Here is a 72089-nt window from a genome sequence, read left to right as displayed (position 1 = left end):
TAATCATTGTTGGCCAACTGTAAAGATTTGATGCCATGATAGATAGGGGTGGGTAGATAAATAGATTGCAAGTGTAAGAAGAAAGGGAGAGAGAGAGAGAAAGAAAAATAAGAGAGAGAGAGGAGGAGGAAATTATTAAATATTTAATGTCAACTCATTAGTGCTTTTGTACATGCAAAAGTAAGAGAGCCCGTGCATTAGCTTTGGTTTCTTAGTTACTTAGTGATATATACTAAATTGTTCTCAAATTTTCAATCCTACAAATTGTAAGAATCATTTGAATATTTAAAAATTGTAAGTAGGTAGTGTTATTTCTCTTTAAATATGTTCCCCATTAGTAACTGATTAACATCATATTGGCTAGTAACTTGTGCATTGAGATCTTTTTTCTGTATTATTAGTCTTTTTTATTTGCTGTTAATTTATCCACCTAATATCTACTTTTGTCCTATCTTCTTATAAAATTAAAAGCAAAACAAAACAAAATAGTAGTCCTATTATTGAACATTGCTTCATAAATAGACAACTCTGCTAACTGAAGACATTTTCTCATTTATATTTTTTCAACACCAGCAAAATGGAGAGTAGGCTGCTCCAAACAAGGTCCCTCTCACAGAAACATTGAAGAACAAGAAAAAGTATCTGTATTCATCAGTTGGGGCTTCTGTAACAAAGTACCACAAATTGCTTGCTTTATAAACAACAGAAATTCATTTCTCACAGTTCTGGAGGCTGGAAGTCTGACGTCAAAGCATGAGGGCCCTCTCCCTGGTTGTAGACAGCTGACTTCTTATATTCTCACATAGAAGGGAGCAGAGAAGGTAAGCAAGCTCTTTCCTGACTCTTATAAGAGCTCTACTCCCATTCATGAGGGCTGCATCCCCAGAGCCTCATCTAATCCTAATTACCCTGCAGAGGCCCCATCTCCTAATATCATTGAAGTGGGGTAGGGGTGGAGGGTGTAGGATTTCAACAGTCAGTCCATTAAGTAAGAACCAACTTTTTCAGAACTCTGAAAAATAGTCAAAGTTTTATAGAAACCAAACAAACACTTAATAAGAAAAGGACAACTTAAAATTGGTAGCAAACCTTTAACTTTTAGTAGGCCTTGACTTCTATCCTCCCAGGTTCAGGGGCAGTCTTGAAGATAGCAGCCCATGTTACCAGTATGGGGTCCTGATCACTGGTTCTAGAGAAAGCAGAGCAGACCTCATTCACAAATCATTATGTTTGCCTAACCTCATTTATCTTGATGCTGTCAAAAGCACTGACACAATGTGCTCATCTGTTTCACCGAACTCAGACCCCATTCCAAGTGGACATGTGGTAAGCATGGTAAGGTGTACAAAAAAGTTGCAGCTACCTAGGGTGAAGGATTACATTTGAGACGAAAAAGAGACCACTTAAAACATGGGAGTTAAAGCAGGGGAGAGAGATTCTTTGGGAAATTAGGAAATTTCAAAGTGCCTTTGTATACTGGGGAGTTTAGAGAACCATATGCATGCCTAGCACAGGATGTATGCTCAGAAAAATACATGAGAGAATCCTCACCACTTCAGCTTCACCACTGGCTCAAACTCCAAGCATTCAAGGAAGTCTCTGTCAAAACACTGCCTGATCATGATCTCTAGGAATAAGAGCTTCCATGACCACACACAACAAGGAATATAGTTTTTTTCAGAAATAGTTTGAACAGATACTGTAAAAAAAAAAAAAAAAGGAATGATTGTAGCCTTTAAAAATCAAGAACAAGAAACCCTGGGAGAGGTGAGAATTTTGTTTCAAGAATTATCACATATTATTCAAATGTCCAATTTGCAACAACCCCCCCCCCAAAAGCATAAAAGAAGGAGGAAATACAGGCCATTCAAAGAAAAAAACTAAGTTGACAAAAACCATAATTGAGGAAGTCTAGTCTTTGAACTTCATAGACAGAGACTTTCAATCAACTGGCTTAAGTATACATAAAAACCTAAAGGAAGCCATGTGCAAAGACTAAAGGGAAACAGGAAAATAATGTATAAATAATGTACAAACAATGTATTAACTGAATTCCAAAAAGGAATTCTGGAGTTAAAAAGTGAAATAAATAAAATCAGAATTTCAGAAATGTTTTGATTCCCTTGAGAAATAGGCAAAAACCAATCTTAAAACTTAAAGACCTGTAACTAAATATGGTTTTTTTTCTTTGCCCTTTGGATTCTGGAGACCTCAGACATAAATATATACTCTTAGTACTGATAATATGAGTCTTTAATACTCAATATGAATATTTAATTTTTATCTTCTTGGACTTTATAAGAAATGTAAAGAAGGAAAGAAAGAAGAAACAAAAGCAAACTGAGGAGGAGGAAAAAAGGATGAAGAAAATAAAGTGATGGTAATTTTTTATATCCCTTACAATTTAAAACACGATGCCATGCAAATGCTAGGCCTTCAAAAATGTGTACTGTCTACTCCCTTAGGATACATTACCTTGTCCTCCTTCATCATTACTTTAATGAGTTTTTTTATGATATGCTGTTAAATCTACTTATGAAATATACTCTTACATTAGCCAGTGTACATGCATTGTAGGGTACAACAATTATTAACAAGCAGTGTTTATGTTAAATACGATGATTTTTTCTTTTCCTTTTTGATTTTTTAGGTTTCCTCTTCCTAATATTCTTCTTTGAAATTGATGTATATATACCTGTTCTAATGTATAACTCCCTTCGCCTTACTAGACATTAGTCAAAGTAGTAATCTTAACAATGTGACACTACATCATTGTCTTGAGTTCCCACAAAGAAAATTAAAGGGACATTTTAATTTTGTGTGTGTGTGCAAAAAGCTATTATTTTTTAAATCTCAGTTCAATTTATTACTTAAAATTTGGGGGCATACTTAAACACTGGAAAATAAAGTCCTTGACGTTGACGTAAGTTCTACTTGAAAGCCATTCCTTAAAACCTTATATCTGTTGGTGTCAATAGACATAACTTGCAAGTTTTCATGTCAGTGGGAAACAAAATTCCACAACTTCAAGGAGTGCTAGTGGGAAGTGTTTTAAAGTAAAACAGCAGTTATCTGGAATATTTTGAGTTTTCATACTGAGAGAACATTCTTCCTAAACAAAATAAACTTTTTAAATTTTCTCTGGTCTTTTTCCTCCCACATTCATCTCCAAATAGGTAATACTACTACCCTGAAGAAAATAATAACAAGTGTTAATGTTGGTGAGTGTGTGTGTATGTGTGTGTGTGTGTGTGGAAGAGAGAGAGAGAGAAATGGTTGTGAAGAGGGCTTATGTAGCATATATATGTCTAGAAATGAAGAAAAGTGTAAAATAAAGCAAATGAATGTAGCTTGTTTAAATTTACTTCATAAAAATCATCTTTTGGTATCCTGTTCAATTGTACCCTATTCAAAATTAATAGGAAATAAATCATTCATAGAATATGATTTGAATCTTCTCAATGCATGGACATTGCCTTAGGGAGAGAAGTGACGTATTGATGTCACACACAAAAAGAACACAGAGATGAAAACCACAGTGGGTATCAGTGGCCTCAAACAGGTTGGACAGAGAAACCTGTGGGAAAAAAATCATTCTTTTCTCCATTATTCAATGTGATTTTTATTTCTTTCACCAAAAAAACCACATAGACACTTTATGCTCATTTGCATTATTCAGTGGTGTGAAACGACAAGGCAACAATTTATTGACACAGCTCTTCTTTTAAGACTCAAATTCTCCGTCTTGATTCCAAATGAAAAAACAGTATATCCAAAACACATTTCAGAATTGAGTCTAGTGGGATAAGAAAGTTAGGCATATGTTTTGTGTTTTCTGTTCTGGTGTTTCTCATCAAAATACTTGTTAAAGAGAGGCACCTGGGTGGTGCAGTTGGATAAGCATCTGACTCTTGGTATCAGCTCAGGTCATGATCTCAGGGTCCTGGGATCAAGCCCAGCATCGGGCTCCATGCTCAGTGTGGAGTCTGCTTGAGATTCTCTCTCTCCTTCTCTCTGCATGTGCTGTCTCTCTCTCTCTCAAAAAGATACATAAAATATTAAAAAAAAATACTTGTTAAAGAGAATGATCTTCACAAATGTTGGTAGACCTCTAATTGGTCAAAGAATTAAAACAAACTTGCTTTTTGCTAGAACCCATATCTTAGTTGGAAAAATATAACCTAAGTTATATTTTATAAGTCTCATGATTCAGGGTTTACTCTCCAGTAAATGGGTATGGGTTAAGTAGCAGAAAAGGAAAAAGATTAATGTTTTGGATTCTACAAGATTTCACTTTATTTTTAAAAAGTTTCTTATGTGTCAGTTGCATATTCCAAAAGTGTGAATCATCAGGCTTTATGGATAGTGGGCCTTTTTAACAGAGTAATGTCAAAGAGAGAATGACCACTGTCCAATGAAGTAGGAGTGACTTTCCTTGTTTTTACTGATTAGGCAGTGACAAAATCTTAAAAGCCTCACTAAGCATTATAAATGCAACTGATACTATGACAACAAAAGATAGGTCCTATAACTGACATATTAAGAGGTTCCTAAGTTTTCTTTACTATTTTTTATGATTTATATGTTTTAAGAAATGTATATAATTGAACAAAAAGCTACGTGGCATACTCAAGTTACATTCCTAAATTGAAGATACCCATTATCTAGAAATGAGTTGTATCTCATTTATTTCTCGGGCAAGAATCTGAAATTTTATACATGTTCCACTTGAGTATTCTCTCAAGCCAAATATTTAGTGCCTAAAGAATTCTGGGAAGGAAGAGAGGGAGGGAGGGAGGGAGGAAGGAAAAGTTAGAGAGAGAGACAAAGAATTTAGCATTTTTCTATTTCCTGTTACTACAGATGTCCAGAGATTCTCTAGGTCTTATATCCCTGTTAGCATCCATGCCTTCTTACTTGTTTCTCCTCTGGGAAGATATAGCCCTGAAAAAGGTACATCTTAAATGTAATGGTCTCTGGTGGTCATAGACTTCAATTAAGAGGAAGTAACAAGTCTGTGAGTCTACTTTCTTTTTAAAAAAATTAAATAACAATAGCTTCAGATCTTACATGATTTGTGCCTAATATTATTGCAGGCAAATCTTAGGCTTTTCCAATTAGCAGTTTCTCAACTGCTGTTATACATTTCATAAAATTTTAGAATCTTAGAAAGAATATTAGAACCAACATAAGAAGCATCTCTATAATACCCTTAGTGATGATTAATTAGCTTTGGATTAAGCATTTCCTGATACAAAACTTCTGTTTTACTCTATTTGATATTGTCTTGTAATGCCACCCACTTATTCAGGATTTATCCTATCAAACAAAATAGAAAAAACTTATTCCTCTTCTTCATGAAGATACTTCAGGTTCTGAACAGAGCTACACCTCTGCCTTCCATTTTGAGGTTAAATGGTTTGCTTTATAAAATCTCTTGCCCATATTGGCTTGAATTTTTTAATGTTGTTAGAAATACTAATTTATTATTGCAAACCATTACATTTAGTAATTTCTCCTTAATTTATTAAATTAGACTTCTATTACTGTTTATTTAGGTTACTTTCATTTTTCATGATTATAAATGATGAAACAACTAACAACTGCATTTTTCTTTGATCTTGAAATACGTTCTTAGATGCAAATGTTCAAAGAACTTAATTATTTGGTGGTCATTTTTATCTTACTTTTGTAAATTATCTCTTGCATTGATTATTATAGTGTTACTTGCTTTTACAAAATCACCCCAAGATGTATAGTGACTTGAACAAAATAGAAGTTAATTTCTTGTTCGCCTAGATGTTCTGTGTGGCTTCTGGTGGGTGGCAAGTTTGATGCAGATGGGACTTCTGTTAAGCTTACACCAGAAATTATGCTTTGACAGGGCTGTGTGTCTTCTGTTCACTTCTATCTTCAAAGTGATTAGGACAGAGATGAAAGCACATAGTGGGTGCTCAATAAATATATTTAATGGCTGAATGAGTTCAGGGGAAAATAATTGGAAGAGAAATGCAAAGAGATGCTAAAATGAGAGATAAGAAGGTCTTCGCTAAGATGAGAGAATTCTAAGTCCTCATTGACCTTTTCCTATTCCTTGGACTCATGCTCTGCTATTTCCAAAGTCAATACTTTTCTGGTTTTCCTCTTTAGAGGTATCTCTGAGACATCTCTTTTGTGTGTTCTTGTATAGAAACTACTCTTTCTCTATTTTCTCTTTTAAAAAACACTTTATCATATGTTATATATTTATTGCATGGTGTTAGGTACTTGAGATATCTACTTCTCAAAACAGCCTTGAGAGAATGGTATTACCTGCATTTTATTAAAATGAATCAATGAATGAAAAGATAAGTAAATAAAACTATGGTTTAAGAAGCAGCAGCACAGATAAAATATCACAAAGTTAGTAAATATTAAGACAAGAATTTTATTTTTGTTTTAATATCAATGCATTTCCTTTTCCCTGAGTTGGTGACTTATCATTGCTTTGTTTCTCTTTTTCACCTCTCCTTCCTCCCCTCCCCTCCTCTCTATGGTTTATATAAGTCTCTTTGCATGTCATCATTTGTAGCTTAATACACTTTTCCTGGTTGTGGGTTCTAAAGCCATGTAAAAGAATGTTCAGAAAGACTTTGTACTTTTCAGCCGAATGAACTAACTGGCCTTACTCCTCCCAGATAAAGTACCACCTATTCACTAATGACCCCCAGTACACTCTGTGAAATTTTGTGAGGTTTCCATAGCATTAGACTCCTCTGATCATCCCCTTCAAATGCTCTTTTTCTCTCCTCTGTTTTCTCTGACCCAATTTCCCCCTGGTTTCCCTCTGGCCCCTGTGACTGTCCAGCATCAACCTTTGCTATATACATCTCTTCTTCAGCCAACTTTTCAAAGTTCTCTTCAATGCATCTATTTTCTTCTCATTCATCCAAATCACTGAGTGTTTTCATCCATACCCTCTATTCTCATCTGGAAACTACTGGTATTTGCTTCATTTGCTTATTTTATATACCAAATATCTACTATATGCTGGGCATTATTCTAGGCTCTAGAGATACAACAATGTATGACAGCAAAAAATCCCCTGCCTATAAATGGATGTTGAATTTAAGGAGGGAAGACAAACAAAAAAAAAGTAAACATCAGGTGAGGAAAGAATTAGAAAGAGAAATAAGGCAGATTTAGATGGTAAAGACTGGCAAAGAGTGTGATATCTTTTTATAAGGTCTTCAGAGAAGATTTGTACGATAAAGTAACATTTTACTAATGACCTAAAAGAGGTAAATGAATGGCCTGGAAGATACTATGTGTAAGATCCTTGATGGGGAACCATGCATTGGATGTGCAGGCATAGAAGGCAGGACAATGGAGTCTTGGAGATGTAAATATTTGGAGACTAGTAAGAGATGAGGGAGAAATTATTTAGGGACTGTTAGGCTATGTTAAAACTCTGGATTTTACAGTAAGTTGAAATATAAGAATTCCCCTGGTGGCTTTATGGAGTTTAGAATATAGGTTTGTAAGTGTCAAAGCAGGTAACCCAATAAAAAATTATTAAAGTAGTCAAAACAAGAAATAGCAGTGCTTGGACTGAGATGATAAAGTAGAAGTAGTGACAGAATCTCCAATTCTAGATACATTTTAAAGGTATATCTGAAAGAAGCCAAACCTTTATATGCCACCTAGCATTCTTTCTTGAGCCCCTAGCATGCATGTTGATAGGTTTATTGAATGTTTCTGCCTGTGTATACCATTGACACCTCAAAGCCCCCAAGCATAAAACCAATGATATCAACCTCTGTATCCAATTTCTTTTTCAATTAGTGTCCTTCCTAACTGATCTCATAGTGGAAATCATTCAGTGACTCTAAAACTGCCAACTTTTCATGTCATAGGTGGCCAAAAATGGTAATCTATCCCAGAATGGCCATTAGAATTTGACAAAAACATTTATAGATGTTGCTTGCTCTCCTACTTATCCCTACTCTTGCCCCTCCCCACACTTCCACTTACATATACTGTATTCTAGAGATACTGAGTTCTTTAGTTTAGAGCAATAGTATATAAATGTCTATCATTACCATGATCATTTTAGAAATTAGTTTAAACACAGATCTCTACACCCTATCCCCACTTTCCCCCCAAAATAGAGATTCTGATTTTTTAAGCCTGGAGTAGAGAAATGACATGCATTTCTTTCTCTCCTCCCATGCTCCAAAGATCTCCAGATGTTTCTAATTTTAAAGATAAAAACCAGCCAAGTTTTTGATGCACTGACACTGACTTCCCTGAAAGGAACTGACTCTTACTTAGTATCTTACCTCTGTTTCCTCTGCCTGAGTATTCTTTGCTATGCTTGTCAACCAGGAAAGCGTCTATTTTCCCCTCCAAAGCATGATGAAATATCACAGTCTTTGAAAACTCCCTTAAGCCCCTCAATAAGTTTACTCTTTTTTTTTTTTTCTGTAGTGAGACTTCAGCTTGAAGAGTTTTCTTTTGCTATATTATCCCACTATAATGTAATACTTTAACTTATATATCTTTCTCCTCAGCAGATTGCAAAAACATTGAAGAGTAAAGTGTATGTGCCTTCTTATTGCTGTTTTTGCCATAGAATAATATATCTATATTAAGCTTTCTTACAAGTTCCAGCCCCTCATTGGTTTTGAACAGAGGGTTTATGAAAAAGAATTAAGTGAAGGAAGGATAGAAGGAAAAAGGGAAGGAGGAAAGGAGGAAAGAAATAGTGCTTGACTTCCCACCCTCTACTTACAAGTGTTCCTTCTCAGCCATCTAATTTTAAGACTTAAACATATATAAACTACACTTTTCTAAGCGAAGTGACTAAAGAAAAAAAGCAGCCTAATATCTTATTTCAGCAGTCATGAAGTATCATTATTATTTGTTACCTGTGTTATCATTGGCATGATGTTTTCCATTTTATGTGGAGAGAAACAACATTTTACTCCTTTCTATTTGTGCTGGGGTGTAATTTATCTGATGCCCAACTTATGTATGCCTTAGGTACAGTCATTTATATTCAGTTAGATGGGTTAATGAATGGAAAAGCCATGCATGTTATGAGAGTTTGATGAGTTTGTCATTGTTTTTTTCAGTGAGAAATTTGTGGGGAAAAAGATACAAATGAAGCATAACAATAACACATTAAAGAATCGAGCCTTGGGTCCACAGTTTTGAATTGTGTGTCTCTGTTTAACTAAAACTGCCAGAGTTCCACGACAGTAAAAGTTTTGAACTACTGAAGGAAGAACTTCATAAACAAATCTGTTAGGGAAGTGATGAAGCAGGTTAGTCGCTGTAGACCAAATTATTTTGATTTCTTCTCAGTCTCATAGTAGAATTCATGTTAAAGACACATCCATTACAGATTGCCTAGTGTGCATATGGGTAAGAAATATGAGTACTGGAGTGGTGGAGGGTGGGTGGGATGGGGTGGCTGGGTGATAGACATTGGGGATGTATGTGCTATGGTGAGCGCTGTGAATTGTGTAAGACTGTTGAATCACAGACCTGTATCTCTGAAACAAATAATACATTATATGTTTAAAAAAAAAAAAAGAAGATAATAGGAAGGGAAAAATGAAGGGGGGGAAATCGAAGGGGGAGACGAACCATGAGAGACTATGGACTCTGAGAAACAAACTGAAGGTTCTAGAGGGGAGGGGGTGGGGGGAGGGGTTTGCCTGGTGATGGGTATTAAAGAGGGCACGTGTTGAATGGAGCACTGGGTGTTATATGGAAACAATGAATCATGGAACACTACATCAAAAACTAATGATGTAATGTATGGTGATTAACATAACATGATAAAATAAAATTTAAAAAAATATGAGTATTGAACAACTAGAATTCTTTCTGGAGGTGGGCCTTAAAAAGTCATAGAAAAATCATTCCAAAGTACTTAGTTTTTCAGCATCACTGCCAAGTAAGCCGAGAGGTTCATTCCATACAACTAAAAACATATACAAATGCTAAATGTTATGTCATATCTTAAGAATTTTCTTGTGATTATAACTGTTAATTCATCTTTGATTCTTCATTGATAGCCTGACTACTAAAAGGTCACTGCCATGTTGTACCCCAATGAGAGATAAGAGTATTTGATCTAATAATAACTAACCCCTGATTATCTCCTAATGTGTAAGTTAGTTGGAATTAAAAACCTACTTTTGATGTACAACCTTGGGAAGATGAATGAGGGCTCTTCATTCATGGATGAGCAGAGAGCCCTATTCTGATGATGATTGTAGGCAAAGTAGACTGAGATCAATAAAATGTAAATTTGGTGTGGTTCTACTTTGCTGTGATTCCTTGCTTGTTTGGAGAATGAAATCCTACTTAAACTTTCTCCCTGTAGACAATAGCCACATAATAAGGAACCCAATTGTGGTCAAATCATGGTGTAAAGATATCTCTCCTATTTCATCTCTCACATCCAGCTTGAGGTAGAATGCCATGATCTTGTCAGTATACTGTGTATCAGTAAATTAGGATAGAAGAGAGTGTTTCTACTTTTTTCTTTCTACGTTAAAACCAATATACATGCACCATTTTCTTTTCTATAAGCTTATTGTTGTGTTAGTAATTGATCCATGAAGATGGGTTGAGAATGATTGAAATAAACTATTTTCCATCACAGTAAATTCCTTTGGTGACCTAGAAAATTAATATCTTATGTTATAAATAAAACTTTGATTCTAAAAGGTAAAATTTGTTGCATTCTCTGAACATAATACAACCATATTTAATTTTTTAATCCAACTAATATTGATTTAATAAGACCAAGAAAGAAAAGCCCAAACACTTTTAGCTTTATTTTAAATGTTTCTTCCTCAGTAGTTTTGGGGCTGTAAATGGAAAAAAATACCACTAGAAAAAAATTTAGGAAAAGTAAATAAAATTATTAAAATACATGAAATGTAAGCAAATCTTTACTTGGAAAAATCTCCTATAGCTATAAATATTGTGATTATTATAAAGAATGATTGAAAATAAAATTTAAATAATTTAATCAAACACCTAAAAGCAGTAAGACATAATCTAAAAGGGATATTGATAAATTACATAAAAGCAGGAATTAATGGATTAAAAAGATGAAAATAATTGCAACTGTAGAGGAAACTCTAGAACTATTGTAGAGATCAATAAAATAACTTAAGTGTGAGGGGAGGTAGGTAGATTTGTTATCATCCAGGTACAGACAGACACTGGATGATCTTCTACTTAAAAGAATATTTTCCATTTAATATCCAGTGAACAACTTTTACATTTACAAGGTTTCCAGCCATTGTGCCAACTTGAGGTTAAGTCTGAACTATCACTGAGGTGTAGAGTTTATGAAGACTTTGGGATAAATACAGACTAACCTTGAGATAGAATAGTTCTCACCAATGCTTCAAGCCTCTGCAAATATATTACCGATTATGTTTATAGTTACTTATGACCTAGGACAATGTGTTTAACTGTGGCCATTTCTGCTGACACTTAGTGATGATCATGATAATCAGGTACTAATTAAGTTAATTACATAATTATGTTGTATAATATGATTAACATAGCTAAATAAGTACTAAGTAACTACTATATAATTAAATAAAAGTATAGTTGATAAAATTATTATGCTTAATTAAATCAGTACTTAAACTACATAATAACAGTCTTTGTTATGGTATCTCTTATTTTTAAAAATACCTTTAAACTGCTGCTCTAAAAGCTAAATCATGACTTTGTGCCAGACTCAGAAAACTCTATTGTGTTGGGAAGATTATATACTGCAAAACAGCCTTATTTTTCCAGGCCCTAGAAATTCAAGAATTCCTTCTTATTCATGTAAGAAGTAACTAAATTTTATGGTTATCTGCTCAAAAAGGTGAAAGATGCATACCAATCAATAATATGAAGAAGACTAAAATATGAAATTTATAAACATTTTAAACTATCTTAGAATCATCAATTGAAATTCAAACATCTGATGGAGACAGGTGAAAGGAAGTATCTTTTACTTAATAAAATATTTTTTTTGTAGAATCGGCAATTAGAAATATGTTATTATTACTTGAGTTACTAGACATACCTTCAAATATTGAAATTAAATTTCTAAATATTACTTAATAATTCAGTTTCTGATCATGTAAAATGGCTTTCTCTCAGATCGTTACTAATGAAAGCTATTATATAACATTTTAAGTAATATTACACGCTGGTGGGATGAAAAAGAGAATTTATGAATGATGCTATGGTTTTTATATCAGGAGAAAGGGTGGATTATGCCACAGTTAAGAGTCAGGTTTTTTTAAACACACTTTATTTTTTTAAAGCAGTTTTAGGATCCACAGCAAAATTGAGCAGAAGGTAAAGAGATTTCCCACATACCCTCTGCCCCCACACATGCATAGCCATTATCAACATCTTCTGCCAGAGTAGTACATTTGTTACAGCTGATGAACCTACACTGACACATCATCTGAAATCCATAGTTTACTTTAGGTTTCACTCCTGGTGTTGATTTGGTGTTGGTTTGATGGGGTTGAACAAATTCATAATGGCATGTATCCACCATATATTTTCACTGTCCTAAAAATCCTCTATGCTCTGCCTATTCATTCCTCCTCCCCTTTAAGCCCTGGCAAATACTAATCTTTTTCATGTCTCCATTATTCTGCCTTTTCTAGAATGTCATATAGTTGGAATCAAATAGCATTTTTGGTTCCAGATTGGCTTCTTTCTCTTAGTAATATGCATTTAAGATTCCTCCATACCTTTTCATGGCTTGGATAGCTCATTTCTTTTTTTTTTTTTTTAAGATTTTATTTATTTATTCATTAGAGACAGAGAGAGAGAGAGGCAGAGGGAGAAGCAGGCTCCCAAGGAGCAGGGAGCCCGATGCGGGACTCGATCCCAGGACCCTGAGATCATGACCTGAGCCGAAGGCAGACACTTAACGACTGAGCCACCCAGGCGCCCAGCTCATTTCTTTTTAACACCAAACAATATTCCATTGTCTAGATGTACCACAGTTTATTTACCCATTCACCTACTGAACGATGTCTTGGTTGCTTCCAAGTTGGGCAATTATGAATAAAGCTGCTGTAAACATCTGTGTGCAGCTATTTGTGCCGACATATGTTTTCAGTTCTTTTGGGTAAATACGAAGGGGTGTGATTGTTGGACTGTATAATTAGAGTATGTTTAGTAGAAGTCTGTTTTTAAAAATGATTTTTGTTAACATTTACATGATACATATTTAGATTATCACCATGAAGATGTTTATAAGATGTAATTTACTTTTCTAGGCTAAGACATTGATTATTATAGGTTAAGACACCATTATATAATACCTATTTTGAAGGCTGCGACTGACATTAGACATTTTTTATTAGGAAAGTGAGGCCACATTTCAAAGTCTAGAAGAGCTGTAGTCTGACCCAGAATATAACAAAAGCCTTGGATAGATCTGACAAGAAAAGCTCCTTGGAGATCAGATTGTCAAGAGGAAGACAAGATCCTAGATTCAGGCTCATCAGGGACCATGAAAGGAAGCAGAATATGGATTTTAACACTAGGACAATAAACATTGAACACGATGGAGGAAACTAATAGACACTACATCTTAAGAACTATGCAAAAATATTCTTTCTGGAGAGTTTCAAAGGATGGGAAGGAAATGTCACAGAGTAATAGGTCACAGCCCCTTTCCTTCTTCCTGTCTCCAGTGAGCATTAACCCTGGAAATTTAGAGACATTGAATTTACCATTGAGATTGAGTAGATTCAGCTTTGAGGAAAAAAAAAATGATGCAGGGACTAGAGGGTCAGGCAAGCCCAGTGAATGCATCCCAGTTTATCTGTGACTGGAAGTGTAAGCATTTAGCCCTGCATTTTATGTAGAATAAAAATATAAACATTTCTGTGTTCAACTTACTGGATAGAGTTGTTACTGTTAATATAGTTGTCAATGATTTATTGGGCCATATCTTATATGCCTTTGCTGGTGACCAAAATTCCCCTTATTTCCTATTAACAGAATGGGTTTCCATTACTCTTTTAATGTCGTCCTTTTAAAGAAGATGAAACTTTGAGTTTATTAGCATGCTTAGGATAGTTTCTGGTGATGCTTTCTTATGAAGTCAAATGGTACATAAAGACAGAAATTAGGACAAACCTGCTCTGTATGATCTAATTTCTTCCCCGAGATGACTGTGCACTAAAATATATGCATGTGAAAGAGCTAGTGTTTCAGGGTCATGGAGTATTGCAAATAAAGTATTAGCTGATTGTATCCCCTGCAGTCAATTTCCTCCACATGTTAAGCAGCATTGAGAACAAGCGGTTGTTGGTATTTAAAACTGGGTTGATATTCCTGTTCAGTGTAGAAATCATTAGATCAATTTCTCAAAATGTGCTTGTAACATCAGGCAGAAGCTTGGATAATGAGGCTTACCATGTTTCCCTTTAGATAAACAGAAGTGTTTTTCTGGATGAGTAATTGATGGCCAGACTACTGGTTTCAAAATGACAGATCCCACTTGCTTAAAATCCCTGATATCCAATGAAGTAAATGTGCATGAAACCAAGGGGGAAAAAAAACCACACTGAATTATTACCAGCAGATGGGTAAAGTTACTATCAATTGACCAGAAATATTCATGGATATCTAAAAATATGTTGTAGGTAGGATTATATCGTAAGGCAAACAAATCTAATTGAATATCAAAATAGGTAGAGACAGGGGACTGATGAGAACTAAGTGAATGGGACCCAGTACCACAGTACAGAGAGTACTGACATATTATATACTGTGGACACAACAGCACAGGTTACAAGCAGCAGAGGCTTATAGCATCTTCTAGTGTGGAACAAACCAAAGGAATGCTACAAGGACAGAATCAAGTAGACCATGTTGCCCGCAAAGGCTAAAATATTAACTGTCTTGTCCTTTAAAGAAAGTTTGCCAACTACGTAGAGGATTCAGTTCCTTTGTATACAGCAACCTTGTATCCAAGAATTTTGCTAAATTTACTCATCCAAACTTGTAGCTTTTCTTCTTTTCTTAAAGATTTCATTTATTTATTAGAGAGAGAGAGCATGAGAGGGGCAGAGGGTCAGAGGGAGAAACAGACTCCCCGCTAAGCAGGGAGCCTGACGCAGGACTTGGTCCCAGAACCCTGGGACCATGACCTGAGCTGAAGGCAGACGCTTAATGGACTGAGTCACCCAGGCGCCCTTATACTTGTAACTTTTCTGTAAAGAATTTTGGATTTTCTGTGTATACAATTATGTCATCTTATAATATTGACACCTTTACTCTTTGGGTTCCAATTTGCATACTTTTCTTTTTCTTGTTTTATTTAGTAGTTCCTCTAATTGAATTGAAGTAGTGATAGTGAATATTCAGGTTTTGTTTTTGAGTTCAGGAGAGGATAATTCAGTATTTGACCTGTAAGTAGAGTTAGATATAGGTATTTTTTTTTTCTTTTAAAGATGCCTATCAGAGTAAGAATTTACTTCTTTTGTTCCTACTTAGGTGAGAGTTTTATTCATTCAAATATGAATATATGTACATACATACATATATGATACACTTCCAAAACACACTGGTTTGTAAAAATACATTGGTTATAATATACAGATTTTTAATGAAAAATTAGTCTAGTCATGCATAAACATGTAAACAAACATATGAATATATATGTAAGGTATACATTCATATGAATATATGTGTAAGGTATATAAGGGATATGTGTGGAAGGGTATACAAGAAAATATGTTAGTATTTATGTCTCTTAAGTGAGATTGAAAATCTTAGAGTGAAGCTAATTTTTCATTCTATACCCTTTTGTATGTGTACATGTTATATGTTGTCCTTCTGTCTTTTCCATAAAAATGATTATAACCACATGTTAATTTTTTAAAAAAAGTACATGACACAACACTATATGTACCTCAAGATTGTAAATACAGATAAAAACAGGTGGACTCTCTTGTTTTGAGCCAGAGTAGGTCAAGGTTCTTTGCTAATGGGTAAACCAGAAACCTTCATAAAGCTGAGGTTGTGGTGTGCAAACTTTTTCATTAATTTTTACATAAATTCTTGCAGAGTTTTTATGATATACCAGAAACTCTTATGAGTGCTTTACTCATTGTAATTCATGTTCATGTAAAAAATATTGAAAAGAAATATCTTCCAAATACTCAAAATGTCTTCTTGCTTGCATTGAAATTTGAAAGAATATTTTTATTTCCATATTTTCAAATTATACTAAACTGCATTTATTAAAATTCAAATTAAAATTTTAGGAAGTGTTAATTTACCATTATAATTAATATGAATAGACAATAGGCATACTTCATTTATGATATTTTGATTTCCATTTTCCAGGAGAGAGGAAGAGTGTCATGGTTGCTTTGCACTGGGGATTTATTTTTCAATGTTGGAGTCTGAAGCTATCAGATTTTAGGTTCAGCTTGGACTCAGTAAGATTATGCTGTTATTTGTCATCGTTGTTATCTGTGTGCACAGGCACCTATTATTTTTTAGGTCCAATTACCATAGTTGTTTAGAATCTGTAGAAGCATAGGGTTTTGAGCTTGATTCCTTTATGAGGCAGTTTGCTCCATCTTACAGAATACTGCCATCCATACTTCTCTGGCCCTGACAAAAACAAGATTCATTAGGGAGAGGATACGGATTGATCATTATAAATACATTTTCACTTGGCGGGAGGGGTGGAGTGAAATCATTCATTGTGCCTGCCAGTCTCTAGGTCAGCTTTCTAATCTCATATCCAACAGATGCAGCTGAAGTATCCTTTATATAAGCGCCTCTCTCATCTCAATTGCATAATGTGATTATAGGTATTTTACAACTGTGTGTGTGTATGCATATATATGTATACATATATAATATATATACACATACATACATATATACACATATATACACATGTATACATATACATATATGTATAAATGTCATGGTTAAGAAAAAATATTAACCCATTACAACTAGCTAACCTGTCAGATGTTTATAGTTACGATTTAACAAATGGACTCCAGTTCAGACTTCTCCTGAAGCTCAGTGAGGTGCCACAGAAAATGTGGAGATATGGCCACAGGAAATATCTCAAACTAATGAGTTCTCTGTCCTTTCATTTTGCCTGAATGTTTAAAATTATTTATTCTGTGGAAATGCAAATATTGTTCTACCACCTGCTTATTCTGCTTTTCTTTAATCTGATTTGCTGCTGGGTTATCCCCACAGTGCTTTACTTGATAATAACCTAGACTCTTTTTGGAGAAAGTGACTTCTATTGCCATTGCTGGAAAAGCCTTTTCCTCTCCTACTTGTCATGTCTTACTGTTGCAAAGCATGTTTTGTTTGATCTTAATTATTGCTTCAGGCAAAACAGGTGGACTCCCTTCCTTGTTTTGAGCCACAGCAGATCAAGGTTCTCCAATGATGGGTAAACCTGAAGCCTTCATAAAGCTGAGGTTGTTGTGTGCAAACTTTTCTCATTTTGCACCTGTCGTTTTTCATCATGGTTCATCATAGCTACTTCATGCTGTGTAGCCACATGGCCATCGAATGACACTTACATTACAAATAAGAACACAGTTTGAGGTCTTACCTGCATTTGTAGGGGGAGGATGTTTGAGGGAAAACAGAAAAGAAAAAGAATTGATTTTATAACACTTTTTAAACTGTTCCATGAACTTTTATTCTTGTCTCACCATTTAAAATCTTACTATACAGACACTGATTTGTCAATATATTTTGGAAAGGAATTTTGACAAGTAATAGTTGGAAGAGTGTATAAAGAATCATTTGATGACCAATATCGATTGCCATTAGGTATCTGTCCATCTTCTCCATTGAAAAATATTAAAAAGAAACCAAATTAAAAAAATACTTAGCTGACTTAGCATAATATTTTATATATTATATTGTATATATTCATGCTCTTTAGAAATCAAAATATTTATCACATTCTTTTATGTAACTCATTATATAGAATTATTAATATGCTTTCCTCTGGGTAGGTTACAATAATTTTATACATTTCTTTTTTTTTAAGATTTTTATTTATTTATTTGACAGAGAGAGATACAGCGAGAGAGGGAACACAAGCAGGGGGAGTGGGAGAGGGAGAAGCAGGCTTCCCGTGGAGCCGGGAGCCAGACGCAGGGCTGGATCCCAGTACCCTGGGATCATGACCTGAGCTGAAGGCAGACGCTTAATGACTGAGCCACCCAGGCGCCCCTAATTTTATACATTTCTATTTTCTACAAAGACCATGTTTTAACTATCATAACCAAATCTGTATTTATTTATTTTCCAAGTCTATATTTAAAATCAGAATTATTAGCTTGGCTATTTTGTATAATTCACTTAAAACACAACAGAGTAGAAAATTAAATGTACACAAACACACATGCAAAAATAGGTATGCTGTACACCCAACTGTAACGAGGAATGGTTTTAGTTGGGCAATGCATAATTTATTTCTCCAATTCAATTTTTCTGGGTTTCTTACATTTTCTCTTATAGATACGTATTATATAAAACAAGAAAAATAAATTTTTTTGAAAAAGACAAATTTAAACTCATAGAAATCTGACAAAAGGAATCATGTGAGGTTAATTCAAACTCCATGAAAGCCAGGAAAAGAACATGAGGTAATCATTTTTGTAGGGAAGTAATTCATCTGTGCATTTACTAGTTGAAGATGAAAGGGGATTGCTATCAAAAGTGTAGTCTCAGAATATGGGAGACAGATTGCAAATAATTTAGAGGTAAAATATAGGAGTCTGCGGCATGAGATATTGCAAAGAAAAGTGGTTTCAGTTTTCTGCAGTGAATGCTATTTAGTATTTTAGATGGCCTCAATGAAGAGGAACATAGAACTTAAAAAAATGCATGTTCTGAGTGAAGTCTGTATGGTTTTTAATGATTAGACAAAAATGATGGGAAGAAGGACATATAAATGAAGAAATGTTCAAGAAAGTAATGTTATTACATAATATCCAGCACCTGTGCTAAATCTAAACATTTATTGAAAGTGGTTTCCGAGACAAAACAATGTAAATAGTTTGCATTATAGTTCATAAATTGTTTCCATCTGAGGCTGCTAATGATCAACCTCAGTAAAGATGAGAAATCAAGAGTTGTAATAGTATTAAAATGTAGTCCTAACTCAGAGCTTTTGTAAGTCTGTCACTTTCCATTTTTGTATCTATAGAAATCCACAAAATCATTTTGTGATGATTTGAGTGCATTGTTTCAAGTGAATGCTGTAGTCATTGTAATTAATGTTTGATATAAGTCACTTATGCCTGGATGCAGAACAGATTTGGATTCAAGTTGGAGGTTAGTTTCTTGTGGTTCTTTTCATTATGTACTTTTGATAATTGTTAGTATGAGGATAATATGTTAGTATGAGGATAATTGTTAGTATGAGGATGTATCTACTGTATTTATTGGACCATAGTTTAGAAACTTTGAGTTTAGAAACCTTGCTATGATAACCACACTCAATATTCTTTGATTTTTCTCATTTCCCTTTATACAAGCTATGCTTAGTAAATGTTTGTTAAATTGAGAAAACTAAAAATCATTTATTTAAAATATGAGTTTATAAACACCTGCTTCACCTTAACACAGCAAAGATTTTATATATAAGACTCAGTGACAGAAAAAAATACTTAATGGTTTTAAATATTCACATTACGTATTTCTGTATGGAATGGTTCATACACCAGATTTTGTGTCACTAAGAGCATTTAGAACACCAGATGCAATTAAAAATAAACTACCTGCGTGAATCTCAGATCTGTACCTCTGAAACAAATAATGCAATATATGTTAAGAAAAAAAAGAGGAAGAAGAAGAAGAAGGTAGCAGGAGGGGAAGAATGAAGGGGGGAATCAGAGGGGTAGACGAACCATGAGAGACGATGGACTCTGAAAAACAAACTGAGGGTTCTAGAGGGGAGGGGGGTGGAGGATGGGTTAGCCTGGTGGTGGGTATTGAGGAGGGCACATTCTGCATGGAGCACTGGGTGTTATGCACAAACAATGAATCATGGAACACTTCATCTAAAACTAATGATGTAATGTAGGGGATTAACATAAGAATAAAAAAAATCTAAAAAAATAAATAAATAAATAAAAAAAATGAAAATAAATAAATAAATAAATAAACTACCTGCTGTTGCAGTTGGATTGCCACCAGAAGTAGTAGTGTTTAAGCAATTTTAGCAATGCAGGTGTACATGTATAATGATGCTCCCTCAGCTCTTTTTCGGGTATTATCCAGTTTAAATGGAAAGCAGTAAAATTCTATAGATAGCAGATTTTTTTTTAATTTAAATTTTTATTTTCAGAGTATTTTTTAGTGGCATTATGTGAGAGTATGGACAATTTATGCAACTATCTATAGTTTAATGTATGCTATAATTTCTGTGCTGTATAAAATCCTTGCTTTCCCCATGGACTTCCTCTACCAAGAGGATTGAAGTAAGTTTTAAATAGGAAAATCATACTCTATGAATACAATTAAAATAAATTTCATCTTTGACTTGGGTAGTCTTTTTTTTTTAAGTCTTAAGTTTTTTTAAGGTAAAATCAGTAAATAATTATGTATATTAATTCACCTGAAATAATTCACTTAATCTCCTTGTCTTTCTGGAATTGATGTTTGCTTTTATAAGGGATGTCTCACTATTTTACATAGAAAGCAAACAAAACAAAAGCAACAACAACAAAACAGAGATTAAATAACTGTATTGAAGATTATCTAAATTGGCTATTGATTCATCCCAGATTTGAATCAATAAATTTGGGAATGTCAAACATTTAATATCCCCCTCTTTTCATTTTCATATTTTTCATAAATTTGTTCTAATACATTCAGTTAGGTTATACTATGATGATTATAAATATGATATTTAAAAATACTTATAGTTGCATAATTTTGTTTATAATTGATGCCTCAAATCTTTCTATTTAAGACAAATTGTCCACTCTTGTGACACAAATGCTTGTAAAGTCAGCCAGTCATCATCATCATTTGTTCTAGTAATACAATTGTGGAAGTTGGAGCTTGAAATCTAGTAGTTCAATTATGAAAACAACTCATGGAGGGCACCTGGGTGGTTCAGTTGGTTCAGGTCCTGACCTCAGGGTCTTGAGATAGAGCCCTGCGTCGGACTATGAGCTCAGTGGGGAGTCTGGTTTAGGGATTCTCTCTCTCCCTCGCCCTCTCCCTCTGCCCCTCCCTCCACTTGCTGGCTCATATTCACATTCTCTCTAAAATAAATAAATCTTAAAAAAAGAAAAACAGATAATAGAAGAGAGTTGACTAGAAACCTATAAAGAGAACATTATTGAGTAAAAAATAACTTAAGACATCTCCCTCTGAATTATTATATTATATACTTCAGAAAAATTCCATTTTGAATTACAGTGCCCAGAACATATATTTATATCATTGATTTTCATAGTTTTAACAATATTTCCTTATAAATTTCAAAGCCATATTATATTTATAGGTGCATAAAGGTAAATGTCCTTCAATTATTAATTTTCCTTCTCATACCTCATTGAATTCCTTTTAGTTATTTTTCATCTGATATTATTTTGTTTCTTAATTATCTGATTTTTCTGCTTCTATGTCTACATTTACATCTTTTTTCTGTCTTTTTCTTTTGAGGGCTATTTTCTAATATCTATAATTGACTAAAAAATATGGGGCGCCTGGGTGGCTCAGTCGTTAAGCGTCTGCCTTCGGCTCAAGTCATGATCCCAGGGTCCTGGGATCGAGCCCCACATCGGGCTCCCTGCTCCTCGGAGAGCCTGCTTCTCCCTCTCCCACTCCCCTTGCTTGTGTTCCCTCTCTCACTGTCTGTCTGTCAAATAAATAAATAAAATCTTAAAAAAAAAAAATTGGGGGGCGCCTGGGTGGCTCAGTTGGTTAAACGACTGCCTTCGGCTCAGGTCATGATCCTGGAGTCCCTGGATCGAGTCCCGCATCGGGCTCCCTGCTCGGCAGGGAGTCTGCTTCTCCCTCTGACCCTCCCGACCCTACCCCCTCTCATGTGCTCTCTCTCTCAGTCTCTCTCTCTCAAGTAAATAAATAAAAATCTTTAAAAAAAAAAAATTTGTAAGTCTTTGTTTTCAAAGGGTTGTGTTAGGCTTACCTTTACTGTGCTTGCTATATGTATAATATATTTATGCATATTTGTGGGTAAACCTCATTTTTTAAAAAACATTTTATTTTATATATGTGTGTATGTATATATATATACATACACACACATAGAGAGAGAGGGAGAGAGATGGGGGGAGGAGCAGAGGGAGAGGGACATGCAGACTCTGAGCTGAGGGTGGAGCCCAGGGGCTTGGTCCCACAACTCTGAGATCAGGACATGAGCTGAAATCAAGAGTTGGATGTTTAACTGACTGATCCACCCAGGCACCCTGTGTAAACCTCATTTTAAATAATTGTTTTTTTCTATAATAATTTACTGACTGATTGATTTATATTTTCTGCACTTGAGTAAATTATTTGCTCATTTTACTTATTCTTTGTTTCCTCCAGCACCCTTTCTTCAAGGATATTTTTATTAAACATCATATACCTATTTAATTATCTTAAATATTTAACCTACATTTACATGTTTTTCGTAAATATTTAGAAGTAATAAATAAGTGTGTTTTCCCAGTGAAGGAAATAATCTTGTTATCAGAGCTTGGCTTCTGCTTTAAACTTTCTTTCTACCCCAAACTACTTAATAAAAAATAATTAAAGTTTTAATACTAGATTGATATTTTAAACTTATTAACCAATAGTTGTTTAGGCTTTACTTCAAATTTTATTTATTTTTGTTTCTACCCTTGTTTTAAATCTCAAACCTGTCTTGTTATCTTTCGGTCTATCTACCGAACATACTACATTTTCAAGAAATTATTTCAGCAATGGTTATTTGGTAATAACATTTCTGGGTCTTGGCCTGTAATAAAATGACAATATTTTGCTCCCTTAGACTTGATTTATATTTTGCTGGACCAAGAATTTCATTTTTTTCTCCAAAGTTCTTATGACCTTCGTTATAGTCTAGAATCATGCTTACTCATAAAAAGTTGTTGGAAATCTAATACCATTTGTGTGTAGATGAATCATTTTGTGTTTGTTTGTTTTGGTCCCCTACTTGTGTAATTTTCTTGAAGTTTCTTTTCATATTAGAAGTTCTTATTTTTCACTGGATTATGCCTTGGTGTCCTTTAGATTTACATTTTGTGATACTATATCTTTATTTCTTACCATTACTGTTTTCACTTTTTGGAACATTTAGTTTCCAATCTCCTTGTGTCTTTGCTATGCCTTCTGAGAGGACCCCAGGGCAAACTGGCCATGTTAATTCTGTCCTTTTTCAACTTAAAAAAATTTTTTTCATAAATATTCACCTATAAAAAAACCAGAAAAAAATCAAAGTTCATATTATCTTCTTTTTTCTTTCCATAATTTTTATGTAAGATAAATGGCATATTAAATAAATTTAAAATACCTTTCCCATTTCCCGTAAAGGCAAATATTCTCCTAAATTTATATAAATTCTTCCAGTTAGTATTTATATACTTTACTAATTCTGTGTTTTATAACCAATTTATTGTATTGCATATTGTTATAATAACATATATATCTATATACTTAAGAATATTACCATTTTGATTTTATTTATTTTTTAAAGATTTTATTTATTTATTTGGCAAAGAGAGATACAGCAAGAGAGGGAACACAACAAACGGGGAGAGGGAGAGGGAGAAGCAGGCTTCCTGCCGATCAGGGATCCCGATGCGGGGCTCGACCCCAGGACCCTGGGATCACGACCTGAGCGGAAGGCAGACACTTAATGGCTGAGCCACCCAGGCGCCCCTACCATTTTGATTTTAAAGAATTTTTTTTTGAGACAGAGAGAACGAGAGAGAGAGAGCACATGAGAGGGGGGAGGGTCAGAGGGAGAAGCAGGTTCCTTGCTGAGCAGGGAGCCTGATGCGGGACTTGATCCAGGGACTCCAGGATCATGACCTGAGCGGAAGGCAGTTACTTAACCAACTGAGCCACCCAGGCGCCCCCATTTTGATTTTAAAATGATCTATTAAAAGCCTATCTATATTGATAAACACATTTTATATATAACATTTTATTTCATATTTTTACAAATTATATCTTTAATTTCCAAAAGTATGTATTCTGTTTTATATCACACTATTTATATAGATGTATCATTTTGAGGATACGTATTTTGCTATGTGCATATTTTGGTAACCTATTACTATGTAAAATAAACCATCCTCATAATCAGTGCTTAAAAACAATATTTCTGTCTTCATCAATTTGCAATTTGAGTAGGGCTTAACAGGAACAGCCTCTTTTTGCTCTAATTGGCTTTTATTTTACTAGTTTGCTGAAAGGTTGGAAGTTAAATCGCCTCAAAGTTTGTAGTCAACACATCTGGCAATTGATGCTGTCTGTCATGAGAGACCTTAGTAGGGGCTGTTTGAACACCTTAATATGACCTCTCCATGTGGCCTGAGCTAAAATAAGATGTCTAGGTTCCAAAAAGCAAGCATCCTAAAAGAGAGAAAGCCCAGTGGAAGCTGAATTGTCTTTCTAACCTGTCCTAAGATATGACTTAGTGTCACTTCTTCTATATCCTATTTATAATTCAGGTCTCCAAAGCCCTGTTTTCCTCTTGACAGGGAAAAGTTAAAATTCTGGAAGAGAAGGGTGAACTGAAATATTACTATGGCAATTATAAAAAACATAAATCTTCCACAGTTTGCCTTCTCAACAAAAAGGTTCTGATCCTTCCCACCTGCTAAATACAGTCACCTTGTATCCTACCCCACCACCCCCAAATCTCATCCCATCAGATAATGAAGCTCAGGTGAGGTTCTTATCTGAATCAAGGCCGGGTGTGGATGAATTTGTTGGGTTGTGGTACAAGAATCACAGATCCATTGATTTTCTCTCAATCTGAAAAGCTGTGAACTAATAAGGCAAAGTATCCGTTCCCTCTATTCAACATTCAGTACAGAGACGAGTATAAGATAACTGCAGTAGACCCTTCCACTCAAAAAGGGGGAAATGGGAGACATACAATAGTCATTACTCCTATGAGTTCTGAAACCCAACTGAGTACTGGTTGCCAGTTGCTTGTTTCCCTAATCACAACACAGTCTTAATTCTGCTGAATGACTCTCCATTGCTCTTCGCCCTCTGGGTTTGGGATTTTACCTCATGGGTCCTCCTCCCCTTCCTGTAAGAAAACATGTATGCTTACAACTGAGTAGCTTTCTCAGCCTGCTTCCCGCCCACGGTACCTCAAGGGTCTAACTGCCTATTTTCATTTTTGCTGTCTTTGTCCCTTTTAGTACAAGCTGATGTAAATTGTTTAAAAACTTTGTGCATTTGGGGCGCCTGGGTGGCTTAGTTAAGTGTCTGCCTTCCGCTCAGGTCATGATCCCAGGGTCCTGGGTTTGAGCCCCGAGTTGGGCTCCCTGCTCAGTGGGGAGTCTGCTTTTCCCTCTCCCCTTACCCCTCTTCCCACTCATGCACACTCTCTCTCATAAATAGATAAAATCTTAAAAAAAATTAAGAAAAATAAAAACTTTGTGGGTTTTATTACTCATTATAATACATCCCTTAGACAAAGGTCACATCCAGAAATCTTTTTTTTTTAAAGGTTCTATTTACTTATTTGAGAGAGAAAGAGAGCACACTCAGGGGAAGATGCAGAGGGAAAGGGAGAGAGAGAATATCAAGTAGACTCCCTACTGAGCACGGAGCTCAGTCCTAGGACCCTGAGATCATGACTTGAGCCGAAACCAAGAGTCAGAGACATTCAACAGCTCAACCTACTGAACCACCCAGGCACCCCCACCCCGCCAGACTCCTTTAAAATAAGCTCTTCTTTGCACTTCAGAGATATTATACCATTGTCATCTGGCTTTTTTCTTTTCTTGTAAGAATCCATGCATTCTTTTTATCACTGTTCCTCTATGTATAAACTTTCCTTTTCCTTTGGATTCTATCAGTAATTCTTCTTTAGCTTTTTGAAGTTATATAATGATGTCCCAGGGTATAGTTAGTTTTCTTTGTATTTGTCTTTTTTGGTGTTCACTAAACTTCTATAGCTAGAAGAAAATAAATATTTGGCCATGATTTCCTCAGGTTTTTTCTGCATCATTTAATCTTCCTTCTTTTTAGGATCACGGGGTAGTGTCCCTCTTCAGCCACTTGATATTGCCCCACAGGATTCTAAGTATATTTTCTTTTCTTATTTATTTATTGATTGATTGATTTTATTATTATGTTATGTTAATCAGCATACATTACATCATTAGTTTTTGATGTAATGTTCCATGATTCATTGTTTGCGTATAACACCCAGTGCTCCATGCAGAACGTGCCCTCTTTAATACCCATCACCGGGCTAATGCATCCTCCCACCCCCCCTCCCCTCTAGAACCCTCAGTTTGTTTTTCAGAGTCCATTGTCTCTCATGGTTCCTTTCCCCCTCCGATTTCCCCCCTGCTATCTTCTTCTTCTTTTTTTTTTTTTTAACATATAATGTATTATTTGTTTCAGAGGTACAGATCTGTGATTCAACCGTCTTATACACATGTATCCTATGACCTCACTGATACAAGGAATTCTTAATCTCAGGAAACAAACTGAGGGTTGCTGGAGTGGTGGGGGGTAGGAGAGATGGGGTGGCTGGGTGGTGAGCACTGTGAATTGTGTAAGTATCTTTTCTTATTTGTTCTCACTCTTTTCTTTCTCTCTTTTGGTTCTTAAAATTAGGTCAATTTATTAATGCCTCTTAAATTTCACATTTATGTACTTCTGCAGCTTCAGTCAGTGAATTTTTCACATTAGGTATTAAAATTTTAAGTTATAGAATTTCTCTTTGTTTATTTTGTATAGTTTCAGTTGTTCTGCTATTTCCCACGTGTTTGTTCATTTGGTCAGTGTTTCCCCTTAGGTTCTTAAATATATTTCTAATATATCTTTTAAAAATGTTTTTGTGTGCCAAACCCAATATTTGTAGCATCATGGTGTCTGTTTTAATTGACTGATTTTTCTTTTGATTACATATTCCAACTGATTTATAAATTAGGGATTTTTAATTGCATTCTAGACATTTTTAATGATGGAGTATGAGTTATGTTGTCTTCCTTTAAAAGGTGTTGAGCTTTGTCACTAGGAGTCCATTAAATTACTGGCCATTCTATGAATATGATGTGCTTGCTTTTATTTCTTGTTAGGCTGGCCTACTTTAATTGTATTTTTAGGTCTAGAGCTTAACCTTTACTCTGGTATGTGGTCTTTACTCATAAGGTGTGGCCGTTCCGGGATCTACATTTAATCCACAAGTAATTAATTCACAAAACTCTTCAATCTCTAGTAGATGGAAAAGCAAAATGCTCCCAGCCTCATCACTCTCAGCTCTGTTCACTTCTCAGCTTCCGAGAGCCAGCAGGGTCCTCAGCTAAGACTCCTCTTATGAATGAGAAGCTCTCCGTCAAATACCTTTTGGGACCTCCCCACATACTTCTGTTGCCGGTCTCTGCATTCTTCCTTCTTCCTGGGGGACAAACATAACAAGTTATATTTTCAGCAGCAGCATTTAACCCTATTCTCTACCACCTCAACTTAGTGTATTGTCTCTGTACTCCACTTTCTTCATCTGTGGTCCAGAAAGTACCCCCATGCAGAAAGCCAGAATGACCATGAGACTCACCTGATGTCTTACTGTTACGCCGTGGATCATAGTCTTGAAAAGCTTCCTGGTTAATAACTGAAATCAAAAGGATTCCCTTATTTACTTTGTCAAGGTTTATAGTTCTTTGTAGTTGGACGGTTAGTTTGGTACTAGTTAGGCTAGAAGTAGACACTCTACTAATAGGCAGACTTCAGAAGTAAAACTTTTACAGAAGTTTCTGATTGACAATGACAAATTTTGAGTAAAAAGTAACTATTAACTCTACAAAAATTCACAAAGCTATGTAAGTTTCAAATGGATTTACATAATAAAATACCTCAATGATATTTTGTAAGGTAGTGGCATTTATGTTCTAAAGTCATTAAAACTTAACCCCACACTGATTTTGGATCTCTACACACATGTTTATATAGATACATACATACATACACACACACATCTATTTGGATACATATCTGTTTCTTCAAACAAGGAGCACACTAACATTTTATAACAGTGTTAAAAGCTAACAAACCTAGCTATCAGGATAATAATACAAAACAGGATGTGAAATGATGATGTCCTATTTATTTTTTAAGATTAGTGTGTTTTGGGCTATAATGATACTGGTATTTATTTGGTATTCCTACCAAACAACAATAAAAATGTTTACAGATCTAATCTAGTGTTATTTGTTTTCTATTGTAGTATATCTTCTTCAGATGTATCTGTTATTTTTCAACGAATAGAAGCATGAAATATAGTGTGAGAATATATGGGCTTTCAGATTCAAATATATCATAGTTGGAATTCCATTTATGTTAATTACAGTGTGTATATTCTTCAAATTACTTATACTTTCTGAGCTTCTGTGATCTTATTTCACGAGTAGAAGTAATAAATAAGAACTCAAATATTTCTTGTTAAGATTAAATTGGGTAATGCATGTGAAAATGCCTCGTAGAGTGATGGCACTAGTTAATTTTAGTTTTCATCTCTGTATTATGACAAATCAAGTTATTTTGTAAATTGTATTATAATTTTGCATAAGTAGATCACAACTGCAGGAATGACTTCCATTTTTATTCTTTATTTGCAGTGGTTAAAAACTGCTTTTATTATTAAATGCGTAAACTTATTCCTTTATAATATCCACTCATATTGTTGAACAGCTTGTTAAATATCTTTAAAAAGTCACTGAGAAGAATCAATGGAGCTCCAGAGTTGTAAAAGAGCAATTCATTTTGAATATTGTAATGCAGTGGAATTCAGTGAGAAAGCGAATTACTGGGGCACCTCTGTGGCTCAGTCAGTTAAGTGTCTGCCTTTGGCTTAGTTCCTGATCTCAGGGTCCTGGGATCGAGCCCTGCATCAGGCTCCCAGCTCAGCAGGGAGTCTGCTTCTCCCTCTCCCTCCACCGCTCCCCTGCTTCTGCTCTCTCACTCTCTCGCACTCTCTGCCAAATAAATAAATGAAATCTGGGGTGTGGCGGGGGGAAAGTGAATTACTGTTTGTAGTGTAATTGGTATGTTTATAGTGTGTTTATGCTGATCCACACTTTTCTTGATGCTATCTGATATAAGTCATTAAACCATTGGCACATCTCTGGGTAATCCAAGGCACAAAGTTTAAAGAGGCCTAGGTTACCCAGTTAATGGCAGAGCTAGGACATGGAGTTAGATCTAGAATCTAGATCACAATTTTGCCATTTCTGTAAGTGTCAGGATCTATGGTAAGGGATATTTAAAAATCTCAGATGCACAGAGAAGCACTAGGGATGAAACAGTGCATTCGAATAGGCTGATAGATGACCAATATTTTAATTATCTAAGACATTTGTGTTCAAAATTAATGCAGAGGTTCAGAGGATGTGATTGCTATAGCTTGAGAAATAAATTCTCTCTTTCCTGACATTAAAACCTAGAGGAGCAATCTCTTCTCAGTACCAGTAGCAAAACAACACTACTTCATGCTGTATCCATATTTTATTTTCTCAGCGAAATTTCTCATGGGTGGTAATTAATATTTAGGATAGGTGAGATTTTTTTTAGTTTGTTTTGGGGTCCAGTTACCCCAAGGTTTATTTTCCTCCAATTCACTTTCTATGAAAATAATATACATTTTATTCTATGACTGAAAATTTGTGTAGAGAATCAACAGAAGAAGAAAACATATTTTTACTAACTGGTATTTTTTAAGCTTTGGAACAGAAAAGGGTGAATAAAAAGTAGATACACTGAACTTGAGGGAAAAGTGTTTTTCTGTGTCAAGATTGAAATGTAACTTGCAAGTGTAATTCTGGTTTACTGCACATGTGTAACGAATTTTTAAGGAACAGGAAGTTTATTATGTCAAGGACACCATGAGTCAATGGTTTTAGGGGATTTAATAATAACCATGAAAAATCTGCACTATGATATATTGGCTGTGACATATCTTACAAAGTGTCATGTAGAACTTGCTGAATTGTATCCTTGAAGGCTATAATCCTTAGAGCAGAGAAAGTTCTCTGAATGTAGGTCATTGTGTTCTTTTGTATAATCAGATGGAAGTAGCCAGAGAGCTTTTTGTGACACTCAAACAAGGAAAATGAAAACCATATTATTAATGCATTTTAAGATACACCCCATAATAGTTGCAGCATAAGTGGCCCTATCATCGAAATGCTAGTTCATGAAGAGTAAACCTCTAAGGTCCAGGGCTGCAGTTGTTTATAATAACATATTTGATATGAAAAAGTGAGCTGTTCAAAATAATGCTTGGAGTTCTATTTTATCTGTTCTGGAAAGTAGTGTGGTTGGAATAAAGTCGGTAATAAAGATATTGATGGTATTATAGTTGTAGTGGCAGCAGTGAGGTGGTGGTGAAAATAAAAACCAACATTGATTGTGCATTTCCTATGTGTCAGTTAAAGACACTTAATGTTGCCCGTAAGTATGTCTATTACAGGTAGGGTAAGATTCTTTTTTTTTTTTTTTTAAAGATTTTATTTATTTATTTGACAGAGACACAGCGAGAGAGGGAACACAGCAGGGGGAGTGGGAGAGGGAGAAGCAGGCTTCCCGCAGAGCAGGGAGCCCGATGTGGGACTCGATCCCAGGACCCTGGGATCACGACCTGAGCCCAAGGCAGATGCTTAATGACTGAGCCACCCAGGCACCCAGTAGGGTAAGATTCTTAAGAGAATAGAAACACACAGAGATTTGTGGGGAACTTCAGCTTCCTTTGCTAAAGGAAGTTACCAGTGCTTTCAATACTGGCCAGTGACTAAGAATATTGACCTTTAGCTGGGCAGAGGTCATTGTTGCAGGACAGAGATTACAACAGGCCACAGAGAACTGGAAGTAAATCTATTAGAGATTTGCAGGGTCTCATTTGCACTGATAATTTTCTTCTCTGTTTATTGGTTAAATTATGAAGTTAACTGGAAGGAACCTAAAAAGTCGAAACAAGAAGCATATAAAAAAGAACAACAGCAGTTTTTTGGTTTTTTGGTTTTTCACTACGGTGGATCTGCAGAACTCAGTTCAGGATGACCCACCAGAGGAAGAGTTTCCATTGAACATATCAAGCTTTCCATTTAAAAAATGTTTAGTTTAGTGTTTTTTTTTTTTGATTCCACAGATAAGTGAGATCATGCAGTATTTGTCTTTCTCTGTATGACTTATTTTACTTAGCATAATGCCCTCGAGGTCCATCCAGTGTTGTCATAGGATTTCCTTCTTTTGCATGGGCTGAATGAATAATGTGCTACATATATATATATATATATATATACATATACATGTGTATGTGTGTGTGTGTATATATATATATAAGAGAGAGAACATTATTCATAAAATAAATAAATGAATAAATATATATACACATATATATGTGTGTATATATGCGTATGTATGTATGTGTGTGTATATATGTGTATATGTGAATATGGTCATTGCCAGGGTTTTATTGCTTTTTATTTTTCTCAGGATCTATAGCCTTTTTTCATGTACCAGCTATCAGTCAGATACACTTTAAACTATTTCTTTTATCCACAAACATGGTTGTATTAATGCCAACTAGACTACCTGTAATAGTCTCTCCTGACTCTTCACTAAAAGGATGAAAGTCATTTGATAACTTGAAAAAAAATACAAAAAATAGGAGAACCCTAGGAATTGGGAGATTACTGACAATTTTATTATTTCAACTCTCTGGATGGAGAAATAGAAAGAAAGTAGGTGAGGTAGAGAAAAAAAAAAAAAAGTAGATGGGGACGGAGAGAAAAGTGACAGGAAATGTGAATGGGAACCCAAACAGAAAGCTTGAAGATGGCATTAATGTAGAAGGCACACCTGTGTGTTTGTGGTATTTTAAACTGATAAGAACAGATACTACACTTGATCTTAGCCAAAAGGCCGAGAAGCGATGTTTGTGGTATTTTAGACAGTTCTACAAGCAGGATGGGAAGAACAAGGAATAAGACTTGGTATGATAAAAGAGGCATTGAAAAAGACCCCTGGCCACACGGTTTTTCAAACTGAAGTTCCCCTGTTAGAAACAATTTATATAAATCTCTGGGAAGCTTTATGCTGTGTCTACTCTAAGATGCAATCTACAATGAATAGAGTAATTTGGCCCTGTGTTCCAGGCCTTTGTATAATAAAGGCTCTCCTGCTGTCCCCATTATCACATTAGCCTGGATTAGTTCACTTACTCATTATCTGCCAATTGGGAGACAGCTGGGTCAAAGAAAAAGAAAGCAGTGTGTTTTATTGCAGGTGAAAGGCCAGATAAGCTCCATATCTTGAGGTTCTGCCTTAGAGAGATACCCAGGAGGCAAGGGCAGGGATTTCAAGGCACCTTCATAGCTCTGAATGCATCATGGGGCTGAGGGACAAAGTCTGCAGTAGGCAGTTGCAGGTAAGATGCAGAAATTCAAAGACAAATTTGACTCGCTGAGAATTGGGGCTCTTGGCACCCCTGATAATGAGTATCATGGAAGTGTATAGACATTGTTTTCCTAGAATTAATTGTAACACTTTTGTAGAGGTCACTCTAAATAGTGAGAGAGTTCCTGGATTGGGGCAGACACAGATTCTTTAGAAAGTTTGATATCTTTGTCTGACACAGGCTTTGCTGCGGTTTTATGCAGTTATTTTTTCCCCTTTTATATCAGGTTCTAAAAGCATTATCCCCAAATGGAACTATTTTCCTCCTGTCTCTGGTTGCAAAAGAATGTGATTCCTCCAAATCTAACTCTGGTGCTAATCAGACATACCTCAAATTAAAATCTATTCTAAGAAGTTGCAGTTACAACAAAAGAAAATCTTAGTTTGAAATAACCATTTGAAAGTAACCATGCAATGATGTTATGGTAAATATGCAGATCTCTGGATCAATGCCTCTTTTCAACATTAAAAAGAATCCAGCCATGATAGAACCTACAAAATCATGAAAATATAAGGTGTGTTTTTGAATATATGCCTTTTTTCTATAACAACCAACAGCAAATAAACTCTTTATACTGTTATAAACCATCAAAAAGTAGACATACACTAATTAATTTAGTGTATTATGAATATCAGATTATGTATCCAAAAATGTCTGTCATTAGATTTTAGAAGTATTTGGGCCTATTCTATTTCCACATTGCCTCCATAAACTTTCTTAAGCTCACCCTTCCTTGCCTCAGCAGCTCCATTTTTCTAGTGTGTACTTAATCTGTAGTATAGTCTTTCTAAAAATTCAAATCAGTGGAGATAGTCCTCTGTTAAAGATCTAGGGTGGTTTGCTGTGCTCTCAGATCAAATCCCAACATCTCACCATGATTTACTGGTTACATGGTTATTCAGGGCATTCCCCGGTTTAGTCTGTCCAGGGTCATCTCTTACCTTATACTCTAGCTCAAGGCATCTTCAACCATCCATCTTCCATTTTGTCTTTGTTATAAAACTGAAGCCTCTATACATATCAATTCATGCAAATAGGTACTAATGGGGGGTGTGGAGAAAATAGTTCTGTATTCAACCTAAGTGAAACTGCACTGTGGGTTTAGCTAGAACATCCACTGCAAGCTTAAAGCAAATTAAATGCACTCATACCTACCCTTCCACACACAGACAAGCCCATATATTATTATTATTTTTTTAAAGGTTTTTTTTTTTTTAAGATTTTATTTATTTATTTGAGAGACAGAATGAGAGAGAGAGCACATGAGAGGGGGGAGAGTCAGAGGGAGAAGCAGACTCCCTGCTGAGCAGGGACCCCGATGTGGGACTCGATCCCGGGACTCCAGGATCATGACCTGAGCTGAAGGCAGTCGCTCAACCAACTGAGCCACCCAGGCGCCCAAGCCCATATATTATTAGAGAAAGAAAAGTAGGTATATGTGTTGTACTCATACAGACTGGCCTCAGTGCGGACAGAGACCTGTCTCTATTGGCTCACCTGAGTAAAATGCCTGATCACAGAAGGCCCTCAGTAAAAATTTGTTGAATGAGTGAATATATAAAACTAATGCCAAAAGTTGTAGCTCAATATATGATTCTGTGACTTTCATTTAGGTTATGTCAACACACTCTTCAATGTGTTATGAAAAGCCTACCTTACTATTAATTTTCCTTCTCTCAGTTGGGTTGATTTTACACATTTCTAAGAGGCAAAATGTAAACACTGAAAATACAGAAAACTGCTAACTGAAAGTCAGCATGCTTGTTATTTTTTCTCTAAGTACTCTTGTCAAATACGTGATTAAAAATAACAATGAAGAGAGTGCATTTAATATTCTGAATATGAAAATATTACATTGCATGTGCATTGATTTATGCTAAATATTTGATATAAAATTGTATCCTACAAATATATATCATTTCAAAGTCACAAAGTATTCTAAACCCTCTTGCCTTAAATTATTTGCAATCATCTGAAATTCACTTTGTGCAAGTTCCTTTGTTCCTAATGGGAAAAGGCACGATTTATTTATTAGATTCTAAGATTTTGCTCTTTATTTTAACCTAGAAAAGAGATCCAGCAAAATTCAGTAATAAAATTCTTTTTGATTGTGAATTTTGTATATAGTCGGTTAAATCACAATATTTCGCATATATTTGAGTATGCATTTCTCTTGATGTAATTCAATCCTTTCATTGTGTAGGTGCTGGGTGTCTTTGGAGGCATTCATCCCATGCCCAATACCTGTCCATCTCTTTTAAGTCTATCAGGATAACTGAACTATCTTACTCAAGCCATGGACTTTTAGAAGAATGATTCACATATAAAATTCCTGAGGCCCTTGACACAAATATCTCATTTTTTTATTAGCAAAACAGATGCTTAACATATATGTGTTCAGTACATTTTATGAATGAGGGCAAATGCTGATGGTAAGGAGCCTGGAGTGAGATAGACCAATGGCTGAACATCAACTTGTTACATATTCGCTGTGTGCCCTTAAAACTTTCCTCATCTTAAAATGGGAAAAAAAAATTATTGGGTCATTTGAGTATTATAAAAGATAATGGGCAAAATACACAAATTGTCTTACTATTAAAGTAACTTATACATGAGTTGCACTTAGAACAGTAGCACATGGTAGGCTTCATAGATGTTTACTATTATTAATTGTAGTAGTATCCACCTTATGTGTATGTTCAAACCAGCTCTTAAGCAGCTTTTTCAGTTTCATTTTCTAAATCATTTCTAATGCAAATGATATGGAAGAGATGTAGGATTGATGAGACCAGTAAGACCTTGAGAAACCTTTTCAGATCATTTCACGTGACCAGGCACGGACTAGCATTGAACCATAATTGCTTTGGCTTCAAAATATTGCTGTGATTTCTGCTTTGTCTGAACTCCCTGATCATATCCAGGGCTAAGGACCACAGCTTCTAGGTAGTCTGGTTGAGCTCCATTTCCTACCTTAATAGATCCAAAAACATTTCAGAACCTTGATGTCTGTAGTCTGAGATATTAAGGCTAGGCCTCTCTAGTCATGGTAGGCACAAAAACCGGGTGCTAATGGGAAATTTAGTTAGATGGGTATAACCTGCAATCCTAGTTTGAGGGCCGATTTTGCAGACTAGCTGATCTAAAATTAGCAACCACAAGAAGAATTGGAGTCTTAACTCAGTGGCCTAGGAAGAAGTACCTGATAATGTTTTATAGAATGATATAAGATCCAACCCAAAATCCAACATAGATAATAGAAAAGAAATCATAGAAGAAACAAAACAGCCTATAATTCATTCATACAATAATGTTCACATGGGATAGGTACAGGGTACACTGAAGTGGGAGAAGATTCTGGGAAGAGAAAGCTGTGGAGAAAAACCTTTTGGCTGGTGAAATACAAAAGGACCTGATATGAATGTGTCAAAATGCTTTTAACTGTTTTCCTTTGAACAGCACCTCTGGCCTTATTTCTTTGAAATCACCAGAAAGAGAAACAATTCTCTCAAGTTTATCACAATGCCTGAGGGAAAGTTGGAGAAAGATCTAAAATCTTGACCATGAGCCCCAAGGAATATACATTTTTAATCAAGGGTGAGGTATTGGTAATGTTACTGCTACTTGAATGCTAAAGTATTTAGGTTTTAAAGCAAAAAAGTCCCCGGAGACCCCCTGACAGCATCCAGCCCTGCTGCTGATCACCTATATGGTTTTTGACTAAGGCTTTTTATATGTAAACAGAACCTAGAGTCCATCCTAGGGGACGACCCTGGCAAATAGTCACCTGTGATTAACTGGCTACAAAATGTCACCCTCACACATTTTACATTTGGGAAAAAACATTCTTTCAAGAGGGAAAGCTCTCCTGAAAGGGATCTATGCACAGAGGGAGGTTTGCTTATTTAATTGCCACATCCCTGATGACCTGGTTTCTCTGCTTTCCCTGAAAAATTAAAAGGAGCCACAGGTCTCTTCGTTAACACATTCTTACACAACCTTGTTTGAGGATAAGTAATATGGAAAATGGTGATTTCCTGGCAATGTTCTCTGCTTTTGTTTCAATCAGGAGAGGAGTGAATACTAGATTAGCAGCACCCTGAATTCTTAAGGGGAAGAATTAGCTATATATTTTGGGCATATATTTATGCTATGTATTTATAGGAGGCATCCAAAAATTACCCACATAACTTTAATGATAAGTTTGATATTCACATGCATTTTCTAGATGTATTCATACACACTGAAGTGTAAGGAAATAAATCCAAGGTAGCATAATATCCACCATATTAATCATCAATATAATATGATTCTACTGTATTCAGAATCTTTAAGTAAATTTGATGTACTCATGAACACATTTTAGAACAAGGTGACATACCAGTTTATTATTGGTATCACATGTCTTTACTAATGATCAGGAGATTCCATAAAAGGCCGTATGCCAGTTTAATGCTGTTGGTATGGCTGAGAGATGGTCGTTTCTATCAGGATTATCTGGCTTAAAGTGTTAGATTGTTATTATAGTAGTTGTTGTCCTGTTTGTGCTTGTGATTTTTATACATATTAATTTTTAAATCTAGATTCTGCTGTGGGAAACAAAGGCAAAAGAAAAAATTAAATTTCCTTACTACTTATAGCCCATTGACAAGTCCTTGAAACAGGGTAGAGTGACCTTCCTGTGGGAGCTCAGCTGCCTTGATGTTGACACTTTGCTAAGGGCAGAAGGCAATCTTAGCCCAACCCCCCAGGATCCTATGTCTACTTTAAACATATAGAAATTCCTTTGGAAACGTCCTTTATCTCTACCCCCCAAGCTACATGTTAGCAATCATCCTCCAAGCATATGGCCCCCTGATACACATATGAAGGGTCTCGTGACTAAGGTTTTACTAGACAGTAGTAAATGGCCTTTTTCTAACAATAGCTAACCCCTCAAGGTCCTAGAAACCTTGTTTCCAAAATACCTTGGGTGTGCTATTCCTAACCCCCTCCCCACTTGGAAGTATATAATGGGCCCGTCCTCACAACCCCAGTACAGCTCTTTCTGCCCATGGGTCCTATCCCTGTGCTTTAATAAAACCACCTTTTTGCACCAAAGATGTCTCAAGAATTCTTTCTTGAGCATTTGCTCCCAACCCCAGCATGTCCGCATCAATTCTGTCCAACACCCAGCCCAAATAATCAAATAATCTAGTTCCACAAGAAGGTGACATTGGAAATGGAGAGCATACGTCTCAAAATATTTGTGAAATACCATATAAACAGATGAATGTCTCTTTCAACTCAGGGAAATACTTTAAACCCTGTAATCCTATTTTCCTCTCTATAACATGGGGATATTGACACTTATAATCCAGGATTGCTGTTGGGATTAAGTGAAATTATGTATCATAATTGAGGCAACAAGCATAATCCCTATCACAAGTAGTCTTTCACAAACAGCAGTTGTCATTATCATTATTGAGTTAGAACAGTCTTTCTCTCCTCCTTGTCCTTCTCTTTCTTCTTTTTATTTATTCTCTTCCCCTTTCTCCTTCTCCTGTGACTTCTTTTCAGGAACATTCTTGGCAGGGAATGTACAAGGTATGCAGAGGGAAAAAGAGGTATTACTCCTAGAAAAATTTTCACTCACTCCTTGAGACAGAGCATGTCTGTCGTCAAAAAAACAAACAAATGCTGGCATGTTTGGTGTAAAATGAGTAAAATGTAAATTTGCAAATACAGAACTATAAAAGAAAGACATTACATAGACAAAATAGAGAATTGCAAATAATAACTTCATTTATGATAAGATGAAATATATGGTCTCATGATCTGGACTCCCCATATGTGTCGTTAACTAAGAAAACTTAGACATTTAATATATTAAAAGTATAACAATTTTTTTTAATAATGAAGAGATATTTTCTTAGTCTCTACTTTAGAGACTTAATAAAACAAACAAACAAATATAGGCCCAAAACGGGCCTTGAGTCAGACCAAGTCACCAAACCAGGATTTAATACCTAACCTAATTACAGTTTGAACTTCTCCGAGAAATACAGTCTTAACCAGGTCAGTCAGGAACTTTCTGATCAGCGTCAGTGAGGGAATCTGTCCCGTGGGCCTTCCCATCCCCTCACCAGAAATTGAGATAATCCACATAATAAGAACCCCCACCCTTGCCCTTCCTCTGAGGGAAGGTGATCTTGCCTAAAACAATCCTTTCTTTTGCAAATAATGTTCTTGCCCCACCCTTCTTCCTATAAAAGCCTTCTGTTTTATACAACTCTTACCTCTACTTGCTAGATGGGGTACTGCTGATTCATGAACTTTTTAATAAAACCAATTAGATCTTCAACTTCAAAACTTATTCAGTTGAATTTTGTTTTTTAATTTTTTGAAACTTGCTCTAAACTAAGTCAATAATACCCTTATTAATCTTAAAAGGTACACGTTTCAGTACTTTCAAACTAATTGTTTCTCAATATGGTATATCTTAAAAAAAACCAAAAACCTATGCATTTGCTATAATTTCCCAGTTTTATGATTAAAGAGTCTAATTCTGTCACTTAAATGTGATTTTTCATAGTTAAATTTGGCTAAATAATTAACTATAAACTAGTTAAATACCATGAGCTTGAAATTGACCAGGCTCAGTATTTATGATCTAAGAAACACTTGCATGTAAATAAATTCTAATCTTTAAGAAAGCCTTCAATAAATAAGCTGCATATTTGATCAATTTCTGGATGCTTAGTTTTTCTGCATAAAAATAATTGCATATATATTGGCAAGTTCCATTTTTGCCATAATGCTGCTAAATACATAGTTTCCTTCCTTGGGATTATGTTCTTAAAAAGCAAAGTCTATATTATATCTAAATTTAAAACAAATACCTTCATTTTAGACCAAATTAAAAATAACAATAAAGTGAAATTCTTTGATATTTCTTAGAGCCTACCCTCTGAAGAGCTACTCACTTTAAGAATGTTTTTATGCAAAGTGTAAGTTTTGTTGCTTTTATATATGCAAGAGTAATGAACTCAAGATCATTGGCAAATAATTATGAATCGATTACTTATAGATCAAGTCTCATTAAATATTTTCAAAGAATCAAAAGTAAGATAGAACATAAGACATAACCTAACATAAGAACAAAAGTAAGATAGAACTTCTAACAGAAGTAAGATAGAACAAATATGCAGCTCTCTTGTGATAAATTATGGAAGCCAATGATTGATGAATGAGTTTGAGTATACTGTTATTATTATCTCTGGCAAATAGAAAGCACCATTTAGCCATGGCTTATCAAATGTAAACAAATCTGGGAACAAGAAAACCCTGGTATATCTCTTGAATGTAGCAAATTGCTCTAGCAATAATGTGATAAGCAGGAACCTGCACCTACAAATGCATTTGTTATTTTTCTTGTCTAAGCATAGAGAAATAACAATAAATATTTTGAAATTATCACCACCATCATGGTACATACCACGGGTTGAGTGTCTGTGATGTATTAGTCACTGGGTTTGAACCTTTATATTCATCTCATTGACTAGATACTGCTCTTATATTGCCAAGAAGAATTTCTGGTGAGAAGTATCTGGTATCATTTTATATATCATAATAAGTACATAAAATCATGGAATTCAGAGGCAAAAATGTCTTGGGTACTATTATTTCAGATTTTATATTTTATTGGTGATGAAACTGAGGCCTGCAGAGACGACTGGTCCTTCCAAAGGAAAATGTCTAGAAAATGACAGATTCTAGTCAGAGCTCATTTCTTCGGATGCCTGGGTCTATTTCTTTCTTCAACACACGTTCCTTAATAATATTCTAATATAAGAAACTCATGGTATGCATCTGTGATATTGTGATTTATAGTAAGAAATAAATATTTGGTCTTGGTTCCTGTTTCTGACATAGAACTCTTAAAATCCTTGGAATTTCTTAAGTGATGAGAACTATAAAGATGTTTCCATTATGTTAATGAGATGAGTTTGGAGGCTCACCTGAGGATGGGGGGCTGCTTGCCAGGAGAATTAACCATATGATTAGAGGGTTAGAACTTTCAGTCCCAACCTCCTACCCCCAGGGAGGGGAGAGGGGCTGGAGGTTGAATCATCAGTTTCCAATGGGCATTGATTGAATAAATAATGCCTATGTAATGAAGCCTCCATAAAATCCTAAAATGGAGAGTTTTGGTATTGGTGAACACATGGAGGTGCTGGGAGAGCAATAAATGTGATGAGCAGGCACCTGCACCTACCTAGGACATGGAAGCTCTGTGCCCTTTTCCCCATCCCTTGCCCTATGTATCCCTTCCCTTTGGCTGTCCATCTCTTTTATCCTTTTTTTTTTTAAAGATTTTATTTATTTATTTGAGAGAGAGAGAATGAGAGACAGAGAGCATGAGAGGGAGGAGGGTCAGAGGGAGAAGCAGACCCCCTGCCGAGCAGGGAGCCCGATGTGGGACTCGATCCTGGGACTCCAGGATCATGACCTGAGCCGAAGGCAGTCGCTTAACCAACTGAGCCACCCAGGCACCCTCTTTTATCTTTTTATAATAAACCAGCAAACTTAAGTGTTCCCCTGAGTTCTGTGAGCCGCTCCAGCAAATTAACCAAACCCAAGGAGGTGGTTGTGGGAACCTCTGGTTTATAGCCAGTTGGTCTGGAGTACCCATTACAACCTGGTTTTGAGACTGACATCTGGGTACAAAGAGGGGGTCCTGGGAACCTCCAGACTGTAGTTGGTCAGTCGGAAACAGAGGTAACAAGCTGGACTTGAGAATGGCATTTGGTGACCAGAAGTGTCAAACGTGTTCTCTGTGGGTGTGGTCATAGTGTTCAGAGTAGGGCAGACAGAGCTGAGGTGTTTCCCTTACAGCCTCTGTGTGAGTGCGCTTCTGTACGTGTGTGAGCAGGAATAAGCATTCTTGTTCCTCAGTAAGAAGCTCTATGGTGGGTGGTAAGGGCCAGAAATTCTCAAAGATACACGTGAATGAAGATGCACGCGAGGGGAAGCAGGCACTGAGAATTGTATCTTGTTGCGTCGACTCTAATGTGGTATCACACTAACTGTTAAGTGCACCCAGATCATTTGATGCGGGTGAAGTTTGAGACAAACTCAAATAGTGTGACAATGGACGTTTCTTGGAATTTTCTGACTGGTTAAGGGAAGTAGAATTTTATTTTAAGATGAAATATACCATGAGCTATTCACACTGGTCCTTCCACTGAGGACTACAGGGATTTTATTTAACCTCAATAATCTTATGTCTGTATTTCCTTTTTTTCTGCACCAAAAGTTCCAGTTCTCAATGACCTCAGTAATTACTGGCATAAATTACTCTTTGCTCGATCCCACAGTACATATATGGCAGCCCTAGTGTGAGAATACCGACACCACTACTCACAGGAGGACTTCTGAAAAGAGTTGAAGATTTTTCCTTTAATCATTTTTATCCTTAGGGCATATCCCATTGGGATGCATGATGGAATTACTACTATGTCTTAAACTCTTAAACTGACAGAGATAGTTTCTCTCTGTGTGGTTATGCCACTAATTTTATATACACTTTCATTTGTTTAATGTTACTTTCAATATTGAGGGACTGCTTTTTTATTTACTTTTGTTGTGTAACTATATAAAATACTCACAAGGTTCTGAAGTCAAATCTACAAAAGAGAGTATATATACAGAGTGTTAGTGTCTATCTCTATCCCCCCAGTCTGCTTTTTTTCTTCACCCATAGGTAACCATGATTTTTAAATTAGATTTTTGATTTATTTTTCTATTAAAAAATAAGCCGATATGTGTATATATTCATATCCTTTTCTCTCTTTTAGATAAACAGTGTATATTATATACACTTTTTTCTTTTTTAATTTAATATATCCTAGTGCAGTCATTTAATGGCAGTTTATACAGAGACTTCTATTTGCTGTTTGTTTTAAACAACAGCTTTACCAAGATACAGTTCACATTTTATAAAATTCATTCTTTTATAATGTGCACTTTTAGTGGCTTTTAGTATATTAGCATAGTTGTGCAACCATCGCCACTATTTAACCTCAGAATACTCTCATTGTCCCCAAAAGAAAGCACATATCCATTAGCAGTCAGTCTCCATACCCCCAATGCCCCGGCACCTGGCAACCGCTAATCTGCTTTCTTTCTCTATGAATTTGCCCATTTTGAGCATTTAATATAATTTGAATGATGTGTTTTATTGTGACTGTTCTTTAATTTAGCACAACCTTTTTGAAGTTCTGTGTTGTAGCCCATATCAGTACTATATTCCTTTTTGCTTCCAAATAATATTCCATTGTATGCCTATTACCACATGTTGTTTATCCATTCATCACTTGATGGGCATTTATGTTGTTTCTGGTTTTCAGTTTTTCTGAATAATGCTGCTGTGACATAATGTGTAAGTTTCTGTGTGGACATATTCTTTCACTTCTCTGGGTATATACCTATGAATAGATGTGCTGGATCATATGGTATCTCCATGTTTAACATTTTGAGGAACTCCTAAATGTTTTTACAAAATGGCTGCATGATTTTATAATATATAATATTTCCATTTCCCTGCATTCTCACTAACACTTGTATTATTATCTGCCTTTCTGATTATAGCCATCCTAGTGAAGTGGTACCTCAGTGTGGTTTTTAACTTACATTTAGCTAATGATTAATGATGTTAAATATCTTTGCATGTGCCTTTTGGCCACTCATTCATTCAGTATATTATTTGGAGAAATAGGTATTCAAATCTTTTGATCATTTTTTAAGGTGAGTTATACGTCTTTTTATTATTGAGTTGTAAGACTAAATACAATGACCTTGTTAGATATTTTATTTAAAAATGTCCCTCTCCCTCTGCCCCCTTCACCCTCCCCCAGCTGCTCCTGCACTCTCTCTCTCAGATAAATAAATAAAATCTTTAAAAATCAATCAATCAATTAAAATATGTTCTCCCATTCTGAGTTACCTTTTCACTTTGTTGATCAAGTTTTATAGTTTTAGCTCCTACATTTGGCTCCGTTGTCCATTTGGCATTAATTTTATTGTATTGTGTGAAGTAGGGGTCCAACTTCATTATTCTGCATGTCTGCATATAGCCATTTGTTCCAGCACCGTTTGCTGAAAGACAATTCTTTAACAATTTAAAAAAAATTTAAATTTAATTTCAAGTGTTTTAAAATTTATAAAGGCCGAAGAAGATAGCCTAAGAAATATCCTGAAATGTCTCTAGTGGAATTAGAACTAAACCCACTATTGAATACAGACTGACCTTACAAGTGTACTTGTTCCTGATTTTTAGTATTAAAGGAAGAATACCCATAGTTTTTAATTTTTGTCATGGTAAGTATAGTCTTTAATCCTCAGCATCTAGTTTACCCATCCCCCAGAACAATACCCATAATTTGAGGTTAAATCAGAGAATAGGTATATATGAAAGAAGGCTTTGCTAAAATATCTCTTGAATACATTACTACCAAGTAAGGCAACTTACATAAATTTGATTAAAATATGTCTGATTCTAGAGATATGACTACATACGTTTTCAGAAATTGCAGAGTCACCTTTAAAACAGCGCAGAGTGTATTTTTTTCTAAAATTACCTTGATGAGTGGAATACACATTACACAGAAGATTTTAGCATGAAAATATAAAATAAACATGATATCCATTTGCCATCTGGTGTGTTGTAAATATATTGTTGTTTACCCTTTTCAGAAGCCCTAAATGAACTTCATAATTGCCTCATTACCTGCAATATGTGACACCTCCATGGCCATTCTGATGATGATAACACATAGCTTCCCTGACACACAAAAAGCAAAATAAAGAGATAGGTGAAGTCATCTAATGAACTTATACACATTTGTATATAAAGAAAGATGTCTCTTGAAATAACACTGTTCTGAGGTTCCAATGCAGCTGTAAGCAATGTAACTAATGTCATCTGCTTCAAACCTGAAAGTGCATCATTGAGACTACAAAGCATACTTTGCTAAAAATCAAATCAGAGACAGAGCAGAGTTTAGCAATAAAAGATGATTGGTATGTGTCTCCAATGCAATCTTCCTCTATCTGTTGGCCTTAATTGTACTCTCCTGTCTTTTAGAATGGATATGTAAGTGCATGATAAAATGCAGATGATTATGGAGAGAACCACTTTAGCCATACATTCTCCATGCTTTATGATAGCCAGTAGCTAAATAATAATCTCTGTAATCACATATGTTTGGCAAGAACTTTATATATAACCTACTAACTCTCTAACAGACATAGATGCTATTTTGGTTCTTGGAGTCACATATATTCTCAATACAAACTTTTGATGGACCCTTGATTAGCTCCTGTTTTCATTAAGATTCTTTTCAGTCAGTAAACATTTAACAGCAGATGTAATGTATGTAATGTGCCCAGGAATCTTGAGTGGACTCATGATAAGAACTGTTTCCACGTTGACCATTTACACAAAGCTCCAGAATAACGAGAGGTGGATGTATAGGCATTTACCCATGTGTGGATTTATTGTTTGTTCAATACAATTTGTGTGAGTCCATTAGGGATCTTGGGATAAAGACATAGTTTTGATGTCCTTTATCCTTCACTGCTCCCATCATATTTTACTGAAAATTTTCTCTTGTCTCATATATTTTTTTTTAAAATCCCCTATCACCTTTGGTCTGGGACCACATCACATCATGCCTTTTTTTTTACCAAATTGGTTTCCTAGTAGCTGTTCATAGTTCTAGTTTCTTCAGTGAAGAGCAAAAGGGAAAGAATCATGTATTTAGAAAGTTTGTGTTTTAAAGTAGGATAGAAAAAGTCATTTGAAAAGGAAAGATAATAAAGCAAGGGAACAGAAATATTTTCCAAAGGAAAATATATGTATATATATATACACATGCGTATATGCATACATATATACACACATAAAGTACACAAATCCTGAGTGTCCAGCTCAGTGGAATTTTGTAGATTAAATACAGCCATGCCTGCAATACCTGGATCAGGAGATAATTACTAGTGTGATTTCTGAAGCCATGTCAAAGTATATATATATTTATGCAGAATGTGTTGTTTTGTGTCTGGCTCTTTTTGCTCAGTCTTTTGTTTGTCAGATTGGTCATTATTATTGCGTGAAGTTGTAGTTCGTTTATTTTAATTTTGAATAGCATTTCATTAGACAAATATACCATACTTTATTTTTCCAGTTTATTGCTGATGGGTATTTTGGGATTGTTTACAGTTTTCAGATATTAGTAATAGTCCTGCTATGAATACCCATATTTTTTTAAGGGAAAACATATATATCCATTTCTCCTGGGTATATATTTACTTGGAGTGGAATGCTTAGGTCATGAGGCACATTCAGTTTTAGAAATATGCCAGTTTTCCAAAGTGGTTGTCCCAGTAGTACACGAGACTTCAATTTTCTTCATATCATAGATAATATTGGGTATTTTCTACCTTTTTATGTTAGACATTCTGGTAGATGTGTGTTTGTATTTTACTGTACCTTGGTATCTCATTGTGACTTTAATTTTCATTTCCCTTATGAGTAATATAATTGATTATTTTTTCTTAAGTTTATTAACCATTTGGATATTCACTTTTAAAAAGTGTCTGTTATAGTAGTTGCTTTTTTTTCTCTATTGAAGCATCTTCTTTTTTATTGGTTTATAAAAATCATATATTATGAATATGCATCCTTTGCAGGATATATATTGTATCTCTCACTGTGGGGCTTGCCTTGTCTGAAATGACAAATCCATTAAAAAGTGAGCAAAATATTTGAACAGACATTTCTCTATAGAAAGCACACAAATGGCCACCAACAAGCACTTGAAAGATTATTCAACATTGGTAATCCTTAGGGAAGTGGAAATTAAAAATTAAAATACCAAGACACATCATACCCAGTTGGAAGGCTAAAAAAAATGATAGATAATAACCACAATGTTGAGGATGTCAAGAAAGTGGAATAGTCATATATTGCTGGTAATATTTATTTTTTAAAGATGATTTATTTATTTATTTGAGAGAGAGAGAGCATGAGAGTGTAAATGGGAGGGAGAAAGAATCTGAAGCCGACTCTGTGCCGAGCACAGAGCCTGACACAGGGCTCAATCCCATGACTCCGAGATCATGACCTGAGCCGAAACCAAGAGTCAGAGGCTTAACTGACTGAGCCACCCAGGTATCCCTGCTGGTGATAGTGCGGCTGCTTTGGAAAACTATTTTGCCAGTTCCTCACAGCATGAAGCATAGTTTCTAAATGATCCAGCAGTATATACCCAAGAGAACTAAGAGCATATGTCCCACAGAAATTTGTCCATGAATGTTTATAGTAGCATTACTCATAATAGTCAAAAGATAGAAACAACCCAAATGTCCATCAAGTGATGTGATAACCTAAATGTGGCATACAATGGAATATTATTTGACAATAAAAAAAGAATAAAGTACTGGTACATGGTAAGGCATGGGTGAACCTTGAAAACTTTATACTAATCAAAACAAGCCAGTCATTAAAGGTCACATTTATATGATTTCATTTACATGAAATGTCCAGGCAAATTCACAGGAACAAAATCTAGATAGTGGTTGCCAGCACTTAGCAATGAAAGGAGGTGACGTCTACTGAATGTAGGATATCTTTTGGGTGATGAAAATGCTCTAAAATTGTATAGTTATGATGTTTTTAAACCTGTGAAAAAAACTAAAAAAAATATTTGGGTTGTACACTTTTAAAAGGGAATTTTATAAGTCTTATAGGTCAATAAGCATATTTAAAAAAGCAATAATTTGAAATAACCTAAATAGCATCATTGGGGGAATGAATTATTATCATGATACAACTATATGATGAGATTTTTAAACAATGAATATGCTGGAGTTATGTATACTAACAGGAATGGATTTCAAAAACATTGGGTGGAGAATGTAAGTTAATAACATATGGTTTGATGAACACTAAATTCTGGGTGATGGATTTTATTTTTAAGGCTTAGTGAAAGAGAGAGAGATATGGTACCCAGGAATCTTCACCAGAGTTCATAATGTTTTCAATTCTTAACATTATTAGAGCTACATGAGACTTTATTGTATTTTTCTTTATGGCTCTTCTTATACTTAAATATTTTACAATCAAAAAGTATAGTGATATTGGAGGATAGGGGACTTAATTGTAAGAATTAAAATCAATTAAATTCAGGGTTATATGTAAAATTATGTTCTTTTGGATTCATTAAGTTGAGAAATTTTCTACACATAAATAATAGAGGTCAATTAACTTTGAGAGCAAAAAAATCTGTAGCTTCATTAACATGAAGATTAAAGTTGAAGACAGCACCTTGCCTAGTACTTTTGTGTCCGGTTGTCTCAGATTTTTATGTCTGGCATATCAGCTGAGAAGTCATAGACATCTAATAGTACCACTTTTTCCAGATAATTGCCCATGAAAATTCTGTACTTGCTTTAGCTCAGTGATTCTCTACCCTGGCTGCACATTAGAAGCACCTGGGGATATGTAAAAAAATGTGCTGCCTAAGCCCCACCTGCAGATATTCTGATTTAATTATTTTGGGGCTGAACCCAGGCATTGGCGGCTTTTGAAAGCACTCCAGGTCGTTCTAATGTGAGACTAGGTTTGATGCCATTGCTCTAACTTTATGCTCTACACATATTTCCTGTGCTCTCTGACCTCTTCTTTCAAATCCAACTCTTTCTCTCTCTTGGATCTTGGTATTGGTAGCCTTTCGCTCCTGTCCACATGGTTTCTTGATTTCAGCATCCCCCCACAGCTCTGGGAGAGAAAGACTTTCCTCTTTCTTGTTTCTCTGAGCTAACCCTCACCACTCTTTCCACCAGGGGAGTAGCTTTGAAAATTTGCTAATGATGAAGAGAAAGAAAAGAAAAGAGAGAAGGGAAGGGGAGGGAAAGGAAAGAATAAAAATAAAAGAAAAGAAAAGGATCAAATAAGCCATTAAAATTATTTAGACATAAATTAAGATTGAAGTTTTCCTGCAAGAATAGACAAGGATTAAGGAAGACAACATTCCTTGACTACCACACAGCCAGGCAGTGGTCTTACTAATCCGACTCAGAAACATTAAGAGATGTGGTCCCTTAGCCCAGTATTTACTGTACTGCTTTTTAATGCAACCTTCAGGCATTTCCAAGCTTTTTGATGCTATTTTCCAGTTCACTAGATGGCCAGGCTCTGTGGCCATGGTTCAAAAATAGCTAATTGCAACTCAGGGAAGATGATTCAAGGTTGCTGAGAATGGACAATATACATGTCAGGCTCAAGTGGTCTAACATTTACTTATAGCAAGAGGGGTGAAGAAGTCCCCAGCCACTTGCAGTGAGTCCTTTGATCCTTCCATCCATGGACAGCAGATCCACTCTGGAGTCAGCTGGGGTAATGTAGCTGCACACACTGCACACACCCCATCTGGTACGGCAGTAGAATGATAGTGACTTCTCCCCCATAGGGTCTGGGAAACAGAAAGTTTGTGGCATGCCTGAGGGTCATAGACATGCACATGTTTAAGCAGAACAAGAGGTATACACCACATCAGCAACAGGGAAATATATTCCCTCACAATGGGACAAGCCCAGCACCCAGCTATGAGGGGTCTCTCTCTCCCAACAAGGAAATGTTCCAGGCCTACAGTCACTCTTACATGACCGTGCTGGAGGCGGGACGCAGCACATGACTGCCTTGCCTGACAGATGCTCATGTTTAAAACACAGTAACCTGATGGATTAATTTTCTAGGGCTGCTATAACAAAGTATACCGAACTGCGTGGCTTAAAACAACAGAAATGTATTTTCTTACAGTTCTAGAGGCTGGAAGTCCAAAATCAAGGTGTCAACAGGGTAGGTTTCTTCTGAGGGCTGTGACTGAGAATCTCTTCCATTGTTCTGTCCCAGCTTCTGGTAGCTTCAGGTGTTCCTTGCTTGGAGATGGCATTCTCCCTCTCTTTTCACATTGTCTTCCCCCTGTAGGTGTGTCTGTGTCCAAATTTCTACTTTTTATAAGGACATACTTATAAGATCATCCTAGATTAGGACTCACTCTAATGACCTCATTTTAACTTGACTAGCTGTGTAAAGACACTCTATTCAAATAAGGCAATATTCTGAGGTACTGTAGGTTAAGACTCTATTATACCTGGGATTTTTAGGGAGGTGGTGGGGGATAAAATTCAATCCATAAAACCTGGCAATGGAAGTCTGAATGCTTACCATATCTATCCTACAATTTTCACAAGCAATCTACCCTTAGATAGCAGAGAATTGAGCCTGATTCTCAGCCTGAATCAATATTGAGATTCAGCAGCAATAGAGACAAGAACAGGGATGCTTTTTGTTTTTGTTTTTCCATAAACCAATATTTCCCACCAATCTAAACGACAAGTAGGTGTCTTAAAAACTGTTACCCACCATACTCACTTATGATCCCAGCAAATGCTTAAAGGGTTAAAAAAATCAGACTCTCTCTGATATTTAAATAGGAACATAGGGATTGCTTCTTTAGTCCATATAAACTTGCTTATAAAGAGAAGCCTGCTTTTTAACATATGCTTGGGTTGGCCATTGAGTAAGTCACTAGAGGCTGTTTTGAATGAAAACCTTATAGGTTCTCCAGAAGCTATACACACTTTGGAGACATGAATACACCACTTCCATCATGCTCAGCCACTTTAGTGACTTAGTTGCTCCTTATCTCTGCTTCCACATAAACCCACTGATCATAACTTTGGGTTAGAAGTTAATCAGTGATATAGTCAACCGGAGATGCGATGTTGAAACCAGGTAATAACAAGAATGGTGACTCCTGTGAATAGAACTCCTTATGGAGAGGATGGGGCTGAAAGCTGCCAATGATGTAAGGCACTTATGATTTCCTGGATAAGACAGCATAAGTGGACGTGGTGTGCTGAGCACATTCAAGATGGTGGGCTATCTCAGAAAAAGCTAAATCATATCACAAGAACCTATGGATTAACTCTCTAGTCCTGGGTGAATGAAAGAATAAGATTATAAAACACAATTATATACAAACTGATTTAGCATTAAATATATTACTTAATATAGAGATTAACTTCTATGTCTTTCTATTGCCTGAAACATTATCCTTATTGGCAATTTGCCCTCTGTAAAATTTTCAGTGGGATCTTGAAGGACAAATGTCAATAATTTAGTGATATGATTTTAATCATCTTCCAGTAATGCCTTTCACAAACACAGATAAATTATTTAAGGATCAAATATTACCCATTTTGAAATGTTAACCAAACCAAAATATGATACAGGTTTTCAATGCCAGAATTCCTGGAAAGAGTTCTTAGATAACTATCATTCAAGCAATTTAAAAAAATCATTATACAAAGGCAAAATATCTTTTTGGAAAACCTAAATAACTTCTGACTTTAATAAAAACCTATACTTCCACCTCTGGTTTTTCTACAGTTGCTTATGATGTCCTCAGGTCTTAAATAAAAGAAATTTCTACTTTGTTTACACTTCCAATTTTCTACATGGTTTCAGCACTTGATTGAAAATGTGAGCAGAAGCATGAAATTTGAGCAAAATACACAAATTTGGGCTCTGTCGTTTAGTCTTGTGGCTTTGGATATGTTTCTTAGCTCCTTTAACTACATGCACAATAAATGGGAGTAATAACGTCTAATTCAAAGATTTGTTTTGAGAACTAAATAATATATTCCTAAAACCTGCAACGTGCTAAATACAGAGCAGGTCCTTAATAAGTATGATCCTTTTGTGATTTGCATGTTTCCTTCTGTCCCTTTTACATCCATTCTGCATTGCCATCTCCACTGATGATCCGCAGGAACCTTCACACTTAATGTTTCTTTAATCCTTATTTTCATAAATCTTAAAGATCATAGTCAGTGCCAGGGTGTTAAACTGTTCCTACTTCAGATAGTTTTCTTCAGCTAAAAATCACAAAAGTCAACAGTCCATGCATTCGTTTTCTCTAGAAGCAGGAGAATGGTTTACAGGGACCTCTCATTACTCTCCCAAGAGTAATCTTGGCCACTCTCAGCTGGATAGCTTCAATGATACCTACAACAAACCCACACCAGACTTTCTGCTGAACTTATTTTCACAATGTATTCTCCTGTGACATTTCCTCTGTTAATATTCTCTATGTTTGCTAAAAGTTTTTCATACCAGAGAAAAAGGGTTAATCTTTTTTATGAAATCTATAATGCCATTCTTTCCAGTGGCAAACCTCTATTTGATGACAATGTACTAAACTCTTTCATAATCATTACCACCTTTTACTCTCACAACAGTCCTGCAACACAGGTATCATTATTTCCATTTTAAATCTGATGAATGTGAGATTCAAATAAATTATCACTGATACACCCCCCCCACACATATTTATATTTATCGACTAAAAGATCTGTCATTCAGTGTAATCCAAGATTATGTTGAAATTTACACTCTCAGCTCTATAACATGATGTTCATCAATCTGATTCCCAACTTACAACTTTGCTTTGACACCCAGTTTCTTACTTGGATAGTATCACGCCAGGCTCCACTTCCGATGTTTCCACTACTCCAACTCCTAGTCTTCTTCCTACTACCTGGAGTCATTGCCATGCATCTTTAACAACTCTATTTAGTACTGTATTCTGGAGATTTTATTCACATGCAGAGAATCATTTCTCAGACCAAGTTAATGGCTCTCAAATCTTTATCTCAAGCCCCACCTCTTCCCCAAACACAGGAATCCATGGCTGTGATAGGCTGAATAATGGCCCCAGGGATATCCATGTGCTAATCCTCAGAACCTGTGCATGGGTGACCTGATACGGCAGAAGGGACTTTGCAGATGTGATTAAGTTAAGGATCTTGAGATGACAAGAGTATCCTGGAATATTCAGGTGGGCTCATGTAATTACAAGGGTTCTTATAAGAGAAACAGAAGGATTGGAGTGAGTAGGAGTAGGAGATATGACACCAGAAGCAATAGGTTGGAGTGAACAAGGAAGGGACCATGAGACAAGGGATTCTCAAGATGACCTCTAGAAGTTGAAAAGGTTATGGAGACATTCTCTTCTCAGAGTCAGCAGAAGGAACCGGCCTTGCCAGCATCTTGAATTTAGCTCAGTGAGGCTGATTTTGGATTTCTGACTTCCAGAACTGTAAGATAATAAATGTTTTTTAAGATACGGTTTGTAGGAATATGTTACAGAAGGAATAGGAAACTGATGTAGTGCCAAATTCTGAAGAGAATTTCCATCCAGATGAAGATTAATGGAGCTAAAGTAAAATTTGTGTCTTTAAAACCAAATGTTATATTCAATTCTCTCTTACCAAGGAAAGTAAATAGGTACCCAAGTTTTGCTGCCTTTTTCTTCATTTTCTTTCACAGTCTTGCCTCACGACCATCATTCAGACAGTAATCAGCTTCTGCTGGAGCTATTGCTTGCAGAGAATTCTATTCCGATTCCTCTTCTCCAAGCTTGTTCTACTTCAGTCTATCAAGTGCATTTACATCCACTATCTTTAGATTCCACATTTCTCTCTTGGTCTAAAATTTTCAAAGCCTACTCATCACTTACCAAGTAAATTACAGATTCTTTAAGTGGCTATTCAAGAATCTCTTTATTTTCCAGTACTCATTTAATCTTATCCATTCTTCGAAAGGAAAAATTATCCCTCTTCTGTTTCAAAGCATATAATACTTTCTATATCATATCTGTGTTATATAATACTATGAACTACCATTTTAGGTATAAAGTTGTTAATATACATATTAAATTTTAAATTTTGAAGAGGGAAAAGGAAGACAATAATCTTGGGTTTCCTATGCTTCATTTTATAGCATGTTGAATGGAATAATATTGAATAATATTGATTGAGAAAAAGAATAATAAATTAAGGACAAAGTATGCCTGATTAATAAATATTGGCATAACTAATTTCTTTTTAAAATCTGTTTTTATTTTTTGAGAGAAAACCAAAATAATGGAGCTATTCAAAAAGGAAGAGAAGTTTTTGTAATATCTCTCTTCATATACTTTATGTAAATTAAATTTTTGTAATACTTAATACATATTAAGAAATTATGCCTAACTAAACATGAAAGAATATAGGACAAGTAGACAAAAAATTTTAATATGTATTGTATAGTTTTTTATTTATCAGTTTATTTATAAGTATTATATAAGTCATACCAGGCCCTGTGCTAAGTACTGTAGAATCAAAATCAAACAAAAAACCCCATAATTTAAGTCTCTACTCTGAAGGATCTTATACCTAGTAATTGGGATTGCTGGTGTCAACACTTAAAGCCATCTAAACTAAACTGAGCTACAACTAAAATGACCAACAGTATTTCCCTTCTGTTATACTATACACATGTACACATATCCACACAGACACACACACCCACAAAACACATACACATACACATTTATATTTATCAAAATGTGGCATATACATATCATTTTCACAAGATCTAAGTTTCCAATAACATTTCAGTGCTACTATTGAGATATTTTAAAATGTTTAGTTTGATAGAGTTTAAATTCTAAACTAAAGCCAAATAGGACATAAATATGGAATCATAAGGTTACTAGTTGATCTGTATGTAACCAGACCTTTCATTCATGAATTCCTTACATATTTTCACTAAGGATTTGCATAGTCTGTTCTTGAGGACTTCAGAAGGGAGGGTACTCATCCTCTCTAATAAGTCCATACCACCCTTAAAAAATACTGAGCTTCCAGATCATTCCTTCTGGTAAATTTGGACTCCTACTATTTAGAGTAAGAGAAGATTCAAATCAGTAATGTCAGTATCTCTGAAAAATGATAAACCTGTCTGGTCCAAACATGAAGACAGAAGCCTGATATGTCACATTTATGCATGTAATCCAAACCCAAGGATGTGGGGATGCCTGCTGCCGGAACACTGATTATATCCTTTCCCAAAGGAGACCTGATAGCCATAGTCTTTCTCTTCTTTAACCAGCTACAAACTCAATATTTCATCCCTCTCCTTGCATAAGACTATTTAAAATAAGCTTTTTTTTGAATTTGTAGAGATATCATTCATAATTTTATATAGTTGGGGGTTAGAAATCATAAAATCAAGATATACCTCCTGGGGGGCGCCTGGGTGGCTCAGTAGGTTGAGCGTCAGACTTTTGGTTTCAGCTCAGGTCACTCAGGTCGTGGTCTTGGAGTCCTGGGATCAAGCCCCACCTTGGGCTCCATGCTCCCTGCAGAGTGTGCTTGGGATCTTCTCCCTCCCCCTCTACCTCCCTCTGCTTTCTCTCTCTGTCTCTCTGTCTCTCTCTGTGTCTCTCTCTCTCTCGCTCTTAAATAAATAGATAAATAAATAAATAAATAAATAAATAAATAAATAAAATAAAATCTTAAAAAAATATCTCCTGTATCATAGGGTCACAGATTCCCTTATATTAAGAGTTGTAGATAAAATGCATCTTTATGTATTTTTTCTATAAATGATCATATTTTTCTTATACAACCTTAATCTACATACTTGCTGGGCAATGCATTTAAGTATGTTTGTCCAATTCAATAAATTAAATCAACTGTGATAATTTTTGCAGGCTTTTAGGGCTGAATCATTTTCTCAGATTTCTTCTCTATCTTCTTCTCCCTACTGCAGTCCCAAATGGGAGTTGTCTTAAGTGGCCTTATATTAATGGGATTGAGGTTGTCCTTTGCTCTGCCCTGACATCTATATTCAAGTTGGCAGTGACTGGAAATTGTTCAGGTAGGATTATACTGGTCACCCTCCTGAAATTTTTGTTGATGTCCAATAATGAAAATCATGACTACTCTAATGAATGTTGTGTTTCCTCTATGCCAACCCAGGTAAATTGCCTTTTTTTGTGTTTGGTACTCTCTAACCCATGTAAACCTCCAGAAATTTGGCTCCTAGTAGGAAGGTGAAGGCACATGGGTCCCCTAAACTTCTTCTCCTACCTTATTTTCAAAAGTAATTTTATTTTCATAAAGCAATTTGAAAAGGTTTTTGAAATGCAGTTATGGAGAAAGAAGGCAATGTCCATAATCTCATTACACATTGATGATTATAGATAATAAATTTGGTCTATTTCTATATGCTAAAGCAATGCAGAACATCTTTGTAATTAATTCAATAAATACTTGTTGAATGCCAGCTTGGCTGCCAGGCTCTGTTTTATGTGGTAGGGATTTGGCAGTCAGCTACAATGACAATAACAACAATAGCAAAAAACCCCTACACTTCCATCCTTTGGGGAGTCTACATTCTAATGATTATCCTTAATGTTCAAATGACTTCTTTGTTTAAAAAATATATGATAAGAATTTTCATGTTATTACATAATTTTATAAAGACTATTTTATTTTAATACGTGTATTACATTCCATATAATGGGTATATGTTAGATTTTTAAAAATCATTTGTTTTTTTTTAATCTCATATTGGATGTTGTTCATGTCTTCCATAATAAGAACTGTCATTATAGGGGGGAAAGATGGCGAAGGAGTAGGGGACCCTATTTCAACTGGTCCCCGGAATTGAGCTGGATAACTACCAAACCACTCTGAGCACCCGCGAAACCAGCCTGAGATGTAAGAAGATCTGGATCTCTACAAACAGAATATTGCAGGCGGTTGGTTTTGAAGTACGAAGCAGAGAGCCGTGATTCTGCGGTCAGATATCGGAGGATAAACGGCAGCTGGAGGGTGCCTGGCTGTGGTGATCCTACACTGCTGGTGAGTGACAGCCTCCCGCGCTGCAGACGGGGCACAGACTCACAGACCGGTAGTGTCGGGAAAAGACTTTAGGGCAGCCCCCGAGGTGGAAAACCAGACCGGAGGGGTCGCACGCGGCGCGAACCGCAGCCCCTGGACAGAAACCGGAGCGACGGTCGCACGCAGGCGAACTGCAGCCTCCGAGACGGAAACCCGGTGAGCTGGGGTCGCGCTGGTGAACTGCAACCCTGGGGTGGAAACCCAGAGAGGTGGAGTCCCACGGCTGGCAGTTTTAGAAGCACAAAGGGCAGAGACGTGCCCCAACCTGGAGGCAGGACCGGGAGCGCTGTGGAGGGGCGCACAACCCAGGACGCTGCAGTTTATAGCAGCAGGGACAGAAACGGAGACAGTGTGGCCTGGAGAGCTCACTGAAGAACAGACTGCGGTCTCTCTGCTCTGAGGCAGAGGGTTGGACATGGTCTCTTCTGCTCTGACTCCCAGAAGAGACGCGGAAAGCCCCCAGGGAAAGGCGCCAGAGAACAAAAGCCCCAAAGACTGATTCCCACTGAGCCCATCCCCCACCACAGGGGCGCAGGGCAACTCCGCCCAAACAGGGTTGCCTGAGTAACAGTGCGGCAGGCCCCTCCCGCAGAAGACAGGCTGGGAAAACAAGAGGCCAGCAACCCTAAGGTCCCAAGAAAACAGGTGCATCTTGCTTGGGTTCTGGTCAATAATTTGGACTCTATACATTCCCTCAAACACCCATCAACAGAATGACTAGGAGGAGGAGCCCCCAAAACAGAAAAGACTCAGAGTTTATGACTTATGCTGCAGATTTACAAATGGATGCAGATATAACCAAGATGTCAGAGATGGAATTCAGGCTAGCAATTGTGAAGACAATGGCTAGAATGGAGAAATCAGTTAATGGCAACATAGAGTCTCTAAGGGCAGAAATAAAAGGTGAATTGGCAGAACTTAAAAATGCTATCAATGAGATCCAATCCAATCTAGATAATCTAACAGCTAGGGTAACTGAGACAGAAGAGAGAATAAGCGATCTGGAAGACAGTATAATAGGTAAAAAGGGAAAAGAGGAGGCCAGGGAAAAACAGCTCAGAATCCATGAAAATAGAATCAGAGAAATAAGTGACACCATGAGGCGTTCCAATGTCAGAATAATTGGAATCCCGGAGGGAGTGGAGAGAGAGAGAGGACTAGAAGATGTATTTGAGCAAATTGTAGCTGAGAACTTCCCTAATCTGGGGAATGAAACAAACATTCGAGTCCTAGAGGCAGAGAGGACCCCTCCTAAGATCAAGGAAAACAGGCCAACACCCGGGCATGTAATAGTAAAACTTGCAAATCTTAGAACCAAGGAAACCATCTTAAGGGCAGTTGGGGGGAAGAGATTCCTTACGTACAGAGGGAGGAACATCAGAATAACGTCAGACCTATCCACAGAGACCTGGCAAACCAGAAAGGCCTGGCAAGACATATTCAGGGTACTAAATGAGAAGAACATGCAGCCAAGAATACTTTATCTGGCAAGGCTTTCATTTAGAATGGATGGAGAGATGCAGAGCTTCCACGACCAGCAGAAGATGACCACTAAGCCAGCCCTGCAAGAAGTATTAAGGGGGGTTCTATAAAAGGAGAAAGACCCCAAGAGTGATCTACAACAGAAATTTACAGGGACAATCTATAAAAACAACGTCTTCACAGGCAACATGATGACAATTAATTCATATCTTTCAATAATCACTCTCAACGTGAATGGCCTATACGCTCCCATAAAACGGCACAGGGTTGCAGATTGGATAAAAAGACAGGACCCATCCATATGCTGTCTACAAGAGACTCATTTTGAACCTAAAGGTACATCCAGACTGAAAGTGAAGGGATGGAGATCTATCTTCCATGCCAGCGGACCTCAAAAGAAAGCTGGGGTAGCAATTCTTATATCAGACAAATTAGATTTTAAACTAAAGTCTGCAATAAGAGACACAGAAGGACACTATATCATTCTTAAAGGGTCTATCCAACAAGAGGATCTAACAATTGTAAATATCTATGCCCCCAACATGGGAGCAGCCATATACATAAGCTAACTGTTAACCAAAATAAAGAGTCATATTGATAACAATACCTTAATTGTAGGAGACCTCAATACTCCACTCTCAGCAATGGACAGATCATCTAAGCAGAAAATCAACAAGGAAACAAGAGCTTTGAATGATACATTGGACCAGATGGACCTCATAGATATTTACAGAACATTCCACCCTAAAACAACAGAATACTCATTCTTCTCGAGCGCACATGGAACTTTCTCCAGAATAAACCATATACTGGGTCACAAATCAGGTCTCAACCGATATCAAAAGATTGAGATTATTCCCTGCATATTCTCAGACCACAATGCTCTAAAACTGGAACTCAATCACAAAAAAAATTTTGGCAGAAATTCAAACCCTTGGAAGCTAAAGACCACTCTGCTCAAGAATGTTTGGGTCAACCAAGAAATCAAAGAAGAACTTAAACAATTCATGGAAATCAATGAGAACAAAAACACATCGGTCCAAAACCTATGGGATACTGCAAAGGTGGTCCTAAGGGGAAATACATAGCCATCCAAGCCTCACTCAAAAAAACAGAAAAATCCCAAATTCACCAACTAACGCTACACCTTAAAGAACTAGAGAAAAAGCAACAAGGGCCGCCTAAGCCACCCATTAGAAGAGAAATAATTAAAAGTAGAGCAGAAATCAATGAATTAGAAACCAGAAACACAGTAGAGCAGATCAACGAAACTAGAAGTTTGTTCTTTGAAAGAATTAATAAGATTGATAAACTACTGGCCAGACTTATCCAAAAGAAGAGAGAAAGGACCCAAATTAATAAAATTATGAATGAAAGGGGAGAGATCATGACTAACACCAAGGAAATAGAAACAATTATTAGAAATTATTATCAACAACTATATGCCAATAAACTGAGCAATCTGAATGAAATAGAGGCCTTCCTGGAAACCTATAAGCTGCTAAGACTGAAACAGGAAGAAATTGACAACCTGAATAGGCCAATAACCAGTAATGAGATGGAAGCAGTGATCAAAAACCTCCCAAAAAACAAGAGTCCAGGACCTGATGGATTCCCTGGGGAATTCTGCCAAACATTCAAAGAAATAATACCTATTCTACTGAAGCTGTTTCCAAAAATAGAAACAGATGGAAAACTTCCAAACTCATTCTATGAGGCCAGCATTACCTTAATCCCCAAACCAGGCAAAGACCCCATCAAAAAGGAGAATTTCAGACCGATATCCCTGATGAATATGGATTCCAAAATCCTCAACAAAATCCTAGCTAATAGGATCCAACAATACATTAAAAGGATCATCCACCACGACCAAGTGGGATTTATCCCTGGGATGCAAGGGTGGTTCAACATTCGCAAATCAATCAGTGTGATAGAACACATTAATAAGAGGAGGGAGAAGAACCATATGGTCCTCTCAATTGATGCAGAAAAAGCATTTGACAAAATACAACATCCTGAGGAACCCTCCTACATTGTTGGTGGGAATGCAAGCTGGCTCAGCCACTCTGGAAAACTGTATGGAGGTTCCTCAAAAAGTTGAAAATAGAGCTACCATATGATCCAGCAATTGCACTACTGGGTATTTACCCCAAAGATACAAAAGTAGGGATTCGAAGGGGTATGTGCACCCCGATGTTTATAGCAGCAATGTCCACAATAGCCAAACTGTGGAAAGAGCCAAGATGTCCATCGACAGATGAATGAATAAAGAAGAGGTGGTATATGTTTACAATGGAATATTATGCAGCCATCAAAAGGAATGAGATCTTGCCATTTGCAACAACGTGGATGGAACTGGAGGGTATTATGTTGAGTGAAAAAAGTCAAACAGAGAAAGACATGTATCATATGATCTCACTGATATGAGGAATTCTTAATCACAGGAAACAAACTGAGTGTTGTTGGAGTGGGGGGTGGGGTGGGAGGGATGGGGTGACTGGGTGATAGACACTGGGGAGGGTATGTGCTCTGGTAAGCGCTGTGAATTGTGCAAGACTGTTGAATCTCAGATCTGTACCTCTGAAACAAATAATGCAATATATGTTAAGAAAAAAAAAAGAAGAAGAAGAAGGTAGCGGGAGGGGAAGAATGAAGTGGGGGAAATCGGAGGGATAGACGAACCATGAGAGACGACGGACTCTGAAAAACAAACAGGGTTCTAGAGGGGAGGGAGGTGGGAGGATGGGTTAGCCTGGTGGTGGGTATTGAGGAGGGCACATTCTGCATGGAGCACTGGGTGTTATGCACAAACAATGAATCATGGAACACTTCATCTAAAACTAATGATGTAATGTATGGGGATTAACATAAGAATAAAAAAATATTTAATTAGAAAAAATACAACATCCTTTCCTGATTAAAACTCTTCAAAGTATAGGGATAGAGGGAACATTCCTCAAGCTCATAAAATCCATCTATGAAAAACCCACAGCGAATATCATCCTTAGTGAGGAAAAGCTGAGAGCCTTTCCCTTAAGATCAGGAACACGTCAAGGGTGCCCACTCTCACCACTGTTGTTCAACATAGTACTAGAAATCCTAGCAACAGCAATCAGACAACAAAAAGAAATAAAAGGTATTCAAATTGGCAAAGAAAAAGTCAAACTCTCTCTTTTCGCAGATGACATGATACTTTATGTGGAAAACCCAAAAGACTCCACCCCCAAATTACTAGAACTCATCCAGCAATTCAGTAATGGGGCAGGATAAGAAATCAATGCACAGAAATCAGTTGCTTTCTTATACACTAACAATGCAACTGTAGAAAGAGAAATTAAAGAAACGATTCCATTTACAATAGCACCAAAAACCATAAGATACCTCGGAATAAACCTAACCAAAGAGGTAAAGGATCTATACTCTAGGAACTACAAAACACTCATGAAAGAAATTGAAGAAGACACAAAAAGATGGAAAAATATTCCACGCTCATGGATCGGAAGAATAAACATTGTTAAAATGTCTATGCTACCCAGAGCAATCTATACGTTCAATGCCATCCCGATCAAAATTCCAATGACATTTTTCAAAGTGCTGGAACAAACAATCCTAAAATTTGTATGGAATCAGAAAAGACCCCGAATTGCCAAGGAGATGTTGAAAAAGAAAAACAAAGCTGGGGGCACCACGTTGCCCGATTTCAAGCTATATTACAAAGCTGTGATCACCAAGACAGCATGGTACTGGCACAAAAACAGACATACAGACCAATGGAACAGAATAGAGAACCCAGATATGGACCCTCAACTCTATGGTCAAATAATCTTTGACAAAGCAGGAAAAAACATGCAATGGAAAAAAGACAGTCTCTTCAATAAATGGTGCTGGGAAAATTGGACAGCCACATGCAGAAGAATGAAACTCGACCATTCTCTAACACCATTCACAAAGATAAACTCAAAGTGGATGAAAGACCTCAATGTGAGACAGGAATCCATCCAAATCCTAGAGGAGGACATAGGCAGTAACCTCTTTGACATCAGCCACAGCAACTTCTTTCAAGATACATCTCCAAAAGCTAGTGAAACAAAAGCAAAAATGAACTTTTGGGACTTCATCAAGATAAAAAGCTTCTGCACAGCAAAGGAAACAGTCAACAAAATGAAGAGGAAACCCACAGAATGGGAGAAGATATTTGCAAATGACACTACAGATAAAGGGCTGGTATCCAAGATCTATAAAGAACTTCTCAAGCTCAACACCCAAAAAATAAATAATCAAGTCAAAAAGTGGGTAGAAGAGATGAACAGACACTTCTCTGAAGAAGACATACAAATGGCTAACAGACACATGAAAAAATGTTCATCATCATTAGCCATCAGGGAAATCCAAATCAAAACCACACTGAGATACCACCTTACACCAGTTAAATGGCAAAAATGGACAGGGAAAGAAACAACAAATGTTGGAGAGGTTGTGGAGAAAGGGGAACTCTCTTACACTGTTGGTGGGAATGCAAGTTGGTACAGCTGCTTTGGAAAACAGTGTGGAGTTTCCTCAAAAATTTAAAAATAGAGCTACCCTATGACCCAGAAATTGCACTCCTGGGTATTTACCCCAAAGACACAGATGTAGTGAAAAGAAGGGCCCTATGCACCCCAATGTTCATAGCAGCAATGTCCGCAATAGCCAAACTGTGGAAAGAGCCGAGATGCCCTTCAACAGATGAATGGATAAAGAAGATGTGGTCCATATATACAATGGAATATTACTCAGCCATCAGAAAAGATGAATACCCAACTTTTACATCAATATGGATGGGACTGGAGGAGATGATGCTAAGTGAAATAAGTCAAGCAGAGAAAGTCAATTATCATATGGTTTCACTTATTTGTGGAACATAAGGAATAACATGGAGGACATTAGGAGAAGGAAGGGAAAAATGGGCAGGGCAATTGGAGGGAGAGATGAACCATGAGAGACTATGGACCTGAGAAACAAACAGGGTTTTAGAGGGGAGAGGGGAGGGGGGAGGGGGGATTGGTTAGCCCGGTGATGGGTATTAAGGAGGGCACGTACTGCATGGAGCACTGTGTGTTATACGAAAACAATGGATTGTGGATCACTACATCAAAAACTAATGATGTATTGTATGGTGACTAACATAACATAAAATTAAAAAAAAATGTCATTATAAATAACTTGAGTATTTGTTCATGAAGTTGTTTTATTCTAGATTTCTGTTTTATTTAACCCTAAGTTATTACCAGAAGTTGAATCACTGGGACTAAATGGATATATATTTTGAAGCTCTGGGTATATTTTGGTAACTTGCTTATACAAATGTCCCTGTTCATGTTTCTAATAGCAGCATAACGAGGGTGTCCATCTCTTTACACTGTTCTGGATAGAGTATTATATAATTTTTCTCCAGTTACTGTAGTTAAAAACTGCTGTGCCAGGGCTTTCACTCTCTTTTTGCATTTCTGTTTTATGTATTGAGATCATCATGTCTCCTACTACTTTTTGTTTTCTTCATTTAAAATGGTTTATAATTTTTCTGTGTCTAATTAACTACTGAAGTCTTATTACAAATTTTAAGCTCTAAGTACATAAAATGTTAACTGTAGACATTTTTTATAATTTGTTGTTTTTCTTTCATTACGACTACCTCTTGATGTGGGAGTTTTGTTCTTATTTTTTGTTATTGAGGTATGCTTGACCTGAAATGTTATATTAGTTTCAGGTGTACAGCATGGTGATTTGACAATTCTATGCATTACTCAGCACTTACCATGATAAATGTGCTCACCATCTGTCACCGTACAGTGTTATTACAGTGTTATTGACTATATTCCCTCTGCTGTACATCTCACCTCCATGACTTTTCTATAACTGGATATTTGTGCCCCTTAATCCCCCTTGCCTATTAAGGAAATAAAGGAATGGGGTTTTATTCTTATTGTCATTGTTATCCCCAGGACTACAACCAGCACAGATGGTACTTTCATGGAATCAGGTCTGCCAGTCTCCCGGGATGCTGATTTCTAGGCTGGGATGTCATATTTTCTGTTTCTATTAGCTGAATATTCTCGGCTTTGAAGCTTTTAAAAATTTATTGTATTTATCCTAAATCTGGAATCAATATTGGTGTTGGTATGAGGTAAGAATCTAAGAAGTTTTTTTTTTCCCTTTTCACATTCTAAACAATTCTCCCAACTATTTTAATTTAGTAATTTTTAACTCATTAATCAATAGGGCTTGTTTCATTACAAATTATCTAGTATGAGGATAGCCCTTTCTAAGCAGACACAATTCATATTTTAATATCGTATATATTCTCAGTTGAAATTTTTGTTCTCTGAGTATTTCATTCTCATTCATCCTTGAGTGATGAGTAAAAGGATAGTACCCAACCAGCCATATGAGTTAATGAACCCTGACAATAGAGTAGAGGTGCCATAGCAGCTTTAATAACCTTCACATCTGTATCTTAAATAGATAAAGAAGACAATTATAAGACATTGAAAGGGCAAGCGGTAATCAATCACATGTAACCATTGAACTCAAAGCTAATTTATTTTTATTTGTTCATAAATTTCTATAGCTTCTTCCATTCCCAAAGTCTCTTTAGTATCCTTCTTATCACTTGTAATAAAGATTCTGATTCCATTTGGAACATTTGACTGCTGACAGATTTCCAGTCCCAACATTCCCCTTTCCTCTTCTGTCTGTCTGGGCAATCTGAGAGAAAGACTGAGTGTTCCCTCCTAGGACACCAGTAGGAATTCCACCCCAGCCCCATCCCACAAAGTCACCCCAGCTGTGTCCCCAGCCACGGTAACACCCCAAGCCAGTTGCCTCTTCTTTGTCTCTCAAACCATATTTGGACATGCCTGGGAGAGAATATTTTCTTCTCCTCTTGGTGCATGTGTGACATTATCAGTCTCAACATCCAAGCCAGTTATGAGATTCATCCTGCCTCAGTGGGGTCAGTACAACACACTCAGTTTGATTTCTCTAATAATAACCTAGGTATAGTTCTGACCAATCAGTTGATATTGCTGATTACTAAATGTCACTCATCATTTTTCCAAGCACTTGGGCTACTTTCCTTTTTTGAAAATTTTCTTTTCTCTTATTTCATTGCTTAATATGAGCAAGTTTTTAAGTTCTTTTTTCCAAAAGGAGAAAAGGTCTGAGGAATCATCTAGATATTTCTGCTGTATAAGGAAGAGAGTGGTAATGACAAAAATAATGGAAAAGAGACATGAATGAGGAGAGAAAATGAGGATTTAAGTAGCCTCTATACACACTCCTGGATGTGCAGAGAAATCAGTACATAAGACGAACTGACATAATTATGGAGAATTATTAGTGGTTTAAAAAAAGAAGAAAATATTGATAATAATGTGTATTTTACAGAGTCTTTATACAAAGAAGGGAACAATAAGAAGAGGGAACAAAAATATTTTACATGTGAAATTAAGAAGCCTAGGCACCTTACCTTAAGCTAGGCTAAAAATAATCTAAAGGAAAAACCTCACTTTTTTCCCCTTTATTTTGCCTTCTTTTCTTATTTTTTTCCTTCCTTTTTCATTTTCACATGTATGGCCTTTATTACATGAGTGACCTGAGTCCACTTACTGGACAATGCAACAAAATGGTAAGATTTGCTGTTTTGCTGCAATTTCCCTCAAAACTGTGTCCATACTAAGTGATAAGAAATTTCAAAATTTAGAATTGAACCTTAAAACAGCACTTTATTGTTACTTACCATAACACCCATAAAAAGACAGAAGTTAAGTTCAAATCACAAGACCAATATTCAGAAGCAGAAATCTGAATATAACCAATCTGATTTCATGCAATCGCTCCTGTTTGAAATCCAATGTTCAAGTATTGGTTCAAGGGTTCTTATATGCATATTTCTAGTCCTCATCTTCTATTCAGGGTCAGCACTGATATGCCAGTCCAGCCAAGATCTCTAACACTTTGTACTGCTTTATGGGAACAAGTGGTTTCCCTTGGAGGAATCGTAGACACAACTGTGTAAATATATTAACAGTAATTATGTAAGTAAAGAGCACCATAACTTAGCCCATTACTTTTCCTGGTGCCACTATTTGACATCAGTCAATTTTTAAACAATATTTTATTTATTTATTTATTTGAGAGAGAGATAGAAAGCAAGCATGAGTGGGGGCAGGGGCAGAAGGAGAGGGAGAAACAGGCTCCCCACTGAGTAGGACCCCAGGATCATGACCTGAGCCAAAGGCAGATGCTTAACCGACTGACCCACCTGGGCGCCCCCACATCAGTCAATTTTTAATTGGGATAGGAGAAAGTCTCCTTTTCCTTTTCTTTCTACTTTTCTTCCTCTAAATCTGTTTCCGTTAGTTTCTGAGGAACTAAAGTAGTGCTGCCTATGCATATATGACTCATAAAGTTTAAGTAAAACAGCATTTCTGAAATCTTTGTTTAGTATTTTCTTAAGAGTTCAAGGAGGGTGGTTTGTTATAACATTATGTCAGGCATTGTCTACATATGTTTGAATCTTCACATGCCATGAAGATGAGATATCTATATATAGATACATACATATACATTCTAAAACTATTATATATTTACTTTTAGAAACATGTCTTGGTATGCTGAAATATTTTATGAAATGAAGTTGTAAAGTTGTCCAGTGGTTTCCACAGGAAAGAATAATTTTTATTGTTGAAAAATTATTTTCAAGACTTGCTTTCTTTTTTAGAACAAAGGTAAGATACAAGGAGAGAAGAGGATTGTATTTTCAAGCTGTCACTCAGATATTAGTTTGAGAACTGTTGATTCTGGAAAATAAATTGGCATGTGGGAAGTTCAAAAAAAATAGTTTGGTTAAATAGTCACCTGCTCTGTTTTCGAAAATGTTTGAGCCTTACCCTGGGGATTTGAAAAATAATTTTACCAATCTTACCTTGGGAACCCTTATTAACTTTCCTCCTCGTTACGTGGCACAATGGGAATTGTCATACCTATACTCTTGATTGCAACGGAAAAAATAATACATCTTTGGAAGAGTGGGTAAGATATTTTGGGGTTATTACAATGTTCAAACTCTCATTGTATGTTCTAATTTCTAAGAATTGAGCTAAAGAATATAGTAAAGGGAAGAAAATTAACATGTAATATAAACATCATAGTGTTTCTCAAATTAAAAAATATTTTTCACTCAAATCACTTGAAATTTAGAGTATTGTCTAAATTTGAAGAATTTCTCTAAATATTGTCTAAATATGAAGCTGTGACATGAAGAAATGAAGCCTCTAAAATTTCACATATGCTACTTAAAATCTACATAAATGTCTCCTTGTTAGAATAAATATGGGAAGAGATAAATACAAAAGAATGGATTGTGAAGATGATGGGATTTTAATAATAAAATCTTTTAATTTTTTCTATTTTTCTATATAGTAGTGTTTGTACAATAGTATAGTAGTCTTTGTAAAAATAAGGTTCTTAGGTTACTATAATTATATAAATGAAAAAAAAATAGGTCACTCATTTCATTTTGGTGACAGAGGAAGCTGTATTATTTACTGAGGAGTTGTTGCCTTAAGTGACATGCAGGAGGATAGAAAGGTGTAGGGTATTTCTGACCAGGAGGATAGTTTTTTCCTTAAGCCAAACATTCATGCATGTCCAAATACAGAAGTCATTAAGCATGTGATGAAAAGTGAGTGAGAGCATTTCCTTTAAGAAATTATCTTTCGGAGGCAGTTGGTTTATGTCTATATAACTTAATCTGGGATGGCAGAATCCTGAGGAGTAACCGACAAGGTAAAGAAAGCTCCAGAACCCTGGGCAATATTCAAATCCCAACAGCCATCTAGAGAAAAGGATGATTGGAAATTGGGACACCCATGATGTCTTAGAGGGTTGGACAAGAACTGAGGTCAGCCACATATCTGAGCACCATGAATAGACCAGCTATAGGATCAGTGCACCCTGCCTTAAAAAGCCAGCTGCAATGAAACACTTGAATGGAGAAACATCTGGAAGTTGAGGATATCAGAGAAGCTTCCTGCTGGTCTGGAAGTAAGTTTTGGGGCACCGTTTCTTGGGCAGAGATGGGAGTGGATTGAGATACACTTTCAATGAGGAGGGAGTACAGAAGACCCAAGTCACTGAGTGGGGAAAGGCTAAGGTTATCATTTTCCTTCCAGAGGAGATCAACTATGCCTGAAGAAACAGAACCTACAAATAATGAGGTACTCCTTGGTAGGAGCCTCATGTCCACCACAGTTTTCGTGAAGTAACTTTGCCATGCATTCACTATCCACCTGAGTGATGGTTGCTGCCTTTTATGTTGGTTTATTTTCTTTCTCACCTTTACTCATCTGTGATGATCTGGAAAGTGGAAAGTAGAATGAAAAATCATCTAACCTTAAGAAAAGGAAAATGCAGCCCGGAAAGTTATTGCCCAAAGTGAGATTAGAATTTCTTAACTTTTAAAAGACTGGACTGGAGCAAACATGGGTATCAACAGAAAGTCTCTTCGATAAGAGCCAGTATGATAAAACCTGAAATTGTGTATCATGGGGAACAAATTATAGGTAGCTAGGTAGATAGGGTATATATTTTATTCCAGTTTTGGATTATATCAAGATCCTGAGGCTATTTTCTCAGAAGGAAAAAAAAAAATGTCTTACCTGACGAGTCTCTCTATTACATGAGGAATGTGATAGAAGAGGTGAATGGCAAAAGAAAGGCATTGATTTGGGGAGTGTGTGAAGCTATGGGTGCCAGGGGCATTTGCTGGAAGCAGAAAAGATTGAGTAGTTAACTGTCAGAGGCAAAAATAACTGCCAGCCTGGAGCTGAAAGGTGCTGGGAGGGGGCTAGAATGGAGCACACAGAAGGGCTCCATAGGCAAACGCTGCTCTCACGGAGAAGCCCTTCTATTTCTGACCCAGTCTGAAGGAGTGGTCTGGCCTACGGGGCTCTCTGCTTTCAGTTCCTAGCAGTGATGGCCAGGAATAAAGAAGATTAGAACAAAAGAAGAAAACCCTGCCAATGCCAAGCTTTCACCAAAGCCGAGGTCTGCATGTGCAAGTTTCTAGCATGATGCCTAATAATTTGCAAATATTCAATACCTGTGTGTGTGTTAAAACATAAAGATGTTTTAAAAGATTTTATTTGAGGGAAAGAGAGAGAGCATGAGCAGGGGGAGCGGCAGTGGGAGAGGAAGAAGCAGACTCCCCACTGAGCAGAGAGCCCAATGAGGGGCTCAATCCCAGGACCCCGAGATCATGACCTGAGCCAAAGGCAGACACTTGACTGACAGCCACCCAGGTGCCCCAAAACATAAAATTTAATTTGTCCTCCATTTTTTTTCTTCTCAGCTAACTGGTCTACAAGATGACTGCCACGCTGTAGCTGCTGGAGGTAGCCTGATCAAAAAACACCATCATTGTGGAGATGATTGATTGATTCTTCTTTGTATCTCCTGTAATACCCACATCTTTGCTCTAGCCAACCATTAAAGAGAGCAATAGTTGTATTATAGGTATTAAACAGAATGTATTATATGCAGGTCCAAATGGTAAAGAGCAAGTAGATGAGTTAGACAGAGGATATAATACATAAGGAAAGAGGTTCTTGGTGTCCTGGGGGGCCTTTTCCTCCCAGCTGCTTGCTTGAGTGGTCTGCATACACGTCTTCAGCTCCCAAATGAGGCCTATGTGGAAAAGGACGACATCGAGCAAAGGGCATAGGTGGAAACTCCCTCCCCCTGCAGCACATCATCTGCTACTCTCAGCTCAGAGGTTTAAAGAGAGCAAGATTTACTTCAGATGGCTGGCGCCCCTGTCACCATCCCCAGATCCATTTCTGAGAGGGTTGTGCAGCAGAGAGAAGAGGAGGTGGCGGTCGTTCTGAAGCAAGGTAAGGGCTGGAGGATTATGAGGACAGCTTTGAACTGGGCTCAGCAAACTCCCTGCTTCCAATAGACATGCTACCATGTCGTGAGGGGCCAAGTAAAAATCTCAGCTTGTTCTCTGGTTTCCTAGGATACTGGAGTTTTCATGTGCATTACTAAGGATAGTGGAGTTTAACCTAAGAAAGAAACATTTTCGGGAACTTACTCAAGGTTATCTTGAAGCAGAGTTTCTCTATTTCCTATTCTTCACTAGTACCGTGAGTGCAAAAGGGGCATGCTAATAAGTGGAAGATTATATATATATATATATCTATATATATATATCTATATATATATTTAATAAATGAGCTGGAGAGAGAAGGATACTAGAATGCTTGACAAAGGGAGTCAGAAGGCCTGTGGATCACATGAGGGTCAGGGGATAAAGAAATATGGCTAGGATTTGAAACGGGACCCTGGGTAGGTCAATTCTTCAGATAAATTGGGGTGTTGGAAAGGATGCGGGGATAAACACAGGGTGACGTGTCACTCAGGAATTAAAGGTAAAGCCCCCTTTGCTTCCCAAACACTCTTTCAGCTGGGCCACTTCCTACACATATAATGGCTATGGGGCTTGGGGCAGGTCACTCTGGTTGTTGCTTAGGTCAAATACTGAAACATAGTCTACCAAAAAAGAGTGTAGCATGAAGATTAAACTTAAAGGGTAAAATAAAATAGAAAAACTTGATACATAGTATATATGAACTCACCACTTTTGCAGTCATTGTACTAGAAGCTGAGGATTATCTGCAATTTAACCTAAAACTTTCTTTTTTTTTTTTAGATTTTATTTATTTATTTGAGAGAGAGAATGAGATAGAGAGAGAGAGCATGAGAAGGGGGAGGGTCAGAGGGAGAAGCAGGCTCCCTGCTGAGCAGGGAGCCCAATGTGGGACTCGATCCCAGGACTCCAGGATCATGACCTGAGCCGAAGGCAGTGGCTTAACCAACTGAGCCACCCAGGCGCCCCTAAAACTTTCTTTTAGGTGTGTATCAGATGAGGCTTTTCCGCATTTGTTCTCTGGGTCCTGGCTTGAGACAGTAGTTTCTACTCTCACTATTCCAGGGGCCCCAGGACATAAGTAAATAATAAGGGAAGATATATTAATTTAACAAGGGATTAGAATAGTGATGTTCATCATCACATCATCACTCTGTCAGGAAAGGAACAGAAGAATAGCAGACACCACTAAGATAACTAGTGATCAGACAGAGGAGAAAGAAGGTTCGGAGGACAAAGCAGAGAGAAAGGAAAGGGTGGGAGGTAGCTCTAGGAGAGAGGAGTACGGACACCTTGGGGAGAGAGGTAGTGTTCTAAGGGCAGAGCTGAGCTGGAACAGACTGAAACAGAGGACGATGGTCAGGCCCTCACCACCTCCTGACAGAAGTGTCCTGGGTCTAGTGTGCTGAGCTGAGACAGGCTGGTCTCTGCTAATATCTTCACAGGAGAAAAGAAAGAGAGCATTCTGCCCAAATGGCATTCGTCTGGGTGAGGAAATCAAAGTAAAAGATGTGTTTTTCTCTCTCCTCAGATAATACATAACATAGGAAATTAAATGGTAGTGAATGAATAATGCTAAAGGCTAGAAAAATTTGTAGAGAAGCGGAGAGAAGCTCAAGAGCTGAGCCAGCAGTGAAGGAGGTGCCCACCATTGCTGGATAATTTGTAAGTCCCTCCTAAGTGGGAAATCTAAGCCTATATAGAAATCTGCGTTCAGCCCAGGCTGTGGCTCCCGCCACTGATGAGAATGCTTATCCCAGCTCAGAGATTTTCCTGCAAAAGTGTTGAGGCACTGGCTTCCATATAGATTTTCATATCCAGGAAAAAAAAAATGAAATTAGGGGCTTTAGAAATTTATAGCTGCTCAAGGCAATTATTTCTGAGAATATTTGTGTCTAAATATTAAGATCTCAGAATTAAAGCAGTCTCTGAGGATTTCTAAGAGATTGATCACTTAGATGTTTGCCTGTTTTATACATGCTTTCCATGTTTATATCCTTAGAGCAACTGAGGCTTAGAGACCAGAATGTAGCTGGAACCCAAGGGTGTGGAAAAGGCAGTGTTAGGTTACAGACTTGC

At 36.5% G+C, this 72089-nt stretch overlaps 1 pseudogene; it reads right to left on the bottom strand.

The window, feature by feature from the left end:
• Positions 1-32052: 32052 nt before the first annotated feature.
• LOC123850357 (U2 spliceosomal RNA) lies at positions 32053-32199 on the bottom strand (annotated as a pseudogene).
• Positions 32200-72089: the final 39890 nt, after the last annotated feature.

The sequence above is a fragment of the Mirounga angustirostris genome, unplaced genomic scaffold (assembly GCF_029215605.1).
Source record: "Mirounga angustirostris isolate CCGP_5_RB_7025 unplaced genomic scaffold, mMirAng1.0.hap1 SCAF_15, whole genome shotgun sequence".
In the NCBI taxonomy this organism is placed as follows: domain Eukaryota; kingdom Metazoa; phylum Chordata; class Mammalia; order Carnivora; family Phocidae; genus Mirounga; species Mirounga angustirostris.
This window is presented reverse-complemented; position numbering and strand designations above follow the sequence as displayed.